At 45.3% G+C, this 60,948-nt stretch overlaps 1 protein-coding gene across 1 annotated transcript; it reads right to left on the reverse strand.

Annotated features, from left to right (window-relative positions):
- Positions 1-31,500: 31,500 nt before the first annotated feature.
- On the reverse strand, positions 31,501-60,741 carry slc52a3 (solute carrier family 52 member 3). The gene is made up of 4 exons (XM_034056525.3): positions 60,562-60,741; positions 56,130-57,298; positions 52,405-52,528; positions 31,501-31,809 (listed from the first exon to the last, which is right to left on the reverse strand). The coding sequence occupies exons 2-4, from the start codon at positions 57,173-57,175 to the stop codon at positions 31,597-31,599; spliced, it is 1,383 nt and encodes a 460-aa protein (XP_033912416.1). The 5' UTR covers positions 57,176-57,298; positions 60,562-60,741; the 3' UTR covers positions 31,501-31,596.
- Positions 60,742-60,948: the final 207 nt, after the last annotated feature.

Below are 60,948 nucleotides of genomic sequence, written 5' to 3' on the forward strand. Positions count from 1 at the left end.
CACTGCGAGTCAGCCAGAACCAGAGTAAGAGCTTCACTGCTTTCCATTCCAGTTCAAATACAGGGAGCTTCTGGAGTTCTGCATGAAGAGCATTGCAATAGTCAGGTCTGGGTGCTATGAAAGCAGTGTCATGATATGACTGGTGCTGTTAGGATAGAATGTCCTCAAACAGGGTGTATTTACAATAATGGTCCCATTTTATTTCACAGAACTGTCCCCTCTACCAGCAATGGTATTGGGGATCAAACGGTGGGCTTGCAGTCCCAAACAAAAACATTCCCAAAATAGTAAATCAATAATCACAGTCCAAGGTGGACGCACAGGGTGAGGGGTGTGCAAGTGCAGGTGCTCAAAGTGCTGGTACAGGTTGCAGTGATGTGTCAGTGCAGGTGCTCTGGGTGGTACAGGTTGCAGTGATGTGTCAGTGCAGGTGCTCTGGGTGGTACAGGTTGCAGTGATGTGTCAGTGCAGGTGCTCTGGGTGGTACAGGTTGCAGTGATGTGTCAGTGCAGGTGCTCGGGGTGGTACAGGTTGCAGTGATGTGTCAGTGCAGGTGCTCTGGGTGGTACAGGTTGCAGTGATGTGTCAGTGCAGGTGCTCTGGGTGGTACAGGTTGCAGTGATGTGTCAGTGCAGGTGCTCAGAGTGCTGGTACAGGTTGCGTCAGCGTAAAGCTGGGTCACACATGAGCAATCAGTTGCGCAACTTAGTTACATGCAACCGAGTCGCTTACATGTGGACGTCCCTGAGAGCAGTTGCGAGCAGTTGCGCAACCAGTTGCTTGGATTAGAGCCGGGCTCTACTATCCAAGGAACCTCCTGAGTGACTTCTGTAGACATAGGGGATCATGCGGCAATTCACAAACTCTGATTGGTTCTTATAATGCTGACTACATGGTTTGCATTTCTTCTCATATCCTGTCATAAAGAAGCGCTAATTTAAAAAATGTCGGTGGTAAAATTAAACGGTTTCGTCCAGCTTTTACGTGGCTTTGTTTTTTCTTTAGGGAATATGGCATTTAAAATAACAACAGTTGGAAAAATAATAACAGCCAACTCTTCCTCATTAATTACTGGACACATTACGACCTGACCAAAAAACGTGTCCTCAGTTGTCAAAAAATAAATAAAATAAATACAATTCTAAACTTGTAGACATGGGACAAAAAAAAACAACCTGTCAACTCAGTTGTCAAAACCAAAAAAAAAAAATACTTCAACTTGTAGATGTAATAAAAATGTAAAAAAAACACCTCAGTCACCTCAGTTATCATAAAAAATGAAACTTGAAGACTCTGGAACCTTGTTGCACAAATAATTGCTCAGATGTGGACACAGCAATTGCTCGCAACTGAGTTGCTCGGTTTTGGTAGCAATTGCATTGCGCAACTGATCGCTCAGGTGTGAACCTGGCTTAAGGGGCCGTACTCACATAGCTGCGTCCCCTTTGTACTGCTAAACTCCTCCCTGTGACCAGTACGGTGCCACACTCTATCCAACTGCCGCGCGCAACACAGCTGATCACTAAAGAGTTGTTCAGCAGTCTTACAGCTGCGCCAGCTTTCACCAAGATGGCTGACTTCCGGCTCCGTTCTCAGACTCTCTACAAGCACTGCGCCGTGACTCTCAGACTCTCTACAAGCACTGCGCCGTGACTCTCAGACTCTCTACAAGCACTGCACCGTGAATCTCAGACTCTCTACAACCACTGCACCGTGACTCTCAGACTCTCTACAAAAACTGCACAACATCACCACTAGGTTGTTCCATTTTGAAAATAAAGGCAATGATTTTGAAACAGCTTAAGGCTGTACCTCTTGAGGCTCCACATCATTGACTGCTACTGAAGACTCTTCCACATTGAGTTTACACAGCATTGACTGCTACTGAAGACTCTTCCACATTGAGTTTACACAGCATTGACTGCTACTGAAGACTCTTCCTCATTGAGTTTACACAGCATTGACTGCTACTGAAGACTCTTCCTCATTGAGTTTACACAGCATTGACTGCTACTGAAGACTCTTTCTCATTGAGGCTCCACAGCATTGACTGCTATTGAAGACTCTTCCTCATTGAGTTTACACAGCATTGACTGCTACTGAAGACTCTTCCTCATTGAGGCTCCACAGCATTGACTGCTAATGAAGACTCTTCCACATTGACTTTACACAGCATTGACTGCTACTGAAGATTCTTCCTCATTGAGGCTCCAAAGCATTGACTGCTACTGAAGACTCTTCCTCATTGAGTTTACACAGCATTGACTGCTACTGAAGACTCTTCCTCATTGAGTTTACACAGCATTGACTGCTTCTGAAGACTCTTCCTCATTGAGGCTCCACAGCATTGACTGCTAATGAAGACTCTTCCACATTGACTTTACACAGCATTGACTGCTACTGAAGATTCTTCCTCATTGAGGCTCCAAAGCATTGACTGCTACGGAAGACTCTTCCTCATTGAGTTTACACAGCATTGACTGCTACTGAAGACTCTTCCTCATTGAGTTTACACAGCATTGACTGCTACTAAAGACTCTTCCTCATTGAGGCTCCACAGCATTGACTGCTACTGAAGACTCTCCCTCATTGAGTTTACACAGCATTGACTGCTACTGAAGACTCTTCCTCATTGAGTTTACACAGCATTGACTGCTACTGAAGACTCTCCCTCATTGAGGCTCCACAGCATTGACTGCTACTGAAGACTCTCCCTCATTGAGGCTCCACAGCATTGACTGCTTCTGAACACTCTTCCTCACTGAGGCGCCACAGCATTGACTGCTACTTTGCAGTTGGGTGCACTGTGTTTATCAGTTAACTATTATCCCTGTTTTCTTGGGATCTGCCCAGTTGTTATGTGCTTGTTATTGCTTTATAGTACTGCTTAGCTTGGGCTGAGGTCTGCTATTGAATGTTTCTCCATATCTCTCTGCTTGGTATCAGTTACACTATGTAACACAATTTTTGTTCCTGGGTAGTAAGTGTTATTTCCTAATTGCTTATACCTCAAAAGTATAGAAAATGGCTATTATTCCCCACAAACTTTGCTTTTGTGACCAGGACAGTGATATTTTGAAATTTACCTATTTCCAATGAGAAAACGGGCAAATTTGTGTCTTTCGTTCACATAAAGTCAGAAAAAACAACATATGAATCCAAATTCACATGTATTTATACTAAAGTAATACAAAAATGACTACAAAAGATTTAGAAGTGAGTAGTTTTTCAAGATTTACGATTATACTGTAAATCACTTTCACGAATCAGCCCCCAAATGTAGTCTCCCATCATGTTCTCGTTATACTGTCCTTGGTAGCGGCATTCAAAGTCCAGTATATCCTGGTGGAAGCGCTCGCCTTGCTCCTCCGAGTACGCTCCCATGTTCTCCTTGAATTTATCAAGATGAGCATCAAGGATGTGGACTTTGAGGGACATCCTACAGCCCATTGTGCCGTAGTTCTTCACCAGAGTCTCAACCAGCTCCACATAGTTTTCGGCCTTGTGATTGCCCAGGAAGCCCCGAACCACTGCGACAAAGCTGTTCCAAGCCGCTTTCTCCTTACTAGTGAGCTTCTTGGGGAATTCATTGCACTCCAGGATCTTCTTTATCTGTGGTCCGACGAAGACACCGGCTTTGACCTTTGCCTCAGACAGCTTAGGGAAGAAGTCTTGAAGGTACTTGAAGGCTGCCGACTCCTTATCTAGAGCTCTGACAAATTGTTTCCTAAGGCCCAATTTGATGTGCAGTGGTGGCATCAGCACCTTCCGGGGGTCCACCAGTGGCTCCCACTTGACGTTGTTCCTCCCCACAGAGAACTCGGTCCGCTGTGGCCAGTCCCGCCTGTGGTAGTGCGCCTTGGTGTCCCTGCTGTCCCAAAGGCAAAGATAGCAGGGAAACTTGGTAAAACCGCCTTGGAGACCCATCAGGAATGCCACCATTTTGAAGTCTCCTATAACCTTGATGCCATCTCAGAAAAATGCAGATATGTATCCACTTAGGTAGCTGGAACTAAACTGAACTGGTGGGCTTAAGGCCCCTGTATTTATACTACTATTTATATTACTGGAAAGTTCTAGAAAGTTCTAGAAGTTACTCCAAGTTTACTCAGAACTGAATCTATCTGGAATGTTCTGGAAAATAGGTAAATTTCAAAATATCACTGTCCTGGGCACAAAGTTTGTGGGGTATAATAGACATTTTCTATACTTTTGAGGTATAAGCAATTAGGAAATAACACTTACTACCCAGGAACAAAAAAAAAATAAAAATTGTTACACAATGTTATTTATCACAGGCTAGCATAGGAACAAGACCAACTGAGAATGGCCTCCTCTCGTTCGTCAATGTTGCTGTGTTGTTATTATGAACCCCCTTGCACAGGGGACACAGTGGAGATGGTTGTACATACAGACTGGATGTCACGCCACACATTTTATCCAATCGTCATGAAAGTTAGCATTATTTAAGTTAGTAAGAATATCAGGCTGTGGAGATACAGATACAGAGGACTATCTGTGCATCTGTATGTCACACTTACATTGTTCCATATATCTAGAGAATTGCTTATCCATTATCATGCAACCTGGTATTTTAATTATTTAGATATTGAGAATCGATTTGGGGTATATAGGGGGTGTCTCTGTTTGTTCATCCATCCGTCTATATGTTACACCTACATCTCTGCATATATCTGGAGAACTGATGATTAACTTGTGATTAAACATGTTATTATTCTATAGTATTGTGTACATACTGTACAATTAATATTGGGCATCAGCGCTGGAAGTTAGACCCTTGGCTTTACTGAGAACTGTTTTTAACACAATAGGAAGTGCAATATATAAGGATATTTCAATAGAAAGCATGTTCTTATTGGTAAGTGGGCTCTTTTTAAAGGGATTATAAAGCATTTCATAAATCTTACCTGTTATGTCAATTCATTATTTAGGTCACAGATGTGTAGTGTTGAAAGAAACACATTTTTATTTTAATGAATGATATCTGGTGCTACTCTAGGTTAGAGATATGAGTTACTGCAGCAATGCTTTCCGATAATGTCCTTGGCCTTTCCCAAGTCCTACGAAGTGCATCCGATTTCCTGAGAGTGAGGCATGGTAACAGAGAACTTCCATTAACCTAACATAGTACCAAATGTTTTCAAATGGAAATCCATGTTCTACAACATTGAGACCTGTGTAGCTAATGGACGTGCAAAACAATGTACGGAAATGCTTAGTTAGCTACAATAGTATTTAATTATTATTATTATTATTATTTATTTCTTAGCAGACGCCCTTATCCAGGGCGACTTACAATCGTAAGCAAATACATTTCAAGTGTTACAATACAAGTAATACAATAAGAGCAAGAAATACAATCACTTTTGTTCAAGCAAAGTATAAGTGTGACAAACCACAATTCAATAATACAGCAGATAATAGTGATAGTTACATCAGGATATGATTAAATAGTGATAGTTACATCAGGATATGATTAAATACAAAGTACTACAGGTTAAACACTTGGCAGATTACAGTATTCTGAAGTACAGGATTAAATGCATTAAAATAGGGGGCAGATAAGAACAAAATAAAGCACATTTACATGAAGGGTGATAGTGTCCCAGGATACAAACAGAGGAGTTCTACAGGTGCTGTTTGAAGAGGTGAGTCTTAAGGAGGTGCAGGAATGTGGTCAGGGATACACCTTTCCTCACTGGTTTAGGACATGCCCATCACTAACTCACTGGCTCAATAGTTCCCAATGTTGTGATGTGAAAGTCAGAGAGTGTAATAACTAGGGAGCCGGGAATAATAATAATAATAATAATAATAATAATAATAATAATAATAATAATAATAATAATAATTTGCTCAAATGTAGAGCAACAAGTATGTTGGCCCTTTCCCTGCTGTGCAGCTGTATATTGGTCCCTCCATATGTGGTACTGTAAAGCTGCGAAACAAAGGGTTCCCAGGGGAGAGACAGTGTGACCTCCTGGCACAGAACAGACATTTCCAGACACGGCTGGCTTCTCAACAGGGGATGGATTCCCAGCCTACTCATATTATAATCCCCACAACACTGCTGCTGGCGGGGTTCATGCTCCCAGGAACATTACGGCCTGGGAATGGACAATTTCTGGGAGGAATACAAATGTTAACGCTGTAACAATGGAAAGAAACCAAGCAGAGGTTATTGTGTTTAGTATTTAAATTCATATTTCATTTCAAGATGTTAGGTTAATAAAATCAGCACATTTTAATTCAGCCCTGCTTGTTAATTATATATTTCAAATATATTCCATTTAAAAACCCTCTGTTGAATATAGACTCTCACTCCTGGCTATTACTGTATACAGTTTGCACAGGTCATTTGTATATGTATGTATGTGTATATTTAAGCAATATCGTCACTTCTTGAGAAGTCTTGGATCTGTGACCCCTGAGCTTTCTATTTTCCAGCGAGGGTGCCAGTAACTCTGCAGGGAGGTCTGGGATCTGTGACCGCTGACAAACATCATTTCTCTTGCTTGCTATCCAGCGCAGGACAGTTTCTGTATTAAGGTACTGCGGATGTTGTGATCAGTGTACCAGTATATTTGTGAAGAGCCTGCCTTCCTGTATATTCTAGGTAACATTGTTGCTAGGTAATTCACTCCCATTGGCTCTAGCAACTGGGCACAAACGGTTTGCGGGCTCTTCAAACATGAATCCGCAGTGAGATTCTTTGTTTCCTTCGTAGCGATTTTTGTGATTTTTTTGTACTTTCATTAAAGGCCATGGTGGCACATACTTAGCTCTGTTTTCATCTGTTTTTATAATAAGAGTCAGCTTGTAGTTGTCTGTTTCCTCCTTTCCTGTGAAATGTACCTGGACCTCGAACCGAACTTTGTCTGGCTGTGTCATGCTTTAGGGCATCAGAATGTCTAACAGATTGAATGTCTCTTTCCGTTATTGCGAGGTGATGTTGTATTTTATCCTGGCCTTCTTGTCTCAGTTTTTGAATTGTAACCACAAACACATTATTTGAAGTAGTGAATTCTGTGTCACTCATTAAACTCCAGGATAAACTTAGCGGGGATCATTTATATATCCAGCACGGAGCCCCACATAGCTGCTAATTCCGCATTGCTCGCCTTTACAATTTCTGACTGTGCCATAGAAATCTCAAGGATATTATTTAACTGCTCTTTTGCAATTCATTTAAAGTCAAATTGTATATTTTTTTCAGAAGGCTGACTCATTTAACAGCCCAATGTGTTAGTTGTGTGGTATTCATTTCATTTGGAGTTGTTCTAGCACGTCAATGTTCCATTTCTGTACCTTATCTTTTCTTCACTTTTGGGAGCGTTGCTTTTATGAATTGATGCAACTTTGCCTTGTAACCATTCATCAATTGTCATGGGTGCAAACAGTTCAACAGTGAGGTCTTCAGTATCTTCCATGACAGCAGTATTTTGACAGGTGTTTTCTTTGAATTTGCATGGTGCTGGTTAGGCACAGGTGCAGCAAGTTGCCTTTGTTTTTAGTAGTTCCTAATTGTGACATTGTGCTGAATATTGTGACGGCTTGGGACACTGATGGACCAATCAGCATGCAGCATTCCAACACTCCGTTTTATTTATATATATTAGTGATAAGCATTGTACGCATTGTTTGTCATATACAGTAGTTACACCACATTGCCATACTGCTACCTGAGCAGCTTGTTGATGAACTCTCCACAGTGGTGCCCGTGGCTCACTGCCTCAGCTGAACCAGCCTATCTCCCAGCACAGGACTGCCCCCTGGTGGTCTCAGAATAAAACAACACAATCATCGAGGCAGGACCAGGACATTGCTCTGTGAAACTACCAGCATGCTTGACAGGCCCTAATAGAATGGTTTCAGTATTATTATTATTATTATTATTATTATTATTATTATTATTATTAGTAGTAGTAGTAGTAGTAGTAGTAGTAGTAGTAGTAGTAGTAGTAGTAGTAGTAGTAGTAGTAGTAGTAGTAGTAGTAGTAGTAGTAGTATGTATAAATGATATAATATAATAAAGCTTTTTTTCATATCAGGGGTAGACAGACAGACAGGAGAGGCATATAAGGAAATAGTCAAAAAGATAAGAACATAAGAACATAAGAAAGTTTACAAACAAGAGGAGGCCATTCAGCCCAACTTGCTCGTTTGGTTGTTAGTAGCTTATTGATCCAAGAATCTCATCAAGCAGCTTCTTGAAGGATCCCAGGGTGTCAGCTTACTATTTTTGTGTCGTCTGCAAATTTAACAAGTTTGCTTACTATACCAGAATCTAAATCATTAATGTAGATTAGGAATAGCAGAGGACCTAATACTGATCCCTGTGGTAAACCACTGGTTACCTCGCTCCATTTTGAGGTTTCTTCTCTAATCAGTACTTCCTGTTTTCTACATGTTAACCACTCCCTAATCCATGTGCATGCATTTCCTTGAATCCCTACTGCGTTCAGTTTGAGAATTAATCTTTTATGTGGGACTTTGTCAAAAGCTTTCTGGAAATCTAAATAAACCATGTTGTATGCTTTGCAATTATCCATTGTCAATGTTGCATCCTCAAAAAAGTCAAGCAGGTTAGTTAGACACAATCTCCCTTTCCTAAAACCATGCTGGGTGTCTCCCAGGATACTGTTACCATATAGGTAATTTTCCATTTTAGATCTTAATATAGTTTCCATAAGTTTATATATAATAGACGTCAGGCTTATTGGTCTGTAGTTACCTGGTTTCGGTTTTGGCTCCCTTTTTGTGGATCGGTATTACGTTTGCTATTTTCCTGTCTGTCGGTACAACCCCGGTGTCAAGAGACTGTTGCATGATCTTGGTTAGCGGTTTGTAAATAACTTCTTTCATTTCTTTGAGTACTATTGGGAGGATCTCATTCGGCCCAGGGGATTTGTTTATTTTAAGAGCTCCTAGTCCCTTTAACACTTCTGCCTCTGTTATGCTAAAGTTATTTAAAATTTGATAGGAACAGGTCTACATGTGGGGCATGTTGTCCGTGTCCTCCTTTGTAAAAACCTGTGAAAAGTAATAATTTAATATATTTGCTATTTTTTTTCTTCATCTATGATTTTGCCATTTGTGTCTCTTAGACATTTAACCTCATCTTTGATGGAGAAGCACAGATAACCTGGTATTACAGATGAGACAGACAGACAGATAGACAGACAGACAGACAGACAGATAGATGGTATATAAGTTTTGATTATTCTCACAGTAGTTAGCATACTGGCTTCTGTCCGTTTTTATTGTTCTAACAGTAGTTAGCGTTTTCCATTCATGAAACTCGGTTAAACTGGACTGATATCCTTTCAGTTGACACGGGTATTGCATTCTTGGGAGAGCAGACTCCATCTCGTCTCAGAGAGCAGATGGACACAGCCGTACTGTAGAGAACTCCTCCTGGCCGCCATGCGTCCTGCAGGAGAGGGGGACCGGGGGGAGCAGCTGGCTCCAGCCCCTCCTGACCAGATGCATCTATAGAGGCCATCTGACACGCAGGAGAAGCGATATACAGAGTCAGCTAGTGCTTTACATTTCAATACAACCACGTCCCAGTGTCCAGCGACTCTATTACAAAAGGACTTGGTTTATGTAGGGAAGTTAATTAACTATTGTTTCCAGTATTGACTTGTTTTATTTAAAATGACAAGTAGAAATATCAGAATAATACATAGTAACGTACACTAAAGCAATTCATTGTAAAAAAAGATGTTCAATTCATGAATTGAAAGGTGCTTTGCTTATAACATATGAATGTTTTAAGTCATCATTTCCAGCTTTTTTTTTTTCTTTTTTTTTTTTTCAAAGTGGTCAATATGAAAACATTGTAGCACAGGTCGTCTGAAGTTACATTATTAAAATACCTTTTATGAAAACTAAATAATTGTAAAACATCTGTTATTCAAGTTATTAAGTTTCTTTTAGTGTTTTGTAATTTAGCTTCAGTGACTGTTTGGTAGTTATGTCCCAATATTTACAACGCAGGGGCTGAGAGAGCTGCATCTGTGCAAGCCACTAGAGCTGTGACCTCCGACCCTGCAGCAAGACTTAGGCTAATTGACACTTCTCATTGCATGGTTAACGGGTCGCCTGGCTGTCCGCGGGGGTCACAGGGGGCTCCCAAGTGACCACACCAGGGACAACAGCTGACAAACCCCAAGCCTAATTGTAATTACTGACTGCCCCCCTCGAACCCAGGTCACGGCTTCCCATTGTCTCTCTCCCCCTCGCCCTGTCCTGTGTGAAGTCGAGAGAGCTCCTAACAGCTGCTCACTGTAGTGCACTCTCTGTTTCCCAGACAGCCAAAGGTAGAGCCATATGCAGGTTGGGAAGTAAACCGAAGTCACTAGGCTGGGAAAATATTGCTAGGTCTGTTGTCATTAGAAACTTGCCCCTCTAAGATTTGGTCTGCCGGATCAATATTTTTAGTAAAGTTGGTCCCTTGGAATCTGTTGAAGACAAAAAAATAATAGCTTGCCTGGTTTCTGAGAACATTGGTCTCCCAGATAAATATTTCTATGAAACTGTATTTATATAGCCAATGATATATGAATTTGTATTATTTTATTCATTCAGGCAGCAGTGTGGAGTAGTGGTTAGGGCTCTGGACTCTTGACCGAAGGGTCGTGTACCCTTGAACAAGGTACTTTACCTAGATTGCTCCAGTAAAAACCCAACTGTATAAATGGGTAATTGTATGTAAAAATAATGTGATATCTTGTAACAACTGCAAGTCGCCCTGGATACGGGTGTCTGCTAAGAAATAAATAATAATAATAATAATTCATTAAATATGATACAAGCTAATATTATTATTATTATTATTATTATTATTATTATTATTATTATTATTATTATTATTATTATTATTTATTTCTTAGCAGACGCCCTTATCCAGGGTGACTTACAATCGTAAGCAAATACATTTCAAGTGTTACAATACAAGTAATACAATAAGAGCAAGAAATACAATAACTTTTGTTCAAGCAAAGTATAAGTGTGACAAACCACAATTCAATAATACAGCAGATAATAGAGATAGTTACATCAGGGTATGATTAAATAGTGATAGTTACATCAGGATATGATTAAATACAAAGTACTACAGGTTAAACACTTGGCAGATTACAGTATTCTGAAGTACAGGATTAAATGCAGTAAAATAGGGGTAGATAAGAGAAAAATAAAGCACATTTACATGAAGGGTGATAGTGTCCCAGGATACAAACACAGGAGTTCTACAGGTGCTCTTTGAAGAGGTGAGTCTTAAGGAGGTGCCGGAATGTGGTCAGGGACTGGGCAGTCCTGACATCTGTAGGAAGGTCATTCCACCACTGCGGAGCAAGGGTGGAGAAGGAGCGGGCTCTGGAGGCAGGGGAGCGTAGCGGAGGTAGAGCTAGTCTTCTAGTGCAGGCGGAGCGGAGAGGTCGAGTGGGGGTGTAGGGAGAGATGAGGGTCTGGAGGTAGCTGGGTGCAGTCTGGTCAAGGCATCTGTAGGCTAGTACAAGAGTCTTGAACTGGATGCGAGCGGTGATCGGGAGCCAGTGGAGCGAGCGGAGTAGTGGAGTAGCGTGGGCGAAGCGAGGCAGAGAGAACACCAGGCGGGCAGCAGAGTTCTGGATGAGCTGGAGCGGACGGGTGGCGGACGCAGGGAGGCCAGCCAGGAGGGAGTTGCAGTAGTCTAGGCGGGAGAGTACCAGGGCCTGGACCAGGAGCTGGGTAGCATAGTTGGTGAGGAAGGGTCGGATTCTTCGGATGTTGCTCAGGAAGAATCGGCACGTGCGTGCCAGAGTGGAGATGTGCTGGGAATAAGAGAGGCAGGGGTCCAGGGTGACTCCAAGGTTCTTAGCTGAGGAGGAGGGAGAGAGTGTGGTAGATTCCAGAGGAACAGAGATAGAGAGATCAGAGGAAGGGGAGGAGGAGGGAAAGAAAAGGAGGTCAGATTTAGAGAGGTTGAGTTTGAGGTGATGCGAGTGCATCCAGGAGGAAATAGCAGACAGACAGGTAGAGATACGGGAGGAGATGGTGGAGTCAGAGGTGGGGAAGGAGAGGAAAATCTGAGCATCATCAGCATAGAAATGGTATGAGAAACCATAGGATGCGATGAAGGGGCCCAGGGAGTGGGTGTAGAGAGAGAACAGGAGAGGACCCAAGACTGACCCTTGGGGGACTCCAGTTAAGAGAGGGTGAGGTGTGGAGGTTGCTCCACGCCAGGTTACCTGGTAAGTGCGGTTGGAGAGGTAGGAGGAGAACCAGGCCAGAGCAGTGCCAGAGATCCCCAGGTCAGCAAGAGATGATAGTAGAATAGAGTGATCAACAGTGTCAAAGGCAGCAGAGAGGTCGAGGAGAATTAGGACAGAGGAGAGAGAGGCAGCTCGGGCACACTTAAGTGAGTTGGTGACAGACAGGAGGGCGGTTTCAGTGGAGTGGGCAGAGCGGAAGCCAGATTGGAGAGGGTCAAGCAGAGAGTGGTTGGACAGGAAAGCAGAGAGCTGGCGGTGTACAGTCCGCTCGAGGGTTTTGGAGAGGAAGGGTAGGAGGGAGACAGGACGGTAGCTCTGGAGGGAGGTGGGGTCGAGGGTAGGTTTTTTGAGGAGAGGAGTGATAGAGGCTTTTTTGAAGGCAGAGGGAAAGATACCAGAAAGTAGAGAGGTGTTGAGGAGGGAGGAGATGAAGGGGAGTAGAGCAGGAGCAGCAGCTTGAAAGAGGTGAGTGGGGAGGGGGTCCAAGGCACACGTGGTGGGTTTGTGACCCTGGAGCAGGGAGGAGAGGTCAGAGTCTGAGAGGGGCACGAAGGTGGAGAAGGAGGGCAACTTAGTAGGGGATGTAGTGGGTGTAGGGGTTGGAGCAGGAGGGGGTGCGGGGGAGGGAGAGGTGTTAAAGAGTTTGCGGATATCTGAGATTTTAGAAGAGAAGAAGGAGGCAAAGTCATCAGGGGAGATAGAGGAGGGAGGAGGAGGGGGGAGGGTTTAGGAGGGAGGAGAAGGTAGAGAATAGTTTACGTGGGTTGTTAGTGGAGGCTTGGATTACAGATTGGAAATAAGCAGAGGAGAGAGTAGAGGAGAAGGAGGAGAGGAGAGTGCGGTAAAGGTCTAGGGCAGCAGGGAGTTCTCTTGGAAGGGGTTCTCTTCCATTTCTTTTCAGCAGATCGCAGTGTGATTCTTGCCGAGCGGAGAGCAGAGGAGAGCCAGGGATGGGGAGGGGAGGAATGAGCAGGTCGGGAGGTGAGGGGACAGAGGGAGTCGAGGGAGGAGGTGAGTGAGGAGAAGAGGGTGGAGGTAGCAGAGTCTACGGAGAGTTGTGAAAAGGAGTCGATAGGAGGGAGGTGAGAGAGAGCAGTGGAGGCAAGGACAGAGGGGGAGAGAGAGCGGAGGTTACGGTGAGAGGTGATAGTGGGGGTAGGAGGAGCAGGGAGAGGTGGGAAAGAGAAAAAGAGATGAAATAGTGATCAGAGAGGTCCAGGGGGGTGACAGAGAGGGTGGAGGGGCAGCAGGCCCTGGAGAAGGTGAGGTCCAGTTGACGGCCAGCTTTGTGGGTAGGAGGGGATGGAGAGAGACAGAAGTCGAAGGAGTGAAGGAGAGGGAGGAATCCAGCAGAGTGGCTGGGGTTGGAGAGATGGATGTTGAAGTCACCCAACAGGACAGTCGGGGTAGACAGAGAGGGGAGGGAGGAGAGTAGATAGTCGAGTTCATCCAGAAAGTGAGTGAGAGGCCCAGGGGGGCGGTACAGGACAATGAGCAGGAGTTGACAGGGAGAGGTTAGTTGGACTGCATGAAATTCAAAGGTATTGACAGAGAGTGAGGTGAGATCGGAGGGGACAGAAAAGAGTAAGGAGGGAGAGAGGAGAAGACCCGTCCCCACACCCCAGCAATCCCCACACCCCAGCAATCCCCTCATCCAGCAATCCCCTCACCCCATTAATCCCGTCACTCCAGCAATCCCCTCACCCAGCAATCCCCTCACTGCTCTTGAGAGCTGAAGGTCCGTGGGTATCCTCCAGTCCAATGGTCTTTTTACTCCCAGGAACTGGAGAGCACATGTCAGCCCTGCAGGTGTCTCTGTGAGCTCACCAGGTAGCTGGCCAGAGAAACAGTCCTCTCTGGTTTTACCTCCCTAACACACAGGAGCGCCAGATCCAATGTAATGCTTCCTCTGGAATCTCCAGTGAAGACCAGTGGCTTTGTACTGCCAGGAACTTGCACTCTCCTGACTGTGTGACACCCTGCACACCACGAGAAACTCAGGGACCCCAAAATCTTCATTTGTTAGGACAGGAACATAGATTTATCAAAAGACCACTAGAGGCATGTTGGTAATTTTCAGTAGTAGCTAATACCATTCATACTTTTCATTCAAACATTTCAAAACTGCTATGGAAGTACACAATAGACTTACAGAATTATTTAATTCGCTATAAACCATTTAATGACATTAAGTAAAGACAGGTATATGTTTAGTTCCCTTTCAATTCGAAGATGACCACCAACCAATACTTTTGGGATATGCTGCCACAGGTCAGGTATTCACTGAGCATTTTATATCAAAGCTGCCGATAGGCCCTTCCGTGGAGTGACTCATTCTCTTTTGCCTCTCACAAGCAGGTAAGTAAGGTGGGTATATACTAACCTCTTCCAGTTGTTGATTGTCTCTTTTTCTGTAAGCTCCCTGGCAATGTATTGCTGGCAGTTGGCTTGCCACTTCCCCGGACTCAGAACTCAGCAGCTGAAGCCTGAGCGAAACACTGCGCAGCTGCGCTTCGGTTTAAAAAAATAAATAAATAAATAAATAAATAAAAACAATAAATAAAAAATAAAAAAACATGTGCTTCCTCCATTAGGCCTGGTTTCACCTGCCCCTACTGTTGAGCAGACCCCACGCATATTCAAACCACTCACCCATAAAAGCGGTGTGTAGGTCCAAAAAAAATAATAATAATTAAAAAAAAAAGAAATGCTCTCCTTTCCTTTTCTCCACGTCTGTAGGCTGTGTCACTCCGCTGTAAGCTACACGCTGCACCGGTTGTGTGACTGCACACGACCCAGACGGCACCATCTGAGGATTGCTCCACTCCGGTGCCTCGGCGCCCTCAGTGTTCAAGCGTTCCCTGACATCAGTGGCCTCGATACCTCGGTGCCCTCGGTGTCCCCGTGTTACGTAGCCTCGGTGCCTCTGTGCTTAAGTGCTCATTGCATTGGTGCACTTGATCCCCTCGAGGGTTTCGGTCCCCCGGTGCCCTATAGCCTCGACGCCTCGGTGCTTCGGCTCCATCGACACACCAGAGCTTCGATGTCGTGGTGCTTTGCCGCCTTCTGTGCTCACAGGCTCTGCCACGGTGCTTCGACACCTTCGGGGTTAAAACGCTTCCTGCATCGGTGCACTTGGTGCACTCGGTTCTTTTTTGCTCTACAGCCTCACAAGCGCGTGTGACTCATGCCTAGTCCACCGTCACACTATAATGTTGGGCTTCCACCCCTGCACGTCCTGCAAGGGAAAGCTTCCCCCACAGAACAAACACACATTGTGTGTCAGGTGTCTTGGCATACAGCACACTTCTACTGCCTTAGCAGATAGAAAGTTCTGGGAGATTTGCGCAAGGTCGAGGGAAAAGACCATGCACAACAGGCTAGCACAGCTCACGGGTGAGAGCTCCGCGGTAAGCCCAGATGGACCGTTTTCAGCCTTGGGGACCCAGTTCTCCCCCCTCCGCCAGTCTTCGAGCCCTGAGCAGAGCATAACCTGCACACAGGCTCCAGCCCATCAAGCTTACAGCCCCTTAAGCTCTCCTCCAAGGAGTAGCAAGCGGTCGAGGCATTCGAGGCAGGCCAAGGGCATTGCAGACCTAAAAAGCCAGATGGCTCAGGTCCTAAAGTTCCTAGCCAGGCAGCAGGCTGTTGACCCTGCTCCTGCCCGAGCTCTGCCTCTGACACTTGCCTCAGCTTTGCCTCTAATAAAACAACACAATCATCGAGGCAAGGACCAGGACACTGCTCTGTGCAACTACCAGCATGCTTGACAGGCCCTAATAGAATGGTTTCAGTATTAGTATTATTATTAGTAGTAGTAGTAGTAGTAGTAGTAGTAGTAGTCCTATTTAAGGAACAGTTATGTTCTGCACCGACTGCCCAATGGCAGCCAGTGCACCAGCCGCCCAAAGGCGGCCGGAGAAAAAATTCAAATTAGCACCCCTAAACAAATAGGGGTACCAACAAGGACTGAGCCTTAACTAATTAAAGAAAAAACCGGTCAAAAAGGACTGTAAATTAAATAAGCAAAACCAAAGGGGAGGTGGTACAGAGCACGCCCCCAAGAGCCCACTGGTCGACAAAGGTAGCCATGTCGCCAGCGGACTCCGCGTGGGCGTGCTCCAACTTAACCCTGGAACGGATAAGGGCCCTGAACATGGCCCCACAGTCAAAGAGACCCTCCCCGATCATCTTACGCTTCCTGGTCTTGTAGATGGCGAGTCTAGCAAGAGCCAGGAGCAGATTCACGAGGAGGTCCCTCTTCTTGGTGGAGCCATGAACAGGGTGCCCGAATATGAGGAGGGTTGGGGAGAAATGCAGCCAGAACTGCAGCAAAAGGTTCTTCAATAAAAGAAAAAACGGCTGCAGCCTGGCGCACAAAAAATAAATATGAGCTACCGACTCGGACAATCCGCAGAAAGGGCATGCGGCGTCCGAGTCGGTAAAGTGACGCAGGATCTCTCCTGACGCGAGCGCTCCGTGCAGGACCCTCCACCCCAAGTCCCCAGCTCCCCTGGAGACCAGCGGGGAGTACAGGGCCTCCCACTGGGGACCGACGCCCTCCGGTGGTCGGAGGGTCTCCCGCCAAGCGGTGTCTCGGCGGGAGACGAGGGCGAGGAAGTGGAGGGTGTGGAGCGTCATCGCGTACAGGGTCCTCCTCGACGCCGATCGGAGGGGCGTCGAGGAGAACCGCGAGATCCTGCTCAGGTTGTTCTCGAGGGGAGGCCGAGGGGGGGCTCGCGCCTTGGGTTCGATCAGCAGGACCGGAGAGCCGGGGGTAGGGGGGGGGGTGGAAGATGGCTCCCCGGTCCTGAGAACTCCCTCGAGATACCTGACAGAGTCTGGGTGCAACGCTGCTTTGCACTCCCGGATCGCGCGGCCGGCCGTCCTGACGGTCGCCCGAGCCGCCCTGGCGACCCCCCGGGGGTCAGCCACTCGGACCGCTCGCGATCCAGGAGATCCCAGACTCTGGTCACCTTGGCCGAGATCAGCGCGCGCCGCACCGAGGGGGACTCCAACGCCTGCGCACCCAGGTGGGGGTTGTGCAGCAGGGGCTCCAGCAGGAGTCCCTCGCCCTCGGTCGGAACGGCGTCTCGGCCGACAGAAAACATGCTCCGGGTCCTGAGCAGGTCCTGGTAGAAGACCGGCAGCTCGGGGAGACGGATTCCCCGGAGGTCGATCCAGAACAGCTGCCGGTCGTAGCCCAGGTCGTGCAGCTGGCGTAACAAGAGCGACGCCAGCGTGCACCACTGCGGGGCCGGGTCTGCGTACAGGAATCTCTGCAGCGTCTGGAGGCGGAAGGTGTGCACCTGGCTCTTGATGCACACCAACCCTTGCCCTCCCTCGGCCAGAGGGAGGCTCAGAACCGCCGCAGAGACCCAGTGCTTTCCGGCCCAGAAGAAGTCCGTCAGCTTCCTCTGGACCCTGGACACAAACTCAGGGGGCGGGCTCAGGACGGTGAGTCGATGCCAAAGCATCGACGCCACCAGTTGGTTAATCACTAAAGCCCGTCCCCTGAAGGAAAGCAGTCTCAGCAGACCCGACCACGACCTCAGCCGAGCAGCCACCTTGTCCTCCAACTCCACCCAGTTGGCTGCGACCGAGGTCTCCGCGGGGCTCAGGTGGACTCCCAGATATTTAAAACTGTCCGCGCTCCACTTGAACTGCTGGAGCGCGACAGGGAGGGAGTCCACCCGCCAGGGACCCACCAGTAACCCGGAGCACTTGTCCCAGTTGATCCTGGCAGAGGAAGCGGCAGAGTAGACGCTCTGGCAGCTCCGCATCCTCTCCAGGTCAACCGGGTCGGAGGCCACCAGGAGCACGTCGTCGGCGTAGGCCGACAGGACCACCCTCGTGTCCGGCGCGCCGAGCGCCAACCCCGTGAGCCTCCTGCGAAGGAGGCAGAGGAAGGGCTCGATGCACAGCGCGTACAGTTGTCCGGACAGAGGGCAGCCCTGACGCACTCCTCTCCTGAACGCGAGGGGCGCGGTCAGGGACCAGTTAACCTTTACGAGGCACTCGGCAGAGGCGTACAGCATCCGGAACAGGCCGACAAAGCGCGGCCCGAATCCGAATGCTCGCAGGGTTCCGAAGAGATACCCGTGATCCACCCGGTCGAACGCCTTCTCCTGATCCAGCGACAGGAAGGCGACCGACCGACCAGTCCTCCTGCAGTAGTGCAGGAGGTCCCGAACCAGAAAGATGTTATCGAAAATCGTCCGGTTCGGGACCGTGTAGGACTGGTCGGGGTGGATCACGTCTGCCAGCACGGACTTGAGCCTCAGGGAGGCGGCCTTGGCCACGATTTTGTAGTCCGTGCATAGCAGCGAGACCGGGCGCCAGTTCTTTAGGCAGCGGAGATCCCCCTTCTTGGGCAGGAGCGTTAACACCGCCCGCCTCATCGAAAGGGGCATCTCCCCGGTCTCGTAGGCTTCCGCCAGGACCCGCGCAAAGGCGGGCCCCAGCAAGTCCCAAAACTTCTTGTAGAACTCCACGGTCAGCCCGTCGATGCCCGGCGATTTGTTATAGGGCATCTGACCGAGGGCGTCGGAGAGCTCGGCCAGGGTCAGCTGGCCCTCGAACTCGTCCCGGACGCCCTCGCCGACCGTGGGAAGCCCATCCCACAGAACCCTGCACGCGTCGGAGTCGACGGGATCCGGAGAGAAGAGGGCCGAGTAGAAAGCCCTGGCTCTCTCGTTCACGCTCTCCGGATCCGTCAGAAGGGAGCCGTCGTCCGCCAGGAGGCAGGTGATGTTCTTACGGTCTCCCTTCTTTTTCTCCAACGCGTAGAAGAAGTGTGTGCCGCGGTCCATCTCCCGGAGGAACTGGACGCGCGAGCGCACAAACGCCCCCCGGGACCGCTGGAGCTGCAGGTCCCGCAGGGTGCACTTCTTCTCCTCGTACGCGCTCTGCTCGAGTTGGTCCCCGCGAGCCAGGCGGCTCTCCAGATCGAGCAGCTCCCCTTCCAGCCGCTCGATCCGCGAGTCCCTCCGCCTGCTCGCGCCCCTCGTGTACTCCTGACAGAGGACCTTGATGTTCGCTTTCCCCACGTCCCACCACTGACGCCAGGTGGGGAAGCGAGATCGCCTGCCGTGCCAGACCGTCCAAAAGTCCCGGAAAGACCGCTCAAAGCGCTCGTCCTCCAACAGGCTGTTGTTGAAGTGCCAGTAGGCTGAGAAGTGCCTAGCTGGCACCACGGCCACCGTCACGGCCACCAGGTTGTGGTCCGTGAACGGCGCCGGCCTGATGTCGGAGGAGCGAACGCAATGAGCGTGGTTCTGCGATACGTAGAACCTGTCGATCCGGGACTGAGACACCCGCCCCTCCCTCACCCGGGTGAAGGTGAAGGCCGAGGCGTCCGGGTGTTGCCACCGCCAGATGTCGACCAGAGAGAGCCGAGCGATCAGCTCTCTCAGGGCGGCCGACGAGAGCGGGTAGGGCTCGCGCCCCACCCGGTCCGCGGCCTCGAGGGTGCAGTTGAAATCCCCCCCGAGGACCACGAGCTCGTCGGCGCCGATGGTGTTCAGGTGGGCCGACATCCGGCGGAAAAACTGGACCCTCGCCGGACCCGTGGACGGGGCGTACGCGTTCACCAGGTGAACGGTAGCGTCCCCGTCCCGGATCCGGTGGTGCAACAGACGGCCCGGCACGACGTTGACCACATCGAGCACCGTGGGAACAAAGGACCCGGAGAAGAGCGTCGCCACCCCACAAGATGACTCGGTGAGGTGGCTGAACGACACTCTCCCCCCCCACTCCAGCAGCCAGTTGGCCTCGGCCTGCGGGGTGGAGTGGGTTTCCTGCAGGAAGCACACAGAGTAACCCCCTTTTTTCAGGAAGGAGATTACCTGGGCCCTGCGGAAATGGTCCTTGCATCCATTGACGTTCACGGTCCCGATGCGATACATTGTCCTCTGTCAGGGTTAGTTGGCGACACTCACGGGAGATCCTGAGATCTCCCGAAGTTCACCAACTGGTCGTGAAACTTTCGGGCACGTATGTGCACGCACGTGCCCGAAGTTTTGCTGGCGTGGCTGGCCCTGAGGAAGGATCTCACAGAGTTTAAGATCCTCTGAAAGTCCCCCCATTTGTCCAGGGCCAGCTGGACCTTGTCCCTGCGGTGGATGGTGGCCTCCAAGAAATCCAGGAGCTCCGCCGCAGGGATGTCCGGAGAAGGGGCGGACAGACTCTCCGAGCCCACGCTGCACGTGGACTCTGAGTCCTCCTCCCTCTCCTCCGGTTCTCCATCGCCCCCCTCGCGATGGAGAAGCACAACGCACTCACGTTGGTGAGTGAGTGCGTTGCGTTTTATTTTCAATTTCACCGTCTCTCCGCGCGCCCCCCCCCCAGGGGACGCGGCAGGAGAGTCCGGCGGAGGGACCCTCACGGGAACCGTCTGCACCCTCGATTTAGGGGGCGCAGACGGGCGCTCGGCGTACGCCGCCGAGCCGGATGGTCTCGTTCCCGACCTGAGTCCCTCTTTCGAGGGCCGAGGCACGGTCTCAGGCCCGTCCTTGGCCCTCGGAGGAAGGGGATCCACCCTCTCGGGTCCTTCCCCTCCCTCCCCTAGAGAAAGGGGATACACCCTTTCGGGTCCTTCCCCTTCCTCCGCATCAGTCACCGGTTGTTGTTTCAGGGGCTCCTCCCGCGCCCCCTCGGTGACTGGAACCGGTCCCTCGATGCTGGGTCGGGGACCGGTTTCTTGGCCCCGTTGCACTTCGGGGAGGGGATCTACCGCGAGGGCACCACCTTCTGCCCTCTCTGGTTCTTCCCCTCCCTTCCGCGCTCCGGAGACCAATGTAAACGCGGGCTCCGCAGAGCCCGCCGCTGCCTCAGGGGGTGTTTCCTCGTCCCCCTCCGCGGCAGCACGAGGGCCGAAACCCCCGTCGCCGCAGGAGAGGGAAGTCTGAGGCAGCTCGTGTTGTGTTTGGGGGGGCTCAGCTCCCCCCTCCGACCCCTCGGCGGGGGTCGCTTGCATGGGCTCCGCGTTGTCTGCGGAGCCCACACTTGCCTCGGGAGCCCGAGGCAGCTGTTGTTCCGGGAGGGGTAGTTGTTCCCCCCCCTCCGGCCCCTCGGCGGGGGTCGCCTGCATGGGCTCCGCGTTGTCCGCGGAGCCCACGCCTGCCTCGGGAGCTGGTTCCGCCGCCCCCTCCTCGGCAACACAGGGTTCAGGACCCGTGTCGCCGTCGGAGGAAGGCGGTTCCCGAGGCAACTGTTCTTTCGGGGGCCCCTCCTGCGCCCCCTCGGCGACCTCCGCTGCGGCCTGCCCCTTGATGGAAGAGTCGGGGCCGGCTTCCGAGGTCTGTGGTGTGACGGGGAGGGGATCTACCCGAAGGGCTTCTTTTGCCCTCACGGGTTCCTCCCTCCCCTTTGGCCTCTCGGCGGGGGCCTCTTCCATGGGCTCCGCTGCTTTTGCGGAGCCCCGGACCGCCTCGGGAGATGGATCTTTCTCCCCCTCCATGGCAGCACGAGGGCCGGGGCCCTCGTCGCTGGTAGAGGGGGGACGCCGAGGCGGTCTCTTTCGTTTCTGAGGGCCCTCTATCGCCCCCCCGGGGACCCTCAGCAAGAGGCCGAGACGTGTGCACTTGCGTGCACACGTGGGAAGACGGGCCTGCGCCTTCCTTTTCCCCCTGAGGCTGCCGGAGGAGGTCCCCTGCCCTGCCACGGCAACGGGGAGCCCACCTCCGGCAGCGCTTCTCTCTTCATCGTACCCGGGGATGAGGTGCTTGGTTTTGCGGGCGGCTTTGCCGCCCTGCCTCGCGGGGGGTGCCGTCGAGGGAGTCCCTTTCTCTGAGACTCCCCCTGACCCACCGCCAGATGGTGCGGCGGCGGGCTTCGTCTCCCCCCGCTTGGCCTCCCCGGTGGACCTGGCCGCCACCTTCTTCTTGCGGCGGGCGACCAAGGTCCACTCGGCGGCCTTCTCCCCCCGCGCGCTTTCGGGAGGCGCGGAGGGTCCGGCCGCCTCGGGGGCCCTCTCTCCCTTTCCCCCCCCGGGTGTTACTGGGAAGGGGGCGGGTACTTTTTTGCCCCCCTTCTCTGCGGGCCTCTTGGAAGGCCCCGGGGGCGAGGTGGACTCGGAGGGGCGCGGTGCCTGCGCGGGTGGCTTTGCGCCTTGCTGGAGCTTGGGGCACCTCTTCTTCTGGTGCCCCAGCTCCTTGCAGTGAAAGCACCGCACCTCCTCCGAGGAATAAAAGATTACGTAATTGGTCCCCTCAAAGGGGACCACAAAGCTGCCCTCCGCGGTGTCCCTCCCCGCCAGGTGGATGGTCACCTGACGGCGGAAGGACAGGATATGGCGGAGGGCTTGGTCTTTGCAGCCCAGGGGGAGGGGGTGGATAAATGTCTTAATCTCCCCCAGGGCTTGCAGATGGGGCCTGAGCAGGTCGTCCCTCAAAAAAGGTGGCACATTCGAAAGGACGACCCTTGTGCCCAGGCCCGCGAGCGGTTCAACGGGGATAAAAATCCCCGCCACCGCGAGACCCCTCTCGATCGCTGTGTTCGCGGCGGCCTCCGATTTTAGGAAGAAGACGGCTTTGCCGTACATCTTGGAGGCCGCCACGATAGCCGATGGCCCCACCACCTTGGCCATGGCCTTGACAAAGCCCTCGATCGAGAGGGAGTCCTTCAGGAGGCACCTGACCCCGTGCCTCCTGGTAATATTCTTGAAAGGCGCTGCAGCCTCCCCTGCAGCCACCTTTGCCCATTGTTTTGTGGGCTGTGCTGTCTGCCCACTCATTATCGAAGTTTTTTATTTGCAGTTTTTATTTATTTATTTACTAAACAACAAACAAAAATACAAAACAAAACAAACACAAGTACAAATTGCGCACCCCTGCACTCCAATAGTGCAGGGGCACACAGAACAGAAAAGTTGTGTTTTTTTTTTTTTTTTTTTTTTTTTTTTTTTTAATAAAAAATGAAAAATAACTACCCCTGCACTCCAATAGTACAGGAGTAGTGAAATTAAAAATAAAACAAACAAAGAAAAATTATTTATTCATTTATTTTTAAAACAAAAAATAAAACAAAGAAAAACAGAATTTTTTTTTTTTTTTTTTTTTTTTTTTTTTTTTTTTTTTTTTTTTTCCAACAAACAAACGTGCTTATTTATTTATTTTTTAAAAAATAAATAAACACAGGTCACAAACCCCTGCACTCCAAAAGTGCAGGGGTAAAAGAAAAAATTCACAAATAAATCAAAGTTTAAAACTAAATAATTGTTTCAAACTTAAAAGAGAATCAAAATCAAAAATTAAACCAAGGGCAAAACAAAGGAGCACACGGCCTGTGCTCCCTGCCTGCCCTTCCCCCACTCTGCACACAGCAGAGATGGGGGATTTTTTAAAACAAAACGATTTTTAACTAAAAACCTAAAACAGTTATTTACATAAAAATAATTTTCTTTAAAAGACAAAAATAAAAGCTTTCAAGTAAAATTAATGAATTAATAAAAGGAGTGTTTATAAAAAGAAAGAAAATTCAAAGAACGAAAAATCTCTCCTGCACTTGCTTATGTAGGCAAGTGCAGGGAGAGAAAAGGAAAAACTAAATAAGTGTTTTTATTTAAAAATAAAACAACTTAACCAGAATATTTTTTAACTAAAAGGTGCACTACTACTTTAGATTACTTAAATTATAAAAAGTTTTACAAAATAAAAAGTTTAAACAACTGTTTTTAAAGGTTTTTTAAACACTGCTGCAGGAGCTCTGAAATCTGCGACCTGTCAGTAGTAGTAGTAGTAGTAGTAGTTGTAGTATGTATAAATGATCTAATATAGTAAAGCTTTTTTTCATATCAGGGGTAGACAGACAGACAGGAGAGGCATATAAGGAAATAGTCAAAAAGATAAGAACATAAGAAAGTTTACAAACAAGAGGAGGCCATTCAGCCCATCTTGCTTGTTTGGTTGTTAGTAGCTTATTGATCCCAGAATCTCATCAAGCAGCTTCTTGAAGGATCCCAGGGTGTCAGCTTCAACAACATTACTGGGGAGTTGGTTCCAGAACCTCACAATTCTCTGTGTAAAAAAGTGCCTCCTATTTTCTGTTCTGAATGCCCCTTTATCTAATCTTCATTTGTGACCCCTGGTCCTTGTTTCTTGTTTTAAGTCAAAAAAGTCACCTGTGATGCTCCCCTCCCATGCCCCGGTACGAGACAGGGGGAGGCAATGGCGTCCATCAGTCCCAATCCCCACTGCACCACGGGGTGACCTGAGGTACCGCCTTCAGGCCTCCGTGGCAGCTAATACACAGGGCCATCAGTGAGGACAGGGAAATGCTGGATGTGGGGCCCCAGCGTATGAGCACACAGTTTGGAGAATGTCACTAGACACACAGTTTGATAGAACGGAGATAGCAGGAATCTAAATTGCATGTTCATTACATCACATGGAAGGACCACCTGATTAAATATAGGAAGGCTCTGGTGTTGGCTAGATCATCATATTATTCTAATTTAATTGAAATAAATAATAAGAATCCTAGATTTATTGTTGCTACCCTAGATCAATGAATGAATCCTTCCCCTGATAATCCTACCGTTGACACTGGCTCCTCTCACAGCTGCAATGACTTCTTACATTTCTTTAAAATAAAGATACTAGACATCAGAAATGAGATTCCACAGGCACCTTCTATTAAGGAGGACTCCAGCACAATTTTACCAACTACACCTATTAAGGCTACTATGGGAGCTTTTTTTTGAGTGACAGAGCTAGTTCAACATATGAGAGCTACTGCATGCTCTCTTGATCCTATTCCTACAAAACTATTAAAAGATAATAGTCCTTGGTGTTATTAATACCCACATTTTAAAAAAGATAAATGGTTCACTTTCCTTTGGTATAGTTCCCTCAGGTAGCTGTGGTAAAGCCTATGCTTAAGAAACACAATTTGGAGCCTAAAGTTCTCAATAACTATAGGCCAATCTCCAACCTACCATTCTTAGATAAGGTTCTAGAGAGAGTGATTGCAGTTCAATTACAAAATGTCTAACTCTTAATGGTATATTCGAGAAGTTTCATATTGTTGCATATAGCACCAAGACAGCCCTTGTCAGAGTTGTGAATGATCTGCTGATAAACTCTTGACTTGGGCTTTCCATCAGTATTAATTCTTCTTGATCACCTTGAAAGCACAGTAGAATTGTCTGGCCTTGTCCTATCCTGGTTCAAATCTTATCTTTCTGATAGGTTTCAGTTCATCTCTATTGCGGGTGTGAAATCGGCATTATCGGAAGTTGTCTGTGGTGTTCCACAGGGCTCCATTCTAGTTCCCTTGTTGTTTTCATTGTATATCCTACCGTTAGGTGACATTATCCGCAGACATGGAGTGAACTTCCATTGCTATGCTGATGATACCCAGCTATATTTGTCCCTAAAACCAGGAATTTCTTCTGCCTGGGTGTTATTAGCTACTTGTCTTAGAGACATTAAGCATTGCATGTCACAGAATTTCCTAACGTTGAATTCAGATAAAACAGAGGTTATGTTAGTGGGATCACAGAACCAACTAAAAGGAAATGTGGGATTACATGAGCTCGACCCTTGCAGTCTCTCATCAAAATTTAAACTAGAAATTAAGAGTCTGAGGGTAATCTTTGAGCCTGATCTATCATTTGAGATTCATATTAGGGAAGGTACTAAAGTATCCTTTTACCATTTGAGAAATATAACCAAACTTAGACCAATTATTTCCGTATCTGATGCAGAGAGACTAATGCATGCCTTTGTTTCATCTAGAATTGATTATTGTAATGCACTTTTTTTCTGGTGTCCCAAAACGTGTGGTATCCCGCTTGCAGCTTGTTCAGAATACCGCCGCTATAATTCTGACTAAAACCAGAAAAAGTGAACATATTACCCCTGTTTGGGCCTTTTTACATGGGCTCCTTGTGCAGTACAGCAAGGCCCTGACTGGATTAGCACATAGTTATTTGCAGAAGTTACTAACCCTGTATCTTCCAAGCCGCACTCTGAGATCACAGGATGCGGGGCTGCTGGTTATTCCTAGGGTCAACAAAAGAATAAAAAAGCACTTTTATAAAAATGGCTTTCTTATCATAGTGGGTTTTAATGTAACTTTAAAATTGCTGCGTTTGTATTATGTGTATACTGTTAATTAAATATGCTATTTAAATGGTCTGATTGTGGCAGTTGTATGTGTGACATGCTATACAAATGTATTGTGGTTTGTTCTTTTTTTCTGCTATGTACTGTACAGTGCTTTGTGATACTTTTGTATAAAACGCACAATATAAATGCGATATATAATATATAAATATAATGTTCTAACAGGCTCTTCTCTCAGTCTACTTGCGCCCTCTGGTGTTGCATTATAGCAGTACAGCTTCTAGTAACAAAGGGACAGATGTTCAGCTATAGAAAACAACTACTGAAAATGAAAACTCTGAGAGGAGCAGTATTAGGGGTGGGAGTGGGGGGGGGGTCCTCATAAGAGGAGCAGTGTTAAGGGTTGGAGTGGGTGGAGATCGCTCATGAGAGGAGCAGTGTTAGGGGTGGGATTGGGTGGGGATCGCTCATGACAGGAGCAGTGTTAGGGATGGGAGTGGGTGGAGATCGCTCGTGAGAGGAGCAGTGTTAGGGGTGGGAGTGGGTGGGGATCACTCATGAGAGGAGCAGTGTCAGGGGTGGGAGTGGGTGGAGATCGCTCATGAGAGGAGCAGTGTTAGGGATGGGAGTGGGTGGGGATCACTCATGAGAGGAGCAGTGTTAGGGGTGGGAGTGGGTGGGGATCGCTCATGAGAGGAGCAGTGTTAGGGGTGGGAGTGGGTGGGGATCGCTCATGAGAGGAGCAGTGTTAGAGGTGGGAGTGGGTGAGGATCGCTGATGAGAGGAGCAGTGTTAAGGATGGGAGTGGGTGGAGATCACTCATGAGAGGAGCAGTGTTAGGGGTGGGAGTGGGTGGGGATCGCTCATGAGAGGAGCAGTGTTAGTGGTGGGAGTGGGTGGGGATCGATCATGAGAGGAGCAGTGTTAGGGGTGGGAGTGGGTGGAGATCGCTCATGACAGGAGCAGTGTTAAGGATGGGAGTGGGTGGAGATTGCTCATGAGAGGAGCAGTGTTAGGGGTGGGAGTGGGTGGAGATTGCTCATGAGAGGAGCAGTGTTAGGGGTGGGAGTGGGGGGGATCGCTCATGAAAGGAGCAGTGTTAGGGGTGGGAGTGGGTGGAGATCGCTCATGAAAGGAGCAGTGTTAGGGGTGGGAGTGGGTGGAGATCGTTCATGAGAGGAGCAGTGTTAGGGATGGGAGTGGGTGGAGATCGCTCATGACAGGAGCAGTGTTAAGGATGGGAGTGGGTGGAGATTGCTCATGAGAGGAGCAGTGTTAGGGGTGGGAGTGGGTGGAGATCGCTCATGAGAGGAGCAGTGTTAGGGGTGGGAGTGGGGGGGGATCGCTCATGAAAGGAGCAGTGTTAGGGGTGGGAGTGGGTGGAGATCGCTCATGAAAGGAGCAGTGTTAGGGGTGGGAGTGGGTGGAGATCGTTCATGAGAGGAGCAGTGTTAGGGATGGGAGTGGGTGGGGATCACTCATGAGAGGAGCAGTGTTAGGGGTGGGAGTTGGTGGAGATCGCTCATGAAAGGAGCAATGTTAGGGGTGGGAGTGGGTGGAGATCGCTCATGAGAGGAGCAGTGTTAGGGATGGAAGTGGGTGGGGATCGCTCATGAGAGGAGCAGTGTTAGGGGTGGGAGTGGGTGGGGATCGCTCATGAGAGGAGCAGTGTTATGGGTGGGAGTGGGTGGGGATCGCTCCTGAGAGGAGCAGAAGTTAGGAGTGGGAGTGGGTGGGGATCGCTCATGAGAGGAGCAGTGTTAAAGGTGGGAGTGGGTGGGGATCGCTCATGAGAGGAGCAGTGTTAGGGGTGGGAGTGGGTGGGGATCGCTCCTGAGAGGAGCAGAAGTTAGGAGTGGGAGTGGGTGGGGATCGCTCATGAGAGGAGCAGTGTTAAAGGTGGGAGTGGGTGGGGATCGCTCATGAGAGGAGCAGTGTTAGGGGTGGGAGTGGGTGGAGATCGCTCATGAGAGGAGAAGTGTTAGGGGTGGGAGTGGGTGGGGATCGATCATGAGAGGAGCAGTGTTAGGGGTGGGAGTGGGTGGAGATCGCTCATGAGAGGAGAAGTGTTAGGGGTGGGAGTGGGTGGGGATCGCTCATGAGAGGAGCAGTGTTAGGGGTGGGAGTGGGTGGGTGTCGCTCATGAGAGGAGCAGTGTTAGGGGTGGGAATGGGTGGGGATCGCTCTTGAGAGGAGCAGTGTTAGGGGTGGGAGTGGGTGGGGATCGCTCTTGAGAGGAGCAGTGTTAGGGGTGGGAGTGGGTGGGGATCGATCATGAGAGGAGCAGTGTTAGGGGTGGGAGTGGGTGGGGATCGCTCATGAGAGGAGCAGTGTTAGGGGTGGGAGTGGGTGGGGATCGCTCTTGAGAGGAGCAGTGTTAGGGGTGGGAGTGGTTGGGGATTGATCATGAGAGGAGCAGTGTTAGGGGTGGGACTGACTGGGGATCGCTCATTAAAGGAGCAGTGTTAGGGGTGGGAGTGGGTGGGGATCGCTCATGGGAAGTTTCTGTGGTGGTGATAGAGGAGGGGGTCGCGGGTGCAAAGAGGGCTGCGGTTGGTTTCTGTGGTGGGAGCGGTTGGAGCTACGATGGCTGTCATTTTTCTAATATAACCTAAAGATATGATAGGGGTTATGTTTTAATGTCCTAAATAGTGATTGATATCAACACAACCAGCTTAAATGTATGAGGTTTTTGCAAACAACATTTTTGTTGTATGTAGTAATGTTAATAAATCATTGCTGTGTGAAATTGGCAGAATCATTAAACCCTGATGTATTGCGATGTTGCATCCTCAAAAAAATCAAGCAGGTTAGTTAGACGCAATCTCCCTTTCCTAAAACCATGCTGACTGTCTCCCAGGATATTGTTACCATATAGGTAATTTTCCATTTTAGATCTTATTATAGTTTCCATAAGTTTACATACAATAGAAGTCAGGCTTATTGGTCTGTAGTTACCTGGTTCGGTTTTGTCTCCCTTTTTGTGGATCGGTATTACGTTTGCTATTTTCCAGTCTGTTGGTACAACCCCTGTGTCAAGAGACTGTTGCATGATCTTGGTTAGCGATTTGTAAATAACTTCTTTCATTTTTTTGAGTACTATTGGGAGGATCTCATCTGACCCAGGGGATTTGTTTATTTTAAGAGTCCCTTTAACACTTCTGCCTCTGTTATGCTAAAGTTATTTAAAACCAGATAGAAACAGGTTGACATGTAGGGCATGTTGTCCGTATCCTCCTTTGTAAAAACTTGTGAAAAGTAATCATTTAATATATTTGCTATTTTTTTTTCTTCATCTATGATTTTGCCTTTTGTATCTCTTAGACATTTAACCTCCTGTTTGAATGTTCTCTTGCTGTTATAATATTGGAGAAACTTTTTGGAATTGGGTTTAGCCCCCTTAGCAATGTCCATTTCTATTTCTCTCTTGGCCTTTCTAATTTCCTTTTTGACTTGCGTTTGCAGTTCACTAGTGACTGTAAATTAGCTGGGAGTGTGCACATTCTGTTTGCGTTTGTATTTATTCTATTAGTATTTGGGGTTTTTACACTTGTTATGTTTCACATTTTATTTTGCTTATTGCCAAGGGAGGCACATTGTTGTTTATTTTATATTGCTGTGTTTAAGTTATTTATTGTTGAGTGTGTTATTATTTGTACTACAGCACGGGTGATTAGAGGGAGAGAATAGTCTCATTCCCCAATTCCAAATGCAGCCACAGGTGTTTCCCATTCACACCAATTAAATATCATTGCTAGCCTCCTATATAAAGAGAAGTGAAAGCACAGGAAGAGGAGCGCGTGGCCCAAGGGGAATCAGACGGAGGACACAGCCCCACACAGAGCCTTCATTATTGAATTCACCCTGTTGGATGTCAATTAAATTAAAGGTCTGGTTGGAACAAAGTCCTGCAGTGGAATGGATTGGAAGTCAAGGTTGCCTACCCCTGATTTAAAGGGATAAGTGAGTCATACTTTAGAGCAGGGGTCTCTGACCCTGGTCCCAGAGAGCCCCTATCCAGCAGGGTTTATAGGTGTATTTACATAATCAGTGGCTAAAGATCTGGAACACCTGTTAATCTTGACTAATAATTGGTGCAATTAAGTAAATGAGAGATCGGTTGAAACGAAAACCAGCAGCCACAGTAGCTCTCCAGGACCAGGGTTGGACACCCCTGCATTAGTGTATCCAAAGATTAACAAAAACACTGTTTAATACCATATAACCCACACCAGTAGGTTTAATACAATATAAACCACACAGGAGGTTTAATACAATATAAACTACACAGGAGGTTTAATACAATATAAACCACACAGGAGGTTTAATACAATATAAACCACACCTGGAGGTTCAGTAAAGGCTCCATTTAAACGCATTTTAGGTTCTAGCACTTAAAAACCTATAGTTTATGATTTATCCTGAAAATCCAAACATCCATTTAAACGGACACAGGGACTGAGGAGGTTAAAATCATATTGGCATTTTAATACAAAACTCCTACAAGATCACCAATTCAGTAATCATTTTAAACTTTTGGGAAAACAGGAAAAAAAAACTATACCAGTCTGAGACAGTGGTGGGATATTGGTAAAATTTAAATAGAAATCTTCTGTCGGCAATACACTGTCCCAAGGTCAGTGGATGCAGCGGTCAGTGAGCTGGAGAGAGAAGCAGCTGGACGGCCAGAGCAGTGAGGGGGTGTATCGAGGCCTGCAGAAGAGGAGGCAGCTCCAGGGAAACACCCCCCGTCAGGATCTCCACACACGCTGACAATCTCAGTGTCTTCGTCACTCATGACAAGGACGTCGCTGTGTTGGAGTCCTGTATCAAAATGGAGGCTGCAGCTGGCAGTGGCTCCTCTCACGGTTCTCCTTTAGGGGGAGGTCCTTGTTATTAATAACCTGGTGGCCTCCATGCTCTAGCACTAGAGGGTGTGTATGCTGTGCGTGAGGAGGGGGAGCTCACTGTGTTTATATGAAAGGTCTGTAAAGACTCTAAAGAGACTGGGACCTGAATGAACTGATGCCGTGCTGCTTTTATACTGGATTTGTTGTAGCCGATGCCATCAGCCTTTACCTTGTGCTAAATTCACAAATTAAAAACATCAAAAAAAGTGTTAGTGAACTCAAGAGACGTCAGCCACTCAATTCACTCAGTATGTTATTTATTTGTTCTTTATGTTTAGTACTTGCTGTATTGCTCACTCTACTGGAGCCCTGTTTACACAGTTCATCTCATACTTTTCATACTGAACAGTTGGTATTGCAGCTGTCTCCTGATTTGAACAGGTAATACACGTTGATTAATGGAAACATGGCCAGAGCCCCGACCATCGACCCCATCTGCACTGCTACTCCGCACCACACGAGGGCGCTGTGGCTTTTGTCTCGCAGTATCAAGCCCACCATCACTTTCACATAAGACAGAGTTCCAACAAAGAAAATCCAAGACAGGACCTGTAGATTACAACCAAGAATGTCTTAGACCACAAGAAACACCTGATCATTAGTGCCAGCAGGAAACTACCCCTGATCATATACATTAGTGCCAACAGGACACTTCCCCTGATCATATACATTAGTGGCAGCAGGAAACTCAGACAAGCATTTCTACAAAACATCTCTGTCAACATGGTACATGAAGTTGATCCATGCTGTTTATATTTAATAATGTATTATTATTATTATTTATTTCTTAGCAGACACCCTTATCCAGGGCGACGTACAATTGTTACAAGATATCACATTAATTTTTACATACAATTACAAAATTTTTTTACACATTATTTTTACATACAATTACCCATTTATACAGTTGGGTTTTTTACTGGCGCAATCCAGGTAAAGAACCTTGCTCAAGGGTACAGCAGCAGTGTCCTCCACCTGGGATTGAACCCACAACTCTTTGGTCAAGAGTCCAGAGCCCTAACCACTACTCCACACTTCTGCATTACTCCACACTGCTGCTAACCACTACTCCTGTACTACATTTATCCATGATATTTACTGGTACAAGTTTCTAATATCATGAGCAAAAACAGTGACAATACATTCAAATATCTCTCTATTACTAGGATTACCAGACATCCCGGTTTAGTCGGGACAGTGCCAGCTTTCCAAGGGCCCGGAGTCCTGAAATTTTGCTCAAAATCTTCTAAAAAGTCTAGGTTTGGGGGCTCCCGAGTGGCGCATCCAGTAAAAGGGCTCCAAGTGGAGTGCCCTGTAGCCTGGAGATCACAGGTTCAAATCCAGGCTATGTCACAGCCGACCGTGAGTGGGGGTTCCCAGGGGGCAGCGCACAATTGGCTGAGCGCTGCCCAGGTAGGGAGGGTTTAGGTCGGCAGGGGAATCCACAGTTCACCACACATCAGCAACCCCTGTGGCCAATAGGGTGCCCGTGGTTCTGCAGTGGGGCACCAGATCTGTGTTGTCCTCCGGCACTACAGGTCTGGTATTATTATTATTATTATTATTATTATTATTATTATTAACATAACTATTAGAAACTGCTTTATTCACTATAACCCGTTCACAGAGGCTCCCAGTCCTATAACTATTAGAAACTGCTTTATTCACTATAACCCGTGCACAGAGACTCTCAGTCCTATAACTATTAGAAACTGCTTTATTCACTATAACCCGTGCACAGAGGCTCCCAGTCCTATAACTATTAGAAACTGCTTTATTCACTATAACCCGTGCACAGAGACTCTCAGTCCTATAACTATTAGAAACTGCTTTATTCACTATAACCCATGCACAGAGGCTCCCCTTTTGCATGGAAGGCCTTGGTTGCAAGGTGTGTGGACCCAGATTCAGTTAAAATGTGTTTGCCCACTGATGATGGGAATGAGAATGCAGAGATGGGAGCCCAGCTAACAAGATTGAAGTTTGTGCAGGTATCAGACTTTTAAAAACTGTCACCCACACCTGTGAGCAGAAACTGACCCAAGACTGTCAGAGCTACTGGAAGCAGGCGGATCTTTGAGAAACAAATTGAACATTTGTGAAACTGCAACAAATATTGTAATGACTGTAATGTGTTTTAGAAAATATTTTTAGCAGCTGTGCACAGGCTTGTCGTGGTGTTTGCAGAACCAATCCGAGCTGAGCCTGGCGCAGAGTTCCAATCCTGCTGGGAACGTGCTGAGTTATTAGACATGGATTGGATGATTTAAACTGATTGATTGAAGTGATATGATATACGCTTTGTCAATAATTATAATAATACTGTATATGTTCCTTTCAAAAAGATCTGTATACTCAGTAGAAAACAATGGATAGATGTTGGGTGCAGTCTATGAAAGCACCTGCTGGAAGGAGTCAAACTCGGCAGGCTCTTATCATAAGGCCTTGTTAGCATATTCCAGTTTCATGAGAAAAAGTGTCCAGTTTCTTTTGTTACTTTGCTTTCATTACTTCATGTCTCATATTAATCAACACCAAAAATGGGCAGAAGGCTGGAATGTCAACACCTGCTTCAACTGGATTTTGTATGAACAGAGAAAAGGATCAGACTTAATTCAGTATAATAATATGACCATTTCTGGGAGCAACTGTTACACTGAAGTAACTGAATTAGAAATACATGTTATAAAATCATTTAAATTTAAACTGTTTTACAAATAATATTATTACTGTTGAAAGAACATATTACAATTAAAAACAAAAGTTCAGTACTAACTGACACTGTCAGAATATTGTAATAATTGTACTGTGTTTTAAAGAATATAAAACCAGCATAAATAATATTGCAGCAAATTATGAACAGGTTACAATGATTTGAACTAAGAAAACTGAACAAGTGTTAATGTTAGAAAAAAAAGCTTGTTATGTGCCTTTGACATTAGTGCACATACACTCGTGGAAGCCTGTAACCTTGACAGAAGCAGGTATCTGGGGAAACTAAACACAGAGGTTAGGTATTGCAAATTAGCAAAAACAAAAGGGTAACCCTTTTTAGACAGAACGATATTTGAAACGAAAAATACCTATTTTATTTTATTTGATTGTGTTGTTACTAAGCATAGAGACTTTAAATAAAAAAAAGTATTCTGATCTAATAATAGACTGACAAAACTCTCTGAAGAGAAATAATATGTTTTAAGTATTTTGCTCTAATAAGAAACCTAATATTTAAACTAACAAGTGTTTTTGCTCGTTTAAGGCTATACTGTAATACAAATAGACTGTAGAAGCAGGAGCGAGCATTTAATTTCATCAATTTAAGAAATAGTTCTGTTTCTTTCTCCAACTAAACAAAAAATCCTTTAGACATTACAATATCCATTAAATTAAAGAATATAAATGTTTAGTTTATATAAAGGTTTTACTGCAGTAAAAAAAACAGGAACTGTTAGGTTGGAATATTAGAGAAATAAAGTGTAAACTGTATTCAATAATTTTAGTACACAATAAATCTACAGAAAAATAGCCTTGCCCTTATCTGCTTGCAAGCAGAGCGGTGCTAGATATGGAAGGTTCTTTTTGGCAGTCAAAGTGAGATTTACTTGTAGTCCGCAGTTTTGAATCCAAGGTCTTTCTATGATAAGAAAACCTTGTAGTAGAAGGGAGCATTCCACGAATTAGGGGAGTTGTGTCCAGTCACAGTTCTTATCAAATAAGTAGCGACTTTCTTTGGGAGAAAATTGACTGCATGAGGTGAATTTGGAGAAGTGCTTACAATGGTGTTTCATATTAATCAGAACAATAGTCTTGGCAAGAAAAAAGGGTGTCTGAATCCTGCTTGAGCAGGCAACTTTTAGAAACAGAGAGAGGTCAGGCATAGTCAGAGAATGGCACAGTTAAATCAGTTTATTATAAAATGAAAGTAACTGACCTGACCACTGTATGCTTATTCAAAGGCAGTCTTTGTCCCATGCTTTGTATAACACACATTTGTATATGAAGTTAAACTGGCTCATTGACAACACACTGAAAAGGTAACCTAATATGCGGCTAAGAGGGACAAATATTTTTTAACCCAGCTTAATACAATCAAATAGAGCTGGTGTTACATATTAAAAACATCTCTCATATATACACATATACTTGTATTATATTATAGAAAGGATTCTGTGAACTTTGGTCTGTGAGTTGGAAAAGAGAGCAATGAAATCATGTTCCAATATTTTTGGGCAAGAAGTTGTATCCAATCAGTTTTGAAAAAGGAGTTGACCAGATCCTTCTAGAATGTATAATTAATTTAAAGATAAGAAATATCAAGGCCGAGTGACGATTAGATTTACTCTGCCTTGTGTGGTCCAGTGGTTAAAGAAAAGGGCTTGTAACCAGAAGGTCCCCAGTTCAAATCCCACCTCAGCCACTGACTCATTGTGTGACCCTGAGCAAGTCTCTTAACCTCTTTATGCTCTGTCTTTCGGGTGAAACGTAGTTGTAAGTGACTCTGCAGCTGATGCATATTTCACACACCCTAGTCTCTGTAAGTCGCCTTGGATAAAGGCGTCTGCTAAATAAACAAATAATTATAATAATAATTCAATGGAGGGAAAATCCTAAATAAGCCCAGAGCAAGACCCCAGTCGATACCACTCAACTTGATCTTGCAAGCTGACGTGGTCCATGCTCTGAGGGTGTCTGAAAAACTGATTGTTGTTTTGATCGAATTCAGAAGTCTCTGCCTTTTGAAGACAGTTCTTATTTTTCATATATCCTACACTACACTTCCATATACTGGAAGGTAAGCATATATTTGAATTTAATATCTCTTTTATATTGATGCATTGCTATAAGGTATAGAAATTATATTCTAGTCTTAAGAGAGTGATATATTGAATGTAGCAGTGAGCGCTTTAGCTTTTTTGCATTTTATAGCTTAAGTGCTAAAAAAATGATAACCGTATTTGTATTACTATATTGAAGTACTAATGCTTTTAAACATGTAAAGGCACTGGAAACGCTCAGGCTGCCTATTAGCAGGGATCCAAATGGCTTGCAACCACTTGATCAATTTTTAAAGCATTTTATAAACCGAAAAGAGCACTTGTATTACTCTGATTTGTTAAAACTTCAAATGAAATGAGTCTGTGTGCTTTTCTTGAATATTAAAAAGTTGTCTGGACATATAGCCCGTTCAGTGCACGACCAAAACCACTTACAGGAGTTTAAGAGTGTGCTCAGGGCATATACAGTGCCTTGCGAAAGTATTCGGCCCTTGAACTTTGAACCCTTGAACTTTGCGACCTTTTGCCACATTTCAGGCTTCAAACATAAAGATATGAAACTGTAATTTTTTGTGAAGAATCAACAACAAGTGGGACACAATCATGAAGTGGAACGAAATTTATTGGATATTTCAAACTTTTTTAACAAATAAAAAACTGAAAAATTGGGCGTGCAAAATTATTCCGCCCCCTTAAGTTAATACTTTGTAGCGCCACCTTTTGCTGCGATTACAGCTGTAAGTCGCTTGGGGTATGTCTCTATCAGTTTTGCACATCGAGAGACTGAAATTTTTGCCCATTCCTCCTTGCAAAACAGCTCGAGCTCAGTGAGGTTGGATGGAGAGCATTTGTGAACAGCAGTTTTCAGTTATTTCCACAGATTCTCGATTGGATTCAGGTCTGGACTTTGACTTGGCCATTCTAACACCTGGATATGTTTATTTGTGAACCATTCCATTGTAGATTTTGCTTTATGTTTTGGATCATTGTCTTCTTGGAAGACAAATCTCCGTCCCAGTCTCAGGTCTTTTGCAGACTCCATCAGGTTTTCTTCCAGAATGGTCCTGTATTTGGCTCCATCCATCTTCCCATCAATTTTAACCATCTTCCCTGTCCCTGCTGAAGAAAAGCAGGCCCAAACCATGATGCTGCCACCACCATGTTTGACAGTGGGGATGGTGTGTTCAGGGTGATGAGCTGTGTTGCTTTTACGCCAAACATAACGTTTTGCATTGTTGCCAAAAAGTTAGATTTTGGTTTCATCTGACCAGAGCACCTTCTTCCACATGTTTGGTGTGTCTCCCAGGTGGCTTGTGGCAAACTGTAAACGACACTTTTTATGGATATCTTTAAGAAATGGCTTTCTTCTTGCCACTCTTCCATAAAGGCCAGATTTGTGCAGTATACGACTGATTGTTGTCCTATGGACAGAGTCTCCCACCTCAGCTGTAGATCTCTGCAGTTCATCCAGAGTGATCATGGGCCTCTTGGCTGCATCTCTGATCAGTCTTCTCCTTGTATGAGCTGAAAGTTTAGAGGGACGGCCAGGTCTTGGTAGATTTGCAGTGGTCTGATACTCCTTCCATTTCAATATTATCGCTTGCACAGTGCTCCTTGGGATGTTTAAAGCTTGGGAAATCTTTTTGTATCCAAATCCGGCTTTAAACTTCTCCACAACAGTATCTCGGACCTGCCTGGTGTGTTCCTTGTTCTTCATGATGCTCTCTGCGCTTTAAACGGACCTCTGAGACTATCACAGTGCAGGTGCATTTATACGGAGACTTGATTACACACAGGTGGATTCTATTTATCATCATTAGTCATTTAGGTCAACATTGGATCATTCAGAGATCCTCACTGAACTTCTGGAGAGAGTTTGCTGCACTGAAAGTAAAGGGGCTGAATAATTTTGCACGCCCAATTTTTCAGTTTTTTATTTGTTAAAAAAGTTTGAAATATCCAATAAATTTCGTTCCACTTCATGATTGTGTCCCACTTGTTGTTGATTCTTCACAAAAAATTACAGTTTCATATCTTTATGTTTGAAGCCTGAAATGTGGCAAAAGGTCGCAAAGTTCAAGGGGGCCGAATACTTTCGCAAGGCACTGTATATAAATAAAAAGAGTACCGTTTAGCAATCTAATAATTACAAATAAATAGTTATGAACACAAACAAAAAACAGCACTCACAGTTATCTTATCTCTGTACTCCTTTTACATGTCTGTCCGTAACCATAACAAAGGAACAGATTGCTCAGCCACACACCCTGATATACCTTCAATCACGCCCCCTTTGGTAGCGAGTGCAATCACATCTCCTCCAATCCATGACTGACACATCGCCTACTGCAGTAAGGTGCTGACTTCTGGTATTGTGGCTTCATCCCCTTTTGGATGGCTGACTTCCGACTGACCCTGGAATGAACTGTCAAACCATCCAGTCCGGGGCGCACTGTTCCTGTTATACCACGCCCTCACAGGTCAGGATGGAGATCGTTGACTTGGATTCATTCGCTCTCTGTCACACCCATGCACAGAGGCTCGCAGTCCTATAACTATTAGAAACTGCTTTATTGGTAATATACAAGTTAAATTCCCTATATACATTTGAAAGAGTGGAATTGCTGAAGAGAATACTGTTAAGTGGCTGAGGCAGCTGCCTGATTTTGATGCCACCGTTCTCAATTGACTTTGCAGTTGAATGATGTGTTAGTCATGAATTGGGTTTGCTGTGGGATACAGCAGCAGGTTCATGTCATGAATTGGGTTTGTTGTGGGATACAGCAGCAGGAGGTCAAGAATTGGGTTTGCTGTGGGATACAGCAGCAGGTTGATATCATAAATTGGGTTTGCTGTGGGATACAGCAGCAGGAGGTCATGAATTGGGTTTGTTGTGGGATACAGCAGCAGGTTGATATCATGAATTGGGTTTGTTGTGGGATACAGCAGCAGGTTGATATCATGAATTAGGTTTGTTGTGGGATACAGCAGCAGGAGGTCATGAATTGGGTTTGCTGTGGGATACAGCAGCAGGTTCATGTCATGAATTGGGTTTGCTGTGGGATACAGCAGCAGGTTGGTGTCATGAATTGGGGTTGCTGTGGAATACAGTAGCAGGTGAAACGTGTGTTTGGTTTAGCTGACGATCCTCAGCAGGTAAATAAACGCAGTGACTCTCTGACAGCAACTCTGAGTAGCAGGTTCTCATGACCTACTGCACAGTAACCCACACACAGGGAAACACTGGCAAAGCAAACTATGCAAAGACAACAGCATGTGACTGAGGAACAAAAAGGGACATTCTTCTTTACTTTCCAAGGATTTTTTCTCAAGAAAATGAAATCTAACTTAAATGCCCCTATTGTAATGAACCTTGTTGGAATGCACCTTGGAATGATCGTTTACATGTTAAAAACATCAGCTGCAATGTCCTTGTGCCACTGCAGTTCAATTACACAAAAGCTGTTATTATGAAAGTGTATGTGGATTCAAACCCCTTGAGGTGCTGGGAGTGCAGGAGGATGCATGCTTAGTGCTCAGAGTGAAGCTTGTGTGCCTTCATCTGCAATGATAGCACTAACATTGTACTTCAAACTGGGCGAGTCAGCCTGGCTTTAACATTGACTCCATTACCCCGTTTCCACGAGCCGAGGCGTGGAATGGAATGGAATGTTATCGTTAACAATGGAATGGAATGGAAGAAATCAGATCATTCTATTAAAGTACACAGAGCTAACACAATAATTCCAGTATTCCTATCTATGGCAGAGCACAAGCCTTGCTTGTGTAAATAGTGTGTGGGAATGTAAGGTTGGCAGGGATGGGGTTAATTCTGTCCCTCCATCAATCACAGGTGTGGCCATTCTCCAATTAGGTAATTGAGTGCTGATTGGAGAATGACCAGCTGTAGAAAAGCAGAGAGAACTCCTTTGTTTGGAGAGGGAGTTAGGGGAGTGCTTTTGACCTGTGTGGTTGTAACTGTATTGAAGGTGAATGCCCAGCATACAGAATATTGTTTTCTTTTGTTTTGTTAACCCTTTTATTTTGGCCCTCGTGTCTGTTTATTTGTTTTGTTCTGTTAGTTATGTGTGTTAAACATGTGCAGCAGTGCTTCACTGCAGCTTCTGTCTCTGAGTCTAATAATAAACGTGTGCAGCAGCGCTTCACTGCAGCTTCTGTCTCTGAGTCTAATAATAAACGTGTGCAGCAGTGCTTCACTGCAGCTTCTGTCTCTGAGTCTAATAATAAACGTGTGCAGCAGCGCTTCACTGCAGCTTCTGTCTCTGAGTCTAATAATAAACATGTGCAGCAGCGCTTCACTGCAGCTTCTGTCTCTGAGTCTAATAATAAACATGTGCAGCAGTGCTTCACTGCAGCTTCTGTCTCTGAGTCTAATAATAAACATGTGCAGCAGCACTTCACTGCAGCTTCTGTCTCTCAGTCTAATAACACCGTGTAACAAATTTATTTTATTTTTTTTTGGTTCCTGGGTAGTAAGTGTTATTTCCTAATTGCTTATGCCTCAAAAGTATATAAAATGGCTATTATTCCCCACAAACATTGCTTTTGTGACCAGGACAGTGATATTTTGAAATTTACCTATTTCCAATGAGAAAACGGGCACATTTGTGTCTTTTCGTTCACATAAAGTCAGAAAAAAACAACATGTGAATCCAAATTAACATGTATTTATACTAAAGTAATACAAAAATGACTACAAAAGATTTAGAAGTGAGTAGTGTTTCGAGATTTACGATTATACTGTAAATCACTTTCACGAATCAGCCCCCAAATGTAGTCTCCCATCATGTTCTCGTTATACTGTCCTTGGTAGCAGCGTTCAAAGTCATCAGGGTGATGAGCTGTGTTGCTTTTACGCCAAACATAACGTTTTGCATTGTTGCCAAAAAGTTAGATTTTGGTTTCATCTGACCAGAGCACCTTCTTCCACATGTTTGGTGTGTCTCCCAGGTGGCTTGTGGCAAACTGTAAACGACACTTTTTATGGATATCTTTAAGAAATGTCTTTCTTCTTGCCACTCTTCCATAAAGGCCAGATTTGTGCAGTATACAACTGATTGTTGTCCTATGGACAGAGTCTCCCACCTCAGCTGTAGATCTCTGCAGTTCATCCAGAGTGATCATGGGCCTCTTGGCTGCATCTCTGATCAGTCTTCTCCTTGTATGAGCTGAAAGTTTAGAGGGACGGCCAGGTCTTGGTAGATTTGCAGTGGTCTGATACTCCTTCCATTTCAATATTATCGCTTGCACAGTGCTCCTTGGGATGTTTAAAGCTTGGGAAATCTTTTTGTATCCAAATCCAGCTTTAAACTTCTCCACAACAGTATCTCGGACCTGCCTGGTGTGTTCCTTGTTCTTCATGATGCTCTCTGCGCTTTAAACGGACCTCTGAGACTATCACAGTGCAGGTGCATTTATACGGAGACTTGATTACACACAGGTGGATTCTATTTATCATCATTAGTCATTTAGGTCAACATTGGATCATTCAGAGATCCTCACTGAACTTCTGGAGAGAGTTTGCTGCACTGAAAGTAAAGGGGCTGAATAATTTTGCACGCCCAATTTTTCAGTTTTTTATTTGTTAAAAAAGTTTGAAATATCCAATAAATTTCGTTCCACTTCATGATTGTGTCCCACTTGTTGTTGATTCTTCACAAAAAATTACAGTTTCATATCTTTATGTTTGAAGCCTGAAATGTGGCAAAAGGTCGCAAAGTTCAAGGGGGCCGAATACTTTCGCAAGGCACTGTATATAAATAAAAAGAGTACCGTTTAGCAATCTAATAATTACAAATAAACAGTTATAAACACAAACAAAAAACAGCACTCACAGTTATCTTATCTCTGTACTCCTTTTACATGTCTGTCCGTAACCATAACAAAGGAACAGATTGCTCAGCCACACACCCTGATATACCATCAATCACGCCCCCTTTGGTAGCAAGTGCAATCACATCTCCTCCAATCCATGACTGACACATCGCCTACTGCAGTAAGGTGCTGATTTCTGGTATTGTGGCTTCATCCCCTTTTGGATGGCTGACTTCCGACTGACCCTGGAATGAACTGTCAAACCATCCAGTCCGGGGCGCACTGTTCCTGTTATACCACGCCCTCACAGGTCAGGATGGAGATCGTTGACTTGGATTCATTCGCTCTCTGTCACACCCATGCACAGAGGCTCGCAGTCCTATAACTATTAGAAACTGCTTTATTGGTAATATACAAGTTAAATTCCCTATATACATTTGAAAGAGTGGAATTGCTGAAGAGAATACTGTTAAGTGGCTGAGGCAGCTGCCTGATTTTGATGCCACCGTTCTCAATTGACTTTGCAGTTGAATGATGTGTTAGTCATGAATTGGGTTTGCTGTGGGATACAGCAGCAGGTTCATGTCATGAATTGGGTTTGTTGTGGGATACAGCAGCAGGAGGTCAAGAATTGGGTTTGCTGTGGGATACAGCAGCAGGTTGATATCATAAATTGGGTTTGCTGTGGGATACAGCAGCAGGAGGTCATGAATTGGGTTTGTTGTGGGATACAGCAGCAGGTTGATATCATGAATTGGGTTTGTTGTGGGATACAGCAGCAGGTTGATATCATGAATTAGGTTTGTTGTGGGATACAGCAGCAGGAGGTCATGAATTGGGTTTGCTGTGGGATACAGCAGCAGGTTCATGTCATGAATTGGGTTTGCTGTGGGATACAGCAGCAGGTTGGTGTCATGAATTGGGGTTGCTGTGGAATACAGTAGCAGGTGAAACGTGTGTTTGGTTTAGCTGACGATCCTCAGCAGGTAAATAAACGCAGTGACTCTCTGACAGCAACTCTGAGTAGCAGGTTCTCATGACCTACTGCACAGTAACCCACACACAGGGAAACACTGGCAAAGCAAACTATGCAAAGACAACAGCATGTGACTGAGGAACAAAAAGGGACATTCTTCTTTACTTTCCAAGGATTTTTTCTCAAGAAAATGAAATCTAACTTAAATGCCCCTATTGTAATGAACCTTGTTGGAATGCACCTTGGAATGATCGTTTACATGTTAAAAACATCAGCTGCAATGTCCTTGTGCCACTGCAGTTCAATTACACAAAAGCTGTTATTATGAAAGTGTATGTGGATTCAAACCCCTTGAGGTGCTGGGAGTGCAGGAGGATGCATGCTTAGTGCTCAGAGTGAAGCTTGTGTGCCTTCATCTGCAATGATAGCACTAACATTGTACTTCAAACTGGGCGAGTCAGCCTGGCTTTAACATTGACTCCATTACCCCGTTTCCACGAGCCGAGGCGTGGAATGGAATGGAATGTTATCGTTAACAATGGAATGGAATGGAAGAAATCAGATCATTCTATTAAAGTACACAGAGCTAACACAATAATTCCAGTATTCCTATCTATGGCAGAGCACAAGCCTTGCTTGTGTAAATAGTGTGTGGGAATGTAAGGTTGGCAGGGATGGGGTTAATTCTGTCCCTCCATCAATCACAGGTGTGGCCATTCTCCAATTAGGTAATTGAGTGCTGATTGGAGAATGACCAGCTGTAGAAAAGCAGAGAGAACTCCTTTGTTTGGAGAGGGAGTTAGGGGAGTGCTTTTGACCTGTGTGGTTGTAACTGTATTGAAGGTGAATGCCCAGCATACAGAATATTGTTTTCTTTTGTTTTGTTAACCCTTTTATTTTGGCCCTCGTGTCTGTTTATTTGTTTTGTTCTGTTAGTTATGTGTGTTAAACATGTGCAGCAGTGCTTCACTGCAGCTTCTGTCTCTGAGTCTAATAATAAACGTGTGCAGCAGCGCTTCACTGCAGCTTCTGTCTCTGAGTCTAATAATAAACATGTGCAGCAGCGCTTCACTGCAGCTTCTGTCTCTGAGTCTAATAATAAACATGTGCAGCAGCACTTCACTGCAGCTTCTGTCTCTCAGTCTAATAACACCGTGTAACAAATTTATTTTATTTTTTTTTGGTTCCTGGGTAGTAAGTGTTATTTCCTAATTGCTTATGCCTCAAAAGTATATAAAATGGCTATTATTCCCCACAAACATTGCTTTTGTGACCAGGACAGTGATATTTTGAAATTTACCTATTTCCAATGAGAAAACGGGCACATTTGTGTCTTTTCGTTCACATAAAGTCAGAAAAAAACAACATGTGAATCCAAATTAACATGTATTTATACTAAAGTAATACAAAAATGACTACAAAAGATTTAGAAGTGAGTAGTGTTTCGAGATTTACGATTATACTGTAAATCACTTTCACGAATCAGCCCCCAAATGTAGTCTCCCATCATGTTCTCGTTATACTGTCCTTGGTAGCAGCGTTCAAAGTCATCAGGGTGATGAGCTGTGTTGCTTTTACGCCAAACATAACGTTTTGCATTGTTGCCAAAAAGTTAGATTTTGGTTTCATCTGACCAGAGCACCTTCTTCCACATGTTTGGTGTGTCTCCCAGGTGGCTTGTGGCAAACTGTAAACGACACTTTTTATGGATATCTTTAAGAAATGTCTTTCTTCTTGCCACTCTTCCATAAAGGCCAGATTTGTGCAGTATACAACTGATTGTTGTCCTATGGACAGAGTCTCCCACCTCAGCTGTAGATCTCTGCAGTTCATCCAGAGTGATCATGGGCCTCTTGGCTGCATCTCTGATCAGTCTTCTCCTTGTATGAGCTGAAAGTTTAGAGGGACGGCCAGGTCTTGGTAGATTTGCAGTGGTCTGATACTCCTTCCATTTCAATATTATCGCTTGCACAGTGCTCCTTGGGATGTTTAAAGCTTGGGAAATCTTTTTGTATCCAAATCCAGCTTTAAACTTCTCCACAACAGTATCTCGGACCTGCCTGGTGTGTTCCTTGTTCTTCATGATGCTCTCTGCGCTTTAAACGGACCTCTGAGACTATCACAGTGCAGGTGCATTTATACGGAGACTTGATTACACACAGGTGGATTCTATTTATCATCATTAGTCATTTAGGTCAACATTGGATCATTCAGAGATCCTCACTGAACTTCTGGAGAGAGTTTGCTGCACTGAAAGTAAAGGGGCTGAATAATTTTGCACGCCCAATTTTTCAGTTTTTTATTTGTTAAAAAAGTTTGAAATAGCCAATAAATTTCGTTCCACTTCATGATTGTGTCCCACTTGTTGTTGATTCTTCACAAAAAATTACAGTTTCATATCTTTATGTTTGAAGCCTGAAATGTGGCAAAAGGTCGCAAAGTTCAAGGGGGCCGAATACTTTCGCAAGGCACTGTATATAAATAAAAAGAGTACCGTTTAGCAATCTAATAATTACAAATAAACAGTTATAAACACAAACAAAAAACAGCACTCACAGTTATCTTATCTCTGTACTCCTTTTACATGTCTGTCCGTAACCATAACAAAGGAACAGATTGCTCAGCCACACACCCTGATATACCTTCAATCACGCCCCTTTTGGTAGCGAGTGCAATCACATCTCCTCCAATCCATGACTGACACATCGCCTACTGCAGTAAGGTGCTGACTTCTGGTATTGTGGCTTCATCCCCTTTTGGATGGCTGACTTCCGACTGACCCTGGAATGAACTGTCAAACCATCCAGTCCGGGGCGCACTGTTCCTGTTATACCACGCCCTCACAGGTCAGGATGGAGATCGTTGACTTGGATTCATTCGCTCTCTGTCACACCCATGCACAGAGGCTCGCAGTCCTATAACTATTAGAAACTGCTTTATTGGTAATATACAAGTTAAATTCCCTATATACATTTGAAAGAGTGGAATTGCTGAAGAGAATACTGTTAAGTGGCTGAGGCAGCTGCCTGATTTTGATGCCACCGTTCTCAATTGACTTTGCAGTTGAATGATGTGTTAGTCATGAATTGGGTTTGCTGTGGGATACAGCAGCAGGTTCATGTCATGAATTGGGTTTGTTGTGGGATACAGCAGCAGGAGGTCAAGAATTGGGTTTGCTGTGGGATACAGCAGCAGGTTGATATCATAAATTGGGTTTGCTGTGGGATACAGCAGCAGGAGGTCATGAATTGGGTTTGTTGTGGGATACAGCAGCAGGTTGATATCATGAATTGGGTTTGTTGTGGGATACAGCAGCAGGTTGATATCATGAATTAGGTTTGTTGTGGGATACAGCAGCAGGAGGTCATGAATTGGGTTTGCTGTGGGATACAGCAGCAGGTTCATGTCATGAATTGGGTTTGCTGTGGGATACAGCAGCAGGTTGGTGTCATGAATTGGGGTTGCTGTGGAATACAGTAGCAGGTGAAACGTGTGTTTGGTTTAGCTGACGATCCTCAGCAGGTAAATAAACGCAGTGACTCTCTGACAGCAACTCTGAGTAGCAGGTTCTCATGACCTACTGCACAGTAACCCACACACAGGGAAACACTGGCAAAGCAAACTATGCAAAGACAACAGCATGTGACTGAGGAACAAAAAGGGACATTCTTCTTTACTTTCCAAGGATTTTTTCTCAAGAAAATGAAATCTAACTTAAATGCCCCTATTGTAATGAACCTTGTTGGAATGCACCTTGGAATGATCGTTTACATGTTAAAAACATCAGCTGCAATGTCCTTGTGCCACTGCAGTTCAATTACACAAAAGCTGTTATTATGAAAGTGTATGTGGATTCAAACCCCTTGAGGTGCTGGGAGTGCAGGAGGATGCATGCTTAGTGCTCAGAGTGAAGCTTGTGTGCCTTCATCTGCAATGATAGCACTAACATTGTACTTCAAACTGGGCGAGTCAGCCTGGCTTTAACATTGACTCCATTACCCCGTTTCCACGAGCCGAGGCGTGGAATGGAATGGAATGTTATCGTTAACAATGGAATGGAATGGAAGAAATCAGATCATTCTATTAAAGTACACAGAGCTAACACAATAATTCCAGTATTCCTATCTATGGCAGAGCACAAGCCTTGCTTGTGTAAATAGTGTGTGGGAATGTAAGGTTGGCAGGGATGGGGTTAATTCTGTCCCTCCATCAATCACAGGTGTGGCCATTCTCCAATTAGGTAATTGAGTGCTGATTGGAGAATGACCAGCTGTAGAAAAGCAGAGAGAACTCCTTTGTTTGGAGAGGGAGTTAGGGGAGTGCTTTTCACCTGTGTGGTTGTAACTGTATTGAAGGTGAATGCCCAGCATACAGAATATTGTTTTCTTTTGTTTTGTTAACCCTTTTATTTTGGCCCTCGTGTCTGTTTATTTGTTTTGTTCTGTTAGTTATGTGTGTTAAACATGTGCAGCAGTGCTTCACTGCAGCTTCTGTCTCTGAGTCTAATAATAAACATGTGCAGCAGCGCTTCACTGCAGCTTCTGTCTCTGAGTCTAATAATAAACATGTGCAGCAGCACTTCACTGCAGCTTCTGTCTCTGAGTCTAATAACACCGTGTAACAAATTTATTATTTTTTTTTTGGTTCCTGGGTAGTAAGTGTTATTTCCTAATTGCTTATGCCTCAAAAGTATATAAAATGGCTATTATTCCCCACAAACATTGCTTTTGTGACCAGGACAGTGATATTTTGAAATTTACCTATTTCCAATGAGAAAACGGGCAAATTTGTGTCTTTTCGTTCACATAAAGTCAGAAAAAAACAACATGTGAATCCAAATTAACATGTATATTTATACTAAAGTAATACAAAAATGACTACAAAAGATTTAGAAGTGAGTAGTGTTTCGAGATTTACGATTATACTGTAAATCACTTTCACGAATCAGCCCCCAAATGTAGTCTCCCATCATGTTCTCGTTATACTGTCCTTGGTAGCAGCGTTCAAAGTCCAGTATATCCTGGTGGAAGCGCTCGCCTTGCTCCTCCGAGTACGCTCCCATGTTCTCCTTGAATTTATCAAGATGAGCATCAAGGATATGGACTTTGAGGGTACAGCCCACTGTGCCGTAGTTCTTCACCAGAGTCTCAACCAGCTCCACATAGTTTTCGGCCTTGTGATTGCCCAGGAAGCCCCGAACCACTGCGACAAAGCTGTTCCAATCCGCTTTCTCCTTACTAGTGAGCTTCTTGGGGAATTCATTGCACTCCGGGATCTTCTTTATCTGTGGTCCGACGAAGACATCGGCTTTGACCTTTGCCTCAGACAGCTTAGGGAAGGAGTCTTGAAGGTACTTGAAGGCTGCCAACTCCTTATCTAGAGCTCTGACAAATTGTTTCATAAGGCCCAATTTGATGTGCAGTGGTGGCATCAGCACCTTCCGGGGGTCCCAGCCATATTCATCATACTTCAAGGCGTCCAGCAAGGTCTTGATGCTGTTGTAATCCTCTTGAGGTGCACCGAGTGAGCCAGGGGAAGAGACGGGTACTTTTTACCATTATGGAGCAGCACGGCTTTGAGGCTCCTGGATGAGCTGTCAATGAAGGACAGTATAACGAGAATATGATGGGAGACTACATTTGGGGGCTGATTCGTGGAAGTGATTTACAGTATAATCGTAAATCTTGAAACACTACTCACTTCTAAATCTTTTGTAGTCATTTTTGTATTACTTTAGTATAAATACATGTTAATTTGGATTCATATGTTGTTTTTTACTGACTTTATGTGAACGAAAAGACACAAATTTGCCCGTTTTCTCATTGGAAATAGGTAAATTTCTAAATATCACTGTCCTGGTCACAAAAGCAAAGTTTGTGGGGAATAATAGCCATTTTATATACTTTTGAGGCATAAGCAATTAGGAAATAACACTTACTACCCAGGAACAAAAATTGTGTTACATAGTGTAATAAACGTGTGCAGCAGCGCTTCACTGCAGCTTCTGTCTCTGAGTCTCCAATTGCCGCCGGTAACATCTTGTGAATATTGTAATTTTATTCAGCTGTTTGAGTTGAAATGGACAGTAATTGGGGATGGACGAAAGTGCAGCTGCGGTTGCAATCCATGCCATAAAATATGCATCGTTACCCTGTCTACACCGTCTCCTGGAGATAATCATTGTCATGACCTTGTGTGCACCATCTCCTGGAGATAATCATTGTCATGACCCTGTCTACACCGTCTCCTGGAGATAATCATTGTCATGACCCTGTCTACACCGTCTCCTGGAGATAATCATTGTCATGACCTTGTGTACACCATCTCCTGGAGATAATCATTGTCATGACCCTGTCTACACCGTCTCCTGGAGATAATCATTGTCATGACCCTGTGTACAGCGTCTCCTGGAGATAATCACTGTCATGACCTTGTGTACACCGTCTCCTGGAGATAATCACTGTCATGACCCTGTGTACACCGTCTCCTGGAGCTAATCACTGTCATGACCCTGTGTACACCGTCTCCTGGAGCTAATCACTGTCATGACCCTGTGTACACCGTCTCCTGGAGCTAATCACTGTCATGACCCTGTGTACACCATCTCCTGGAGATAATCACTGTCATGACCCTGTGCACCGTCTCCTGGAGCTAATCACTGTCATGACCCTGTGTACACCGTCTCCTGGAGCTAATCACTGTCATGACCCTGTGTACACCATCTCCTGGAGATAATCACTGTCATGACCCTGTGCACCGTCTCCTGGAGCTAATCACTGTCATGACCCTGTGTACACCGTCTCCTGGAGATGATCACTGTCATGACCCTGTGTACACCGTCTCCTGGAGATAATCACTGTCATGACCCTGTGTACACCGTCTCCTGGAGATAATCACTGTCGTTACCCTGTGTACACCGTCTCCTGGAGATAATCACTGTCATGACCCTGTGTACACCGTCTCATGGAGCTAATCACTGTCATGACCCTGTGTACACCGTCTCCTGGAGATAATCACTGTCATGACCCTGTGTACACTGTCTCCTGGAGATAATCACTGTCATGACCCTGTGTACACCGTCTCCTGGAGATAATCACTGTTGTTACCCTTGCTGTATGTACCAGCAGGTACAGCTATGGATAAAAAGAATTGCAGAATGCCTTCACCAAGCTAGTTAAATATTATTATTATTATTATTATTATTATTTATTTCTTAGCAGACGCCCTTATCCAGGGCGACTTACAATTGTTACAAGATATCACATTATTTTTTTACATATAATTACCCATTTATACAGTTGGGTTTTTACTGGAGCAAACTAGGTAAAGTACCTTGCCCAAGGGTACAACAGCAGGGTCCCCGACCGGGGATTGAAGCCACGACCCTCTGGTCAAGAGTCCAGAGCCCTAACCACTACTCCACACTGCTGCCCTAAAATAAACTCACAGAGCAGCAAAATTCCTGATCATTTATACTTTTGGTACACATTTCTCATTGATTACAGCTTTGATTGGTAATGTCATCTGTCAACTGAATTTGGTAGACACAGCACTGTGAATCAGCAGCTAATTCAACCAATGAAAATATGAGAGACTTGTAACAAAAGGGTGAATATACACTTTCAAGAATTCACGTAAACGATTATATGAGGTGGTGGCTCTCTGTTATATAGGATTTTAATCAATCTCCTTCCCTTCCCTTTCAGGAAAAGTGTGTTTGCTTTTAACATCCCTGCCCACACTAGACTGGAGCTGAGTGGAGTGAGAGCAGAACCCAGGGGAATCCCAGCGGAATCCCTCGTACCATTCCTAGGAAAGGAGCTGAGTGGAGTGAGAGCAGCACCCAGGGAAATCCCAGCGGAATCCCTCGTACCATTACCAGGAATGGAGCTGAGTGGAGTGAGAGCAGCACCCAGGGGAATCCCAGCGGAATCCCTCGTACCATTACCAGGACTGGAGCTGAGTGGAGTGAGAGCAGCACCCAGGGGAATCCCAGAGGAATCCCTCGTACCATTACCAGGAATGGAGCTGAGTGGAGTGAGAGCAGCACCCAGGGGAATCCCAGCCGAATCCCACGTACCATTACCAGGAATGGAGCTGAGTGGAGTGAGAGCAGCACCCAGGGGAATCCCAGCGGAATCCCTTGTACCATTACCAGGAATGGAGCTGAGTGGAGTGAGAGCAGCACCCAGGTGAATCCCAGCGGAATCCCACGTACCATTACCAGGAATGGAGCTGAGTGGAGTGAGAGCAGAACACAGGGGAATCCCAGCGAAATCCCTCGTACCATTACCAGGAATGGAGCTGAGTGGAGTGAGAGCAGCACCCAGGGGAATCCCAGCGGAATCCCTCGTACCATTACCAGGAATGGAGCTGAGTGGAGTGAGAGCAGCACCCAGGGGAATCCCAGCGGAATCCCTCGTACCATTACCAGGAATGGAGCTGAGTGGAGTGAGACCAGCACCCAGGGGAATCCCAGCGGAATCCCTCGTACCATTCCTAGGAATGGAGCTGAGTGGAGTGAGAGCAGCACCCAGGGGAATCCCAGCGGAATCCCTCGTACCATTACCAGGACTGGAGCTGAGTGCAGTGAGAGCAGAACACAGGGGAATCCCAGCGGAATCCCTCGTACCATTACCAGGAATGGAGCTGAGTGGAGTGAGAGCAGAACACAGGGGAATCCCAGAGGAATCCCTCATTCCATTACCAGGAATGGAGCTGAGTGGAGTGAGAGCAGAACACAGGGGAATCCCAGAGGAATCCCTCGTACCATTACCAGGAATGGAGCTGAGTAGAGTGAGAGCAGCACCCAGGGGAATCCCAGCGGAATCCCTCGTACCATTACCAGGAATGGAGCTGAGTGGAGTGAGAGCAGAACACAGGGGAATCCCAGCGGAATCCCTCGTACCATTACCAGGAATGGAGCTGAGTGGAGTGAGAGCAGAACACAGGGGAATCCCAGAGGAATCCCTCATTCCATTACCAGGAATGGAGCTGAGTGGAGTGAGAGCAGAACACAGGGGAATCCCAGAGGAATCCCTCGTACCATTACCAGGAATGGAGCTGAGTAGAGTGAGAGCAGCACCCAGGGGAATCCCAGCGGAATCCCTCGTACCATTACCAGGAATGGAGCTGAGTGGAGTGAGAGCAGAACACAGGGGAATCCCAGCGGAATCCCTCGTACCATTACCAGGACTGGAGCTGAGTGGAGTGAGAGCAGAACACAGAGGAATCCCAGTGGAATCCCTCGTACCATTACCAGGAATGGAGCTGAGTGGAGTGAGAGCAGCACACAGGGGAATCCCAAGGAGAATCCCTCGTACCATTACCAGTGCCTTTACAAGCTAATTAAAACAATCAAAGTTAATTCAAGGGAAATAATGACATTTTAAGAGAGAGAGAACATCTCCTTTCATATGTGGTACATTCAGTGGCCGTTATGTGGTTAACGGACTATTAGGTAGGCCTGATAAAATGTTGTGTATGACGGAGACAATGTATGGAATTACTGGAATTACTTGAATGGTGTCTGATAAGTAAATTGAAAGCCATACTTACAATAAGCACTCCTCCACCAAGTGAGTTCTGAAGCAGAGGGCAGGGACTCATAGCTGCCATGGCCATGTTATAAGCACCGAAACCAGTCCCAGCCAGAGAGAGACCCCCGAGCAACAACAGGGACCTAGACAGGAGAGAGAATCAGATCAAACACAAGCCCTTACAACAACAAGGACAGAGACAGGAGCAGAGAGAGAATCAGATCAAACACAAGCCCTTACAACAACCCCCTTTAACACAGGCATCAGAGGCCCAGAGTGGGACTGGGCAACAATGCCATTATCAATAAACCAGGGTAGGGCTGGATGACAATGCCATTATCAATAAACCAGGGAAGGGCTGGACGACAATGCCATGATCAATAAACCAGGGTAGGGCTGGATGACAATGCCATTATCAATAAACCAGGGTAGGGCTGGACGACAATGCCATGATCAATAAACCAGGGTAGGGCTGGATGAAAATGACATAATCAATAAACCAGGGTGGGGCTGGATGACAATGACATTATCAATAAACCAGGGTGGGGCTGGATGACAATGACATCATCAATAAACCAGGGTGGGGCTGGATGACAATGACATCATCAATAAACCAGGGTGGGGCTGGATGACAATGACATTATCGATTACTGGATAAAATGAATGCAATAATCTCCCATCTTTCGCACGTTTATCTACGATCTCCAGATTGCCAGTAGTTCTTACTTTGTCACACACTCTTTAAAACAATGAAGTCATTGCACTGGATCCACGTATTGTTATCAATAGAATAATGTATGGGTCAGAATGTATTCTTACACAATAACATGTCTCCAGTTAGTTTGGGCACCACTCGTGCATTACCAGACCATATATTGTGTGATAATATTTTCTGCCCCATATGTTATTTTCTATATTATATGGGGTACATGTATAAAGATTGACTAACGCAGCACTAAATTGGCAGAGTGTAAAGTAGCGCTCTGCCGCTGCACAAATTTGACCCCATCCCTAATGTATTAACTGGTCAAAATGAATGAGGCATGGTGTAAGCTGCCACATTGAAATGCTTAAATGCATTGCGCTGGTGCTCAGAATAGGCTATCGGTGTCACAGATTAACAGATGAATCTGAAAAATAGCGCCTCCCCTCCAAATGGACTACCTCAATTGAACAATAGGAAGGTCATTTGGAGAGGCAGAAATTACCATTCAAAATGGGCTAACCTGTGATTTAAATAAAATGTACAGGTTTTAACCCACTAAAGTCTGGGTAGCTCATCTGGAGAGGCAGAAATGACCTGTGGTGACAAAGTGTCTTGACTTTATATTATATTATTAATATATGATGGATAACACCAAATATACATAATGAAAAGGATAACTTAATGAGCCAAGTTTATTATACGATGAATACAGTGATTGTACATCATGAAGCAGCCGGTATCAAGCTATCATTTTCTCCTCAGGGAGATCAGAAAGGGAGCCTGCACTCCCCATCATAAGAAATATGTTAGGACTGCTGCCATAATGCTCTTTCCAATCAGCTGCTTTCTGACTTTTTCTTTGCATCAAATAAGACCAGTTTGAAATCAGACTTATGGATCCTTTAGGCTGGCACTGCTGTTCTGCCGCTTCATGAATCTCATTTTAATATCACAGACTTCATTTACAAATGAGCCCCAGCTACAATTTGCCCATGCATATGATTAAGACTTCACACACCTTAAAATGCATGGCTAATGAGCGACAATTATACGAGGGCGGGCTTTATTAATAATACTATGCTTTACAAACACTGCAATATTTTACTAAATGATTTAACGCATTATTAGAAACGGCGCCATGAGAGGCTCCGATCTGCAGCACTATACTCTTGTGTGTTTTTGGGGCTTGAATACAGTACATTTACTGACAGTTAACGAGAGCCTATTAGGTGGGAGTTGGGAGGTCAGGGGAGTACTGTACCAGCGAATCAGGCGTGTATATTGGTTGCTATGGGGCGGGATAAGAAGAGGAGAGAGAACGGTATTTGACTGTGATGCAGTTGTTTTTCTTAAGGAAAAATATTACCTCTGAATATCGGTTTGATTTCTGTTAAAACTAAAATATATCCAACTCGGTTTGTTTTTTTTCTCACTGTAATTTACTTGTTTGTTTGTAATTTCTCTGTAAGAGAAACCGAAACTAAATCTTCTCATAGATAGTAAGCACATTTTTTAATATATATAATTGTACAGGACTGAGTAAAATTCCAATTGAATAAAAAACACAACAGCCAGCTTTCGGATAGAGTGACCGGCAAAGCTCTAAGTTCCTCTGAGTTTAAGTTTTCACCATCCAAGCTGACGACAAGGTAAACAGACAGCCCTTGTTTTATTATTATTATTACTTATTTCTTAGCAGACGCCCTTATCCAGGGCGACTTACAATTGTTACAAGATATCACATTATTTTTACATACAATTACCCATTTATACAGTTGGGTTTTTACTGGAGCAATCTAGGTAAAGTGTTTTGCTCAAGGGTACAGCAGCAGTGTCCCCCACTGGGGATTGAACCCACGACCCTCCGGTCAAGAGTCCAGAGCCCTAACCACTACTCCACACTGCTGCCCTTTATCCCCTGCTGTGTTGGCACTGAACTCTGCTGGAAAAAAGGGATGTGAAGGACTGCTATGCTGTAAGTAGTTCATCTTGGGTTGTCAGTCGGGACTGTACTATAAAATAACATTGGTTACTAAGGTGTGTGTACATTAGTTTGTATTACATGCTGGATTGAGGTTGCAGTCTCTTCGGGGGTGTCATGTACATAGGCAGAGTTGTGCGTTTCTTTTTTTTTGAGCAGGGGTAGAAAAAAAATACCTTTATGTTTCTTAATTGAGGGCGGTGTTTATTCGAGGGCGGAGTCTATTAAAAAGCTGATATCTGAGTGAGGCGTTAATTCGAGGGCGACGTTAATTCAAAGTAATACGGTATGTATTTTTTCAATACAACATTCTATGGCAACATAGAATCTAAATCAATACAATTTTTACATTGCACTTCCACCCAGTGTATTTCCTTATCAATGACCCATTTTTGTAGGAAACTTTTTTTCTTTACCTTTGATCTCATTACTCCCGGGGTTGGCAATCAGATGACAGCCAGCACAGTGAACTTTGTCATTCTGTGCTGACACACAGGAACACAAGCCAACATGATATAAATAGGGGTTCTGTCTCCAGGCCAAGAGAGGTGTGTAAAAAGCCTGGGTGGCAGGCTGACTTTGCTGCTCAGCGTCTTGTACACTGGGTATTAGGTATTCAGTACATATTTTGTTGAAGCAATACAGCCGCTGTGGTATTCCCCCAGTGCTTTGGCATTAATACCCTGCTCCAATAAACTCTAGTTTAGGTAATAGGCATTGTACAAATCAAAAGATTGCATTTTCCATGTCAGTGGCATTTAATGTGTGATTCAATGTGTGATTCAATGTGTGATTTAATGTGTGATTCAATGTGTGATTCAATGTGTGATTCAATGTGTGATTTAATGTGTGATTTAATGTGTGATTCGAATTCCTAGCTAGCGAACGAACCTTCGAACACAGCCCTACTAAATAGCGTTAATACCAAGTTTCATGGCAATCAGCCACAAATATGGAAAAGTGTAAAGTGTACGTACGTACGCCTGCACTGAATCCCAGTCACTGGGGATTGTATCACCTGCCTGAGATAATACCATCCGTATTTAAAGCCACTCACCTGTTTGGGAAGAACATTGCAATAATGCATGCGACAGGATTGGCCATGGAGCCCAGTGCAGCGGACAGGTGGTACACCGTGTTCCCATAGGGCATACAGGAGTACGTCTGGACAGATGGCAACACACCGTTAGTCAGTGAATTGACCCAAGCAACAAGAAAGTACATGAAAGCAAACTGCTTTCCAGAGTACTTGGCTTTGCTGGGCAATGTGCTTGCCTCTTGTTTTTGAAGATTCACAGAGATTGTCAGCTCATTGCTCTCAGTCTCTCCAGCGGGATCCTTCCCGCTGTTGTCCAGCCCGGAGGAGGCTGTGAAGACCACCTGATCTGCCACCAGGTTCTCACAGGAACGCTCAAAATTCCTGGGAATCCTGGTTAGAAAGACGAAAGCGACCAGGCTGAGCCCCATCATCCCAGCCAGAAAGAAGAAGAAGATTTCAGTGGAGAAATTGGCCGGCTGGTACTGGCTCTCTGTGGAGTAATGGCCAGTCTGGCTGGAGGTGGTGTTAGTCTCAGTCATATTGTCCCACCCCTGGGTAACGTTGACACACTTGATCATGCCCACACCCTGACCCAGAGCCACCAGCCCTGGGATGAAGCCGCTCAGACCTTCCCCGATGAAGTATGTTGTGAGATACTGGGCCGGGAACTGCATCATGAAAGGCAGGAAGGTGACGGAGGAGGTGCAGTCTAAGAGGGACAAGAAAAAGGTGATGATCAGGAATGCTGTGCTGTGGAGCTCCCCGGCCACCACTGTGGTCTCTTTCCAAAAGAAAGCAAGCAGGAAGCATGAGACTGCCCCAAGGCTCAGGATCATATAGATGACAACCACTGCTTTCAGTCGGCCAGGACAGAACTTGTACATGAGGGTGACCAGCAGAGGCCCTACGTTGGCTAGCTGGATGATGACAGTTAGGTAAGAAGGCAGGTACCATCCCTCTGGGAGCTCATTCACGATGAGAGGCAGTTCCACCCACAGACCATTGATGGCTACCCAGGAGCCTGTACCGAAAGCGCAGGCTAACAAGTGGACAAGCAGAGACATGGTGGTCAGTGCTGCCTGTATTGTGGTCACTCGCTAACAAGGTGGTTTTAGAGTCAGTAGAAATGAGCAGCTTCTTCCTCTGTTACCATTAAGCCTTCACTAGAGAGTCATCTTCCCTTTTTCCTGGAGATGAAAATATAGCAGTGTTATTAAATGTATGAGTCACACAATACATTTCATCTGAAATAAACTAAACCTGCACAAGTGTTTGCAGTCTTTTAAGACTTAAGTCTACCATAGTTTTTGTGTCAGACATCAATATGCAGAGATACTAAAAAATGATATCAACTATAAAAATCTGTGTCCATGTAGCTGTAATGTGTTTAATATTTTATAGTTTGACTGGTATCTTACTGTTAAAGGCAAAAATCTATATTCCACAATTTAAACGCTCAAGAATTGAAAGTCATAAGGGGCCAGTGAATGAACCTAGTCCCTTTACAATAAAAAGTACAATTCTTTTCAATAGCTTCTTTAAACAGTAAATCATAAGAACACAATAGATAAGACTTTAACAAATGGAGCAAGTAATACTGGTGGTGAATCCTGCTGATTTGAAAAATAAGCCAGTTGGTTGAATCTGTCCTGTTGTTGAAGTGTTAATCTCCTGTGTGTATATTCTGTGTTATTCATTAACATTTAGATGGTTGATGAATCTGTCCTGTTGTTGAAGTGTTAATCTCCTGTGTGTATATTCTGCGTTATTCATTAACACTTAGATAAGCATATCAAGAACCATGGCAAGCACTTAGGCACCTAAAAAAAGCAAGGCAGTGAGTAAACAATATTCAAAAGCTTTGTGTGGTTCTTTATTTGTCTTAAATGCAGCATTCTAGCAATGTGCAGTGAAACTGAAACAATTTGGATTCCTCCCCAGTGGTTCAGTCTCCACAGTTCTGTGTATTACTGTTAGGTTCAATCGTGTAACAGATTTGATATGAGAAAGACTCAGCTATTAAAGTGTTGCAGAACCCTGCAGTGTTCACACAAGACACATTACTTTCCATTGCTCCTCATTTCTGATAGTTCTGATATTTTTTTGTTCACAATAGGAATCACTTTTTTCAACTTTTACTTGGGAACGTTCGCTAGGAGAAAGATTTTTCTTCTAAACATCCTGCATGCACTGCGATCCCAAGTAAATGTTGAAAAAATCTGTTTCCCAGGTGAACATTTCTAAAGAATCGGCACTATGTTTACAAATCTAACACTGCAATACAGACAACACTAGGCCCAGCAAAGGCTATATTGGTATTCATGTGACACAGCAATCTGCACATGTACTTGCATCAAATAGTTTGAATTAGATGGGAATGATGTCACATTAGAATGAGCTACGAGTGTTTAACTACAGAGTTAAAACATCTACTGTAGATGCTGTTCAAGATACCACCACTGGAGCGGGTAGGGAGCTCGGCCTGGGTCAGAGTCCTGCGCAGCACCGTCTTCTTACCCGTGACCCGACCTGACCCGCTTTAATAATACCTGCAACCCACCCCAACCCGCAAGTGTTTGTTCTTTACCTACTGCCTCGTCGACTAGCTCTCTCACCAGTAGGTACCTAGCAGCCTGCCAACAGGTAGAGTAGGTCCGGGTCAAGCGCTTTAATGGACGTTGGATGTAGTAGCTGCTAGAGGGCGCTAAACACGCGGTGTTGAAATAATAGTAAATAAGTTTAATAGTAACACAGTTAGGTTTAGGGGTGGAGATTAGGTTTAGGGGATGAGATTAGTTTAGACATTAGGTTTAGGGGTTGAGGGTAGATTTAGGGGTTAGGAGGCTGGTAAGTACCTACTGGCCCATTCCTATGGGATGATTTTGCTTGATAACATCCCATTGAATCGACTGATTCTAATCAGATCGGCTGTTATCCACTAGCCGACATGATATAAACCCTGGGCTATCTTTTGTTTCACCTCGTCCACAGGCGTGTTTAATATCACCAAGCAGACGTGATGAAATGAACTTAAGACGTATCAAACAAGCGGCAATACAAACCGAGAGCACTGCTTTGTCAGCTACTACGTTGTTTTTTGAAAGGGTTACAGACGAGTACGCTGAAAGGACACAAAACCCGAAAGAATGACACGAAAGTTAACTTTTTTTTTGAACCGCAAACCGCGAAAAAGTTCACATACCGACCCCGAACCCGACCCGCGTGTACCCGACCCGATGACTCTACCCTGGGAAGCTGCTCTGACCTCTAGTGCAGTGGAGATCAGCTTGTATCTAACAGATTCCTATACGATATCCTCTATGTAATAGTAGACTCTGAGATTAATGTGCCACAGCTATCTGAGATTGAAATGATGTGCCATTACGGTTAGCGATGCTGTTTAATTATTTGTATTGAACAATATATTCGCAGAGCTGTTCTATTGTGTGCTGTGCAGATACAAACAGCGTTCCACCCTGTCAAGGTCAGAGCTGTGCTCTCCCGGAGTCTGGTATCCGGGTGTATTACACAGTACTCTACATCTCACCAAGGATATAGGGTCTCGTACAGGTATGTTAATGAATATTTGCAGGTAACGCTGTCTTAAAAGCATCAATTCCCGAATTACTTAAACTCAACTGAATGGTTCTTACAGTATTACTGCATCACAAATAAACACGAAAAGCAATTACAACATGACTTTGTTTTACAAAAACTAATGTGGGACCCACGCGTTTAACTGTTTGCACTTACGAAGTTACAGGTTTACAATGACCCTGCAAATGTTCAGTTAAACCCAGTGGTTGTTTTTCAGTTTTTATTTATGTATATTTTTTTCAATCACGCCTATTGAGTTTGTGTGTGATGAATGTGTTCCAGGAATTGACATTTCCTTTCTTTAGCGTCAGAAACATGCATTTGCATTCCTGCTCACTGAAATGCTGTATATATATTTCCTTTCATTAGAAACATGTATTTACATTCCTGCTCACTGAAATGCTGTATATATATTTCCTTTCATTAGAAACATGCATTTGCATTCCTGCTCACTGAAATGCTGTATATATATTTCCTTTCATTAGAAACATGTATTTACATTCCTGCTCACTGAAATGCTGTATATGTTTGGTGCCACTTTGCTTGTGGTTCTGAAGTCTGAATATAAAGCTGCACAGCTGAAAATGCCTGTCTAATACAATATTAATAAAGTTTTAAAAAGCCATGTTTGTTTACGGATTGTTTTATATTATCAGACCCTTATGCTTGGAAAGAAAATAATATTTTTTGGTAACATTTACTTGAAAGCATACTATTACCCTAGCAGTAAAGTCATTTTCGTCTCTAACATATTATACGTTTCTTGAGGAACAACTACTAAATGTAACTCTATTTAGCAACTGTGTAGACAGAAACTGGTAGAATGACATGCAAATAAAACCCGATGACTTACTGTGCAATGTCACAATTACCGACGGTCATATTTGAATAAACTGGTATTGCTGTGTAAGAAATAAACACAACGTTAGCGCATCCCGTATCCCTGTGCGTGGAGGAGTGCTGCTCGACTGACTGCACAGCGCTTTTAACACAAAGCAGATCAACTCCAGCGAGGGTGCGAATCTTTCTGCAACTACGGTCAAGCAGCCAAGTGCTGTAAATCGTATCACTGGGTAAGTGTGTCCCTAATGTTACACAGCGATGACGCAACAACCTTCAAAGTGCCTGCCCTGCCACTGCGCTAAAGTGAGCACGCTGTTCCTATTTGGGGTTTTCACTTATTTGAATTGTTTGTTTGTTTTGTTGTTGTTGTTTTTCTAGGGATTATTTTTTAACCATT

The sequence above is a fragment of the Acipenser ruthenus genome, chromosome 29 (genome assembly GCF_902713425.1).
Source record: "Acipenser ruthenus chromosome 29, fAciRut3.2 maternal haplotype, whole genome shotgun sequence".
In the NCBI taxonomy this organism is placed as follows: domain Eukaryota; kingdom Metazoa; phylum Chordata; class Actinopteri; order Acipenseriformes; family Acipenseridae; genus Acipenser; species Acipenser ruthenus.

Bases quoted from the DNA above. Each gene is read 5' to 3' on its own strand.
- slc52a3 (XM_034056525.3), bottom strand. From the start codon at position 57,175: ATGTCTCTGCTTGTCCACTTGTTAGCCTGCGCTTTCGGTACAGGCTCC. The intron at 52,529-56,129 runs GTGAGTGGCTTT...TCTCCTGTCTAG, and splicing joins GCAATGTTCTTCCCAAACAG to GTCCCTGTTGTTGCTCGGGG. The intron at 31,810-52,404 runs GTAAGTATGGCT...TGTAATCTACAG, and splicing joins TTGGTGGAGGAGTGCTTATT to GTCCTGTCTTGGATTTTCTT.